At 49.7% G+C, this 70,977-nt stretch overlaps 1 protein-coding gene and 1 long non-coding RNA gene across 3 annotated transcripts in view; both read right to left on the bottom strand.

Annotated features, from left to right (window-relative positions):
- Nucleotides 1-30,286: 30,286 nt before the first annotated feature.
- On the bottom strand, nt 30,287-57,062 carry TFRC (transferrin receptor). Of its 2 annotated transcripts, none has more exons than XM_077826086.1 (19): nt 56,980-57,062; nt 50,080-50,152; nt 48,035-48,245; nt 46,856-47,072; nt 46,481-46,615; nt 45,430-45,529; nt 44,130-44,252; nt 42,023-42,118; nt 41,565-41,704; nt 40,909-41,069; nt 37,997-38,116; nt 37,795-37,880; nt 37,606-37,669; nt 37,222-37,289; nt 37,068-37,129; nt 36,468-36,549; nt 34,786-35,010; nt 33,956-34,096; nt 30,287-33,451 (listed from the first exon to the last, which is right to left on the bottom strand). In XM_077826086.1, exons 2-19 carry the CDS (start codon nt 50,110-50,112, stop codon nt 33,209-33,211), a joined length of 2,307 nt encoding a protein of 768 aa, XP_077682212.1. In that variant the 5' UTR covers nt 50,113-50,152; nt 56,980-57,062; the 3' UTR covers nt 30,287-33,208. The 2 variants fall into 2 exon arrangements, with proteins under 2 accessions (XP_077682212.1, XP_077682213.1); XM_077826087.1 differs by lacking the exon at nt 56,980-57,062 and adding an exon at nt 56,828-56,866.
- A 12,374-nt stretch (nt 57,063-69,436) lies between these two features.
- The window catches only part of LOC144270385 (uncharacterized), a 13,591-nt gene continuing 12,050 nt past the window's right edge, over nt 69,437-70,977 (bottom strand). Inside the window, exon 3 of the long non-coding RNA XR_013347151.1 lies at nt 69,437-70,241. This is a non-coding gene — a long non-coding RNA (uncharacterized LOC144270385). The remainder of the gene's footprint in view (nt 70,242-70,977) is intronic.

Here is a 70,977-nt window from a genome sequence, read left to right as displayed (position 1 = left end):
GACCAGTCAGAGCACTGGATCACCTGACCTGCTGCCAGCAACACACGCTCCAGGGGTGGGAAAACAGGCTCATGGTGAAGCAGGACAATTGTGCAAGGCTGCACAAAGGGGCAGGATTCCTGAACCCTGCACCCACTGGTCCTGAAGCATGGGGCTTGCTCACCCATACCTTAGCTTGCTGAACTCCCCTACATTAGCGATATGGTTATCCAGCTGTAGGCTCCAACTGCCCTGAACCCCACCGACAGTCATTTCCCCGCGTGATCCCTTGGCTTCTCACCCGGCCCTCGGCTTTGGGGCTTCACATTGCAATGGCTACACGACTCCACTGAAACAAGCCAAATCCCAGAAAAAGGCACTTCCTTCCTTCCGTGTACAAATGAGTCAGTCTCAGGCCAGCAGACGGGACCTTTACGATCCTATAGTCTGACAAGCTGCGTGGCACAGACCAGAGGCTCCCCCAGCCACTTCTGCAGCCAGTGCAGTCGCTTGCAGCTGGGCTAGAGCAGACCTTACAGAAAGCATTGACCTGGCCCCTCCTCTCCCCAGCCTTTGCAGAGATGCCCTTAGGCACCAGGCAGGGAGCTGGTGGTTCCAGTCTCCAGCTCCCCACATTCAGATAGGGCCTCTCTGTTTCTAAGGGTCAGGGGAAACATTTCAATTCGCACGCAGGTGCTTGAGTCCAGCCTGCACTCAGTGGAGTTTCTCTGCAATGCCTTAATGCTGGAACGCAGCAACCGACTGACTCCAAAACGCCCCGGCACGTTCCAGGCATCAAGGGGCAGAACTCCCCCGATCTGCAGAGAAGGGGGGGGGAATTGGAAAGCTAGACAGGGAAGTGGGGATGCACAGAGCCCTGGTCACCCGGTTAACACGCCCCTCAGCTTCAACCCCCTCTAACTGTCTACAGTTCAAAGCACCAGTTAGTGGCTGGTTGCCATTAACGCCTTCCCGCATAACACCCTCCTCCCCAAACTCAGCTCTGCTGATCTTGCCCACAGAGTGAAACTCTTGACATCCTGAGTGATGCAACTTCCAGAAAGGAAGGAAAGAACTAATGCTGAAGGAGGGGGGTGAATAGGGGACATGAGGTAGATAGAGCCCCGGACATGTAACAGAGGAGGGAATGAAGGCAACATAGAGCCCATGACCCGGGGGCAGACCAGGGGACCCTGGTATGTGGAACAGGAATGGAGGGGAGACTCGGGGGCACAACCCCTGGCATGAAAGAGGAATGTGGGGCCTGAGGGAGTCCCTGAAATAGAGGGGGATGGGAGGTGGCACACATGGAGCTGGGGGGAAGAAGCGATGCAAGGAGCCCTTTGTGTGCGACAAAAGCTACAAAGAGTGTTACTCTCTAGAACAAAACAAACCCCTTGCAAAGCAAAACAGAGGCTGTTTCCCTCTAACTCTCTGATCCGGCCGGTGAATGATTTTCAATAGTGCAGTCACAACAGGACCACAGCTTTTGAAAATAACCTTGCTGGAACCTTGAACGCGACCAGCCAGGGGTGTGTCAGCAGCGTGCACGCGCACGTGCACACTCGCACACACACACACACTTGCACAAGCCGTGTGCACACACCCCACATGCCACTGCACAAGCAGCGTGCACGTGTGTACATGCACCCCACACCCCATTGCACTAGAAATGCAAGCACACCCCGCATGCCATTGCACAAGTAGCACACACACCACTGGACAAGCAACGCGCACGTACAGGCAGCCGCGTGTGCTCACACCGTGCATGCCATTGCACTAGTGCGCACACCCCCCCCCCACACCATTGCACAAGCGGTGCACACCCACTAGACAGCTCCAGAGAGACTAACTCATCAAATCAATGCAGCTAGACATGCCCCCCAGCTCAGGCCTGCCAAACAGCCCGGCAATAACTCCCCGATGAACTCACAGCAATCCTGGGCAGCCCCCAGTAAGCCCGCGTGCACAGAGCTGCCTTGGGAGCAATGCTAGCAAGCAGCGAGAGCAGCCCAGCAAGAGCTTCCAAGCAACCCTACAGTAACACACACGCAGGAGCAGCATAGGAACAGTCACACTGGGTCAGACCAAAGGTCCATCTAGCCCAGTATCCTGTCTTGCAACAGTGGCCAGGGCCAGCTGCCCCAGAGGGAATGAACAGAACAGCTAATCAGCAAGTGATCCATCCCCTGTCGCTCATTCCCAGCCTCTGGCAAACAGAGGCTAGGGATACCATCCCTGCTCATCCTGGTTAATAGCCATCGATGGACCTCTCCACCATGAATTTATCTATCGTATACACTCGTTCATTAGCTTGTTCGCCTATAAACCGACCCCCCCAAGATGGATAGGTAAAGACAGTAAAAACTGTATGACCCTTTCATAAGCCGACCCTATATTTCAGGGATTGGCAAACTTTGGCTCCCGGACCATCAGGGTAAGCCGCTGGCGGGTCGAGACGTTTTGTTTACCTGGAGCGTTCACAGGCACGGATCCCCTCAGCTCCCAGGGACCGCGGTTTGCCGTCCCCAGCCAATGCCGTCCCCAGCCACTTCCCGCAGCTCCCATTGGCTGGCAACAGCAAACCGTGGCCACAGGGAGCTGAGGGGCTCGGTGCCCGCAGACGCTCCAAGTAAACAAAACGTCCCGACCTGCCAGCGGCTTACCCTGACAGGCCGGGAGCCAACATTTTCCAACCCCTGCTATATTTTAAAAGCTGGCATCACAAGAAACACTCAAAAGTTTTGCTAGAATTATTTTAATGTAATCTAACAGAAAACCTGTTATAACAACTGAACAAATATGTATTCACCTTCAAAATTACAGTCAATATTTAAAATCCGTAAATGGATATTTAAAACAAGTAACTTAGAACAATACGAGACTTTAAAAAGTCTTAAAATCCTTGAAAGTCTGAATCAGTCTCTGATTCACCAAACAGTTCATTAAACTCAGCTTCAGTCACAGCTGCACCTGTATTTTCATTGCAGATGTTGGCAGTGTCATCTTCAGACTCAGATTCCTTCTCATCATCAGCCTCTGTTGTGTCATCATTAAATTACGGCATCATCGTCTGACCCGTTGAGTACATTGCTCATACAGCATTTCCTAAATGATTTTTCTATCATTTCCGAGGGAATGGACACCCATGCGTCCTTGATCCACTGGGAGACCAGATTGCTTTCAGGTTTCATAAGATTCCCACCTTTTGTCAACTTCGCCATGCCTGAGCACATCCATTCAGACCACATTTTGCATAGCCTGTCTTTAAAGGGTTTGTTCGGGCAGACATCAAGCAGTTGTAGAACTGAAGTTAAGCCTCCAGGTATTACAGCCAAAGTAGTTTTCATATTTTTGGCCACATTTTTCACCTCATTCGTCTTGTGTACCCTGAACATGTCCCAAACGAGCATAGCAGGTTTCTTGAAAAGTGCTCCTGGTCTCTTATTCCACACTTTTTCCAGCCATTCAATAGTCCCACTTTCATCCATCCATCCCTTTTCGTGTGCTCGTACGATGACACCAGCAGGAAATTTCATGTTTTTAGGCAAGTTTTTTCTTTTAAAAATAAAAACAGGAGGAAGCTTTTGATCAGTTTGCCAAACACGATAAAACCACGGTAAAATGGATTTTTTCATGGCCAGTGGTTTTAATTAAAACTGTTTTTTCCACCAACACCAGTTACCGGTCTGTTGCTCGGGAGATCGAATGTCATCGGTGTGTCACCCATATTTCCTATTTGTTACAGTTCAAATGCATATTCCTTTCGATATTTTATAATAAACCTTTGGAAAGATTCTATTTTTTCTTCCAGATCTCTCAGCAGCTTTTGCGCTATTATGTTCGCTGACGAAGACGGAGACTATGATGGTTCGTGAAGCGAGTACACCAACCCGCTGATGCGACAAACATTGATGGCTTTACTGACTTGTATTTGTCATCTTTCGACATTTGCAGAGCACGCAGATGAATTCCAGTTCTCGTGACAATGTACCCATCTTGTCAACATTCAACATCCCAATTAGATCTTTCTCCAGCTCAGGAAATGAAGCGCACCTCGTTGGTCATTTTTTCTCGCTTCTTGGCATGTCTTTGTTTTATTTTTTCGCCATTCTCTTACTTGCTTCTCAGGGATTCAGAATTCACGAGCAGCGGAGCAATTGTTGTTTGCATCTGCATATTCAACAACTTTAAGTTTGAACGCGGCATCATAAGCAGACCTTTTTCTTTGGATTTCACCGTTCATTTTAAATACTAGTATGAAAATAGATTATTGTTATTGTAGCTATAGATTTTGTAGGACTTTATATAGGAATGTCACCTGTTTTATCAGTGTCAAATTATTATTGTTCTTTGTTTATTTCAAAGCAGCCCTGTAGATTGGCATGTCTGTGGGGATAACAGGCTATTTCAATTTTATTAGAGATTCCATCGATTCTGCACGTTATAGTTTCATATTGGCTCAAGACTTATGAGGTCCTTTGGTAGAAATGCATGAAGAGATCAAATTACACAGCAGCGGACTGACACCAATGCTACAGTACTATCGTTCATTGTATTTTTCTGATTGGCTGGTAAGGCAGAGCATTTTGTGGAACGCATGGGTGAAATGTCATGCAGATCTGCAGCACTGCTCTTTTAGTCTTCCTTTCAAGCCAACCTAGTCCACTAAACAAAGTCTTTGCAACTTTAAAAGGCTGCAGTATTGACATCAATAAATGGGTCGGCAAACTTTGGCTCCCAGCTGTAGTAAGATGAGGCCCTGAAACAAACTCTTGTTTCAGAGGCCCAGTCTGAGGCCTGAAGCCTAAACCAAAGTACTTGCAGGCATTGCAAAGCAAAGGCTGGGCTGTGAGCCAGAGGCAGGCCCCACTCACAGAAGTTGGCAAGAAGAGGGTGCTAGAAGCAGGTGCATCCACGCAAGTGCTAATAAGAGGAACTTGTGCCAAGATGGCATCAGAACACTCCTCAGAGATAACAAGGAACAGGCAGGTGCATCTTAAAGACGTGGTCAAAAGGCCAACATGTTGGATATATTTGTTTGAACCAACATGTAAGAGGGGAGAATAAAGGGGCTGCACCTCAATACGTCAGGAGGGATGAGTAATCTGTTCTGCACCTGCAGAAGAATGGGTCTGGAAGGGCACATCGTCATCCAGCCTAGGGGGCAGTGGAGTGTCCCGCCACTGACTGAGCTGTGTCCGTTGCCGGGGGCACATATTCATAGTATGTCCGGTAGAGTCTATAGGGAACTATTACCGTGCTTCGTTTGACAATAAATCTGGCCGGGTGCCTTCGTACCTTACTGGAGTCTGTGGTCTTTGGGGGTTCTCTTGGGGTCTGCTGTGTCAGCGATCTGCGCAGAGCTGGGGCAGCACACAAAGGAAACACGCACACAGCCGACTATCATCATCGAACAGGAGCAGAGTGCCACACCGGTAGCTATTGCCCACACCGGCCTGTCAGGGTAAGCCGCTGGCGGGTCGGGACATTTTGTTTACCAGGAGCGTCTGCAGGCAGGGAGCCCCTCAGCTCCCTGTGGCTGCGGTTCGCCGCTCCCAGCCAATGGGACTGCAGGACGTGGCACCTCTCCCAGCTTCTGGCCAACAGAGGCTAGGGACACTCAGAGCATGTTGTTCCATCCCTGCCCAGCCTGGCTAATAGACCTTGATAGACCTTTCCTCCATGAATTTATCTAATCCTTTTTTGAACCCAAAAAGAAAAGGAGGACTTGTGGCACCTTAGAGATGAACAAATTTATTTGAGCATAAGCTTTTGTGTACTTTTGACCTTCACAACATCCCCTGGCAATGAGTTCCACAGGCTGACTGTGCATTGTGTGAAGAAGTGCTTCCTTTAGTTTGTTTTTAACCTGCTGCCTATTAACTTCATTGAATGACCCCTAGTTCTTGTGTTATGAGGAGTAAATAACACTTCCTTATCTATTTTCTCTACACCAGTCATGATTTTATAGACTTATATCATATCTCTCCTTAGCAGTCTCTTTTCCAAACTGAAAAGTCCCAATCCTATTAATCTCTCCTCATTCGGAAGCTGTTCCACATCCCTAATCATTTTTGTTGCTCCTTTCTGAACCTTTTCCAATTCCAGTATATCTTTTTTGAGATGGGGCAACCACATCTGCACACAGTATTCAAGATGTGGGCGTACCATGGATTTATATAGAGGCAACATGATATTTTCTGTCCTATTATCTATCCCTTTCTTAATGATTCCCAGCATTCTGTTCGCTTTTTTGACTGCCGCTGCACACTGAGTGGATATTTTCAGAGACTATCCACAATGATGCCAAGATCTCTTTCTTAAGTGGTAACAGCTAATTTAGACCCCATCATTTTATATGTATAGTTGGGATTGTGCTTTTCAATGTGCATTACTTTGCATTTATCAACATTGAATTTCATCTGCCATTTTGTTGCCCAATCACCCAGTTTTGAGAGATCCCTTTGTAGCTCTTCACAGTCTGCCTGGGACTTAACTATCTTTAGTAATTTTGTATCATCTGCAAATTTTGCTACCTCACTGTTTACCCCTTTTTCCAGATCATTTATGAATATGTTGAATAGGACCGGTCCCAGAAGAGACCCCTGGGGGACACCACCATTTACCTCTCTCCATTCTGAGAGCTGACCATTTATGCCTACCCTGTGTTTCCTATCAGCCCACCACAGGAAGCTGCACAGCTGTGCAGAACCAAGCTCAGACCCCTGAATCAGCCTCTCCAAGCCTGGATTGTAAACTGGAGACTGGACTCTTCTCCCCACACCAAGAGGCACAGAGGAGCTATCCGGGGCAGAAGACAGGTGACTGGCTGAGCCCGAGGGCTATAAACAGGCTCCTTTATCTCCTCTAACCTAAGCCCAAATCCAGGCCTTCCTGCACAGGAGGGGAATGGAAAGCTTGGGGCCAAGACAGTGCCGTGGTGTCTGAGCTCTGCCCCAGCACTCACAGGAGCCAGCAGCACCCTTCTCTCAAAGGAACCCCGAGGGCGGGCGGACGAGCAGCAGCGGTTGGGCCTGCTCAGGGCTGGCTGCTATTTCAGAGACTGATCCAGAGGCAAGCTCTGGCTTCAGCGGGAGCGGGAGCAGGCCTGAGACGGAGCTCCCTGCACTAATGGCACTGGCATAGCCACTGATTAACGCGCTCAGCACCCGACAAGTACACAGCCCCAGGATCACCCTGCTACAGGCGGGAAACTGAAGCACGCGCAGGCAGCGACTTGACGGAGGGAGTCTGTGGCAGAGACAGGACGGAACTCGAGAGCTTCTGGCTGCCAGGACTGTGCTCAGGGTGCTCAGCCAACCTCCTGTGCATGGCACAGCTTGAGCACAGCTGCAGGACTGCTGCCCCTGTGGGGCCCACAGAGAAAGCAGGGCCAGATCCTGGTCCCACCCCAGTGCATAGAAATGCCCCTTCCTCACAAGGAGTCCCGCAGGAGCAGGATGGGGCGGGCCAGCAGTGGACATGGACACGGACATTCCTTCTCTCTCACCAGTTCATTGCAGGGGATCTCAGCCACCCTGCCCTTGCCAGGTTGACTGGGAGCAAGGCCCGGTGAGGTCCCAGCTGCAGGGCAAGGCAATCCTGCTATGGAAGAGGCCAAGTGCACAGTTAATTGCCAGCAAAGTCAAGAGAACCAGGCAGGAGAATGCAACACAGCCAATGAGCACCCCCTCCATCCTTCCCTCTCCCCGCTGGACTCCTCCACTCTACAGGAGCGAGCAGCGTCTGTAAGGTCCCTTCCAGCCAGATTCCAACACGCTGTACACGCTACAAATTGCTTCACTCACCACAGACATGCAGCCACTTCTGGGGTGGAATGCGCAGCTGTTTACTGGCCACCCAGCAACACTGCGCAGCAGTTCATAACAGGAAGCAAATAGCTCCTCCCAGTGAAGCTGGCGGGGGACACGGAGGGATGCAGAATGGAGCATCCTGGCTGGATCCCCATTAGCTGAGGGTGCTGCCGTCTTGCCCGAGGCACGATGCCTGCCACAGGGCACCTGAGAGCCAGTGAGCAAGTCCCCACCCCTCCCGAGGGCTTCCCCGGGAGGAGGACCCTGGTGAGAGCCAGCCTGGTGGCCAGCCAGAGCTGCACCCCACCTGGAAGCTAACACAGCCTGGCAGCAGGCGAGGATTTATGGCCCTGCTGTGGGAGCCGTTCTCCACTGTGGAGCCTCACAGCAATGGGCTGGGAGCAGCTGCACAGGAGCAGCCGGCCTCTGTTTTGGCGGGATGTTCTGGGTGTCTGGCTCTCCTGGTCCAGTCCCCGCACACCGAGGTGCGCACGCAGACCCGGGGACCCAGCTGCCTTTCCCAGGATGGGCAAAGCGCTCGCAGGGTTTCCACTCGCAGACTGAGTCACTCAGCCCGACACCCACACGCAGCACCCCTGGGCGCAGCCACAGAGCTGCCAGCTGCCGAGGAGCCAGAGAGAGGGGCAATCACAGAGACGGGCAGCGTGCCAGCCCGGAACCTTACCCACAATCCCCTGCCCGTCTTGCCATGCACCCAGAGCCCGCTCCCCAGTCCCGGCCCAAAGCACGGCACTATCGAGACCCAGGCCAGCGAGGCCTGGGCAGCTCGAGGGATCGGTACCAGGTCACAGAACCTGGTGCTGACCTGAATGCAGCCCAGGCTAGCAGCTCTGGCTGTCCACCCCCTCCGGGAAGCAACCTAGCCTCCAGCTGTTCCTAGCAGGCAGGTGTCCACACTACCAGCAGCCCCTCACTGGCAGCCTCAGCGGAGGGGCCAAGGGCGGGATGGGTCTAGGTCTGCACTGCGCCGGCCAGACACCAGACAAGCTGGGGTCGGCAGCTCCCTCGGATTTCAGTGGGAGCTGAGGAGTACCCATGCCAGAGCTGAGAGGAGGGAGGGCTGAGCCAGCTAGGAGAGGCTGCTCGCAGTGGGGCTGCTGGAGGTGCAGCCCATGGTATTTTCAGTCCCAGCGCTGGCATCGAGCTCAGCGTGATAAGAACAGTGACCTCTTGGAAGCAAGTGGGAAAATCAGAGCCCTGCAGGGGAGATTAACCCAGATCAGAGGCACCCGAGGGGGACGGGCCCCCAACACAAGTGCGGGTCTAAACACCCTTGAGCTTCAGGGACCCAACCTACAGCCAGCACCACCATGACAATCATCAGCCCCCTAGCTGTTTACTTCAGCAATGTTCCAGCCACTCTGCCAGCCAGGTGGTGCCAGCACGGTAATTATACGTAGTTTACACTTGCACTGTGCGTGCCATCTGCACACACCTAAGTGGCAGAAATGATCATCCCTGTTTCACAGGTGAGTGAATTGAACCTCTGAGCAGATCAAGGACTTGCCCAAGCTAGCGGCAGAGCTGGGGAGGGAACCCAGGAGTCCCGAGTCCCCCAACACCTAAGGGATCTGCCAAACCCAGTCAGAGGAGAAATGTTCGCAAGACTGTTTCCCCATGGGGTTGGTAAAAGGGAAGCAGCAAGCGGGGCCAGCATGGCCCGATCAGCAGCCGTATTAGTAGGAACAGGAGAAGAGAGGCAAAGAAATTCTGCTTTGGGATATGCGGATAGTGTCTCTCTGAAATTCTGCTCTACGCCCTCTGGAGTCGGGAACGCAGTCCCCCTCCCCGCCTTCTGACCCAGCTGCCTTGCTGCTTGACCCCACAGCCTGAGCTCCTCTGCTGTGGTACAGCCAGCCCCTGAGTCCCCCAGCTCTCAGGTGGGCTGGCTACTGCTGTTATTTCAGCCCTTGGGACAAGCTATTTGTGAGTCCTCTGGGGGCACTTCAGGGAGACAGCTGGAGGTCCTACAGCCACTGGGAAGAGGAGGCATGCCCCACCTGGCCCTCCCATAGAGCAGTACCCAGGGAAAGCAGAAGGGCCTCTCCCTACCACAGAGGAAGGGTTTTGTCCAACGGGTGGCTCAGAGCACTGGGGAGAAGGAGCACGTGGGGAGGGTAAATGTGTGTCTGCAGTAGCCCAGGGAAGAACTGCCCTGTCTGTCTGCACAACATGGCCCCAAGTATCTGAGAAGTCAAGGGAGTCACACAACGGTGTCAAAGGCAATTCAGTCTGGGGCTGGGGTTAACCCTTTCCCTGAGACGGTAACATAGACAAGTGCCCCAGAGCAGCTTCCTACACAACATCTTCTCCCGCAACAACCTCCCTGCCCTCTCAGCTAGCAGTTTGTCCTGGGGAAGCAGGAAGGTCCAGCTACCAGTTTCAGCAGGGTTTAAGTTTTGATTTTTGAAAGGGTCTCTAGCCTCTATGGCAGAGGATGTCACCCCAGCATGGCCCAGATCCGAGCCTGATACCGCATCATCTGCCTGAGTCTGCAGACAGATAGCTCCAGTGCAGCTCAGAGCTTTGCCAAGCAGGGGCAGCGTGAAATTAACCCAACTCCAGTCAGTTTTGCACCTACTGTTCAGAATCCCCAGGGCAGCCATGACATTGCACAAATCCTAGCCAATTCAGGCACTGGAGTCGCAGTAGCCACAGGGGAGGAGGGCCTTAGCAACAGAGGCCAGAGGAGGGTCAGAACAGCCTGGGTGGGATTGAGACGACTCTCCTTCCCCTTTTAGCTGCCAGTGTAGGGCTGGAAGGATTTCAAATTTGTCAAACAGCCACTAGCCAGGGGCTGCTAGGTAAGAGGGATCCTCAAGCGGGGTTCTGGATCAGCCCGACAGAAATCTCAGCACCCTCTCCTGTCCGAGGGATGGTGCACAAGAGTGGGAGGGGGACCGGGCTTCCCAATGGGGCCTGGTCAGTGGCCCATCACGTTTCACGCCAGCTGGCTCGGTGCCTGGTAGCCTTTCCGAGCTTTGGACAGGAGCCTCAGGCTGCATGAAGGACACTGGCTGCAGGTTTCCTGCATGGACATGGCACAGATGCAGCAGTTTGCATGCGCATACAAGGGAGGGATGCAGTGATAGAGCAGTTCGCAATCACACAGTATTTATTCTAGCCAAGGGCCTCTGCCTTCCCACAAACATGGGTGTCGTTCAGTGCCCAGATCGGGACAGCCCCGGGCCTCTTTCTTGTTGAGCCTTTCCACCGCGGCAGCTCCAGTGTGCAGGTCATCAGTTTCCGCCCACAGTAACTGGGAGAAAAATCGAGCTCTGCCCATTTCCCCTCAGACAAGGGAAACCAGCTATGAGGGAACCTACAGGAAACCTTGTCTGAAGGGAAACACACTCAAGGGGTCATTGTGCTGCATGCCACAGTCTCAAAATCTACAGTAGCAGGACTTGAAATGCTCCTTGTTGCCCAAACTAAAAGAGAATTCAGTAGTGTGGGGCCTATGACACACAGATGAGCTGTCCTGACTCCCTCCAGCACAGGCCAGTGCTGCACACAGACATGCTAGCCATTCACTAGGTGCTTATTTGCCTAGGCCAGACACTTCCCGTGAGCACATGCTCCCCTTCCACAAGCGGCCCCTGGGCATGTGATGAGAACACACAAGGGAGAGCGCTGCAGATTTGTGGGGACACAGGTCTTCAGCATTCCCTTACCTGTCAGTTTCTACCTCCAGTTCCTGCCCTCCAGACTCCACACCGTCTCTCACCGCTGCCGTACTCCTGGGCTGGATGCGGCCCTGCCACTGTACCCACAGGGCCACCTCCTTCCTCAGCTGCTGCACTGCCAAGCTGCCAGGCTGGAGAGGGTATAAACTGCCAGGCTCACTGCACGGGAAAGGCGCTGCTGCTACTAAATTCCAGGAAGGCCAAGCTGGCGGCGAGGCTGCTGTATTGGACGCTGCCGGGCTCACTGCACAGCACTGCGCAGGACACTGCCGGGCTCACTGCGCGCTGCCAGGCTCACTGCGCGCTGCCAGGCTCACTGCGCGCTGCCAGGCTCACTGCGCGCTGAAGGCGTTGCTGCTTCTGCTATACTCCAAGCTAGTAAAATGCTGCTGCTCCATGTTGCCAGATTCACTGCATGCTCCAGCAGTTGTTGGCATATGTGACCAGGAGCACTGCATGCAGCTTTACAGTGCAAAGCTCACTGTGTAGCAATGGGAGGGTGCTGCTGTTTGGTGCCCAGGCTCGGTGCGTGAACGATGAGGGTGGCGTTGCTCCTATACTCCTGGCCACCCAGGCTGGCAGTGGCGTTACGGCTGGGACTCTCCAGGATTCGCCCCTCCAGGCTCCTCCTATGGGGGGATGCTCAGCTCCAGGCTCGCTGGCAAGGGATGGCACTGCTAGGCTCCTGGGCTCACTCCTCTCACGCCCTACACCTGTGCTGCTCGCCGCCTCCCCCGTTGCGGCTGCTGCTGCACATCCAGGGTCCTCCCGGCTTCCTGAACACCTGGGCTCAGCCACTCAGGCTCCTGAGGCTGCTCTTGCACCCCGCGCCCGAGGGCCTCCTCCTGCACGCCCAGCCCGAGAACCTCCTCCTGCACGCCCGGCCTCAGGCCCCCTTCCTCCTGCAGGCCCCTGACAAACCCTCCTGTCTCCTGCTGCTCTCCCTGCTGGCCCCCCTGCACTCCTGGGCTCGCCTCCCCTTCCCCTTCAGGCTGGTGCTGAACCCACGGGCCCTCTCCCCACTCCTGGGGGGCTCCCAGGGCCACACCCCGCTCCTGGGGGGCTCCCAGGGCCACACCCCGCTCCTGGGGGGCTCCCAGGGCCACACCCCGCTCCTGCACCCCTGAGCTCACTGTCCCCTCCTCCTGAGGTTGATACTTTACTCCCAGGTTCCCCTCTTCTACCAGATGCTCCTCCTGTAACCCCAGCCTCACCCCCCCCGGCACCCGTACCCGCACACTTGGCCTCACCCTAGCTGCCACCCGTGCCCGTACTCCTGGCCTTTTCCCTCTGGCCACCCGCAGCCCAAGCCTCTCTCTCACTGCCACCCGCTTCTCCCGCACCCCCGGCCTCTCTCCCACTGCCACCCGCTTCTCCCGCGCCTCCGGCCTGCCTCCCACTGCCTCCCGCACCCCTGGCCTCTCCCCCACGGCTGCCCGCTGCTCCCGCACCCCCGGCCTAGACTCTCTGGTCACCGACTGCTCCTGCGCTATTGGCCTTGTCCCCACTGCCACCCACTGTTCCCACACTCCTGGCTTCACCTCTCTGGCTACCCACTGCTCCCGCACCCCTGGCCTGGCCCCCCCAGCCGCCCACTGCTCCCGCACCCCTGGCCTTGTCCCCCCAGCTGCCCACTGCTCCCGCACCCCTGGCCTGGCCCCCCCAGCCGCCCACTGCTCCCGCACCCCTGGCCTTGTCCCCCCTGCTGCCTGATACTCTTCCCCCAGGCCCAGAATCCCCCCTGACTCCTGCACCCCTGGGCTCACCCCTGACTCCTGCACGGCTGAGCTCAGGCCCCCGGACTCCTGAACGCCCCACCCCAGCCCCAACTCCTGACAGTGCCGCTGCTCCCCTGCGCGCACCCCCTGCCCCCTGATGGTGCAGCTGTTGTGCTCCTGACTCCCCCTGCTTCCTGCCCCCCTCAGACTTCCCCCACACCCCTGGGGCTCCCCTACCTTACTGCTGCCCCCCTGGGGCTCCCGCACCCCCTGGGGCTCCCCTACCTTACTGCTGCCCCCTGGGGCTCCCCCACCCCCTGGGGCTCCCCCACCCCACTGCTGCCCCCCTGGGGCTCCCCCACCCCCTGGGACTCCTCTGCCTTACTGCTGCCCCCCTGGTCCTCCCCTCCCCAGGGCTCCACCCACCCCACTTCTGCCCCCCTGCGGCTCCCACACCCCCTGGGGCTCCCCCACCTTACTGCTGCCCCCTGGGGCTCCCCCACCCCTGGGGCTCCTCTGCCTTACTGCTGCCCCCTGGGGCTCCCCCACCCCTGGGGCTCCTCTGCCTTACTGCTGCCCCCTGGGGTTCCCTCACCCCACTGCTGCCCCCCTGGGGCTCCCCCACCCCCTGGGGCTCCTCTGCCTTACTGCTGCCCCCTGGGGTTCCCCCACCCCACTGCTGCCCCCCTGGTCCTCCCCCACCCCCTAGGGCTCCCCCACCCCACTGCTGCCCCCCTGCGGCTCCCCCACAGCTGTCCCCCCGCGCTCCCCCTGCTCGCCCCCTGCTGGCGCAGCCCCCCCGGCCGCACCGGGACCCCCGGGCCGGCTGCTCCGCAGCCTCCAGTCCCCGCTCGCAGGCGGCTCCGGCCCCCCCGGCCTGCGCGCGCCCGCCCCACGGGCCCGCTCTTAAAGGGGCAGGCCCCGCGCTCGAGGAGCGCGCCCGGCCCGCGGGGCCGAGCCGCGGGGGGGGGGTCCCGGTCGGCGCGAGCCCTGGGCAGCGAGGGGTTAACGTGGCGAGCGGCCTGCGGCAGGGCGGGGGCGGGATGGAGGTGGGGGGTAGAGGGGTGCGTTGGGGGGGTTGGGAGGGGATGTGGGATGGATGGGGGGATGGGTGGGTAGAGGGGTGTGTATGGGGATGGATGGGGGGTGGGGGATGTGGGATGGGGTGGAGATGGGTGGGTAGAGGGGAATGGGTGGGTTTGGGGTGGGGTGGGTAGAGGGGTGTGTGTTTGGGGATGAATGTATGGGGGTGGGGGTGGAATGGATGGAGGGGTGGGGGGATGGGTGCATAGAGGGGTGTGGATGGGGACGGATGGGAGTGGGGGATGTGGGATGGGGTGGGGATGGATGGGGTGGAGATGGGTGGGTAGAGGGGTGTGTATGGGGATGGGTGGGGGGTGAGGGATGTGGGATGGGGTGGAGATGGGTGGGTAGAGGGGAATGGGTGGGGGTGGGGTGGGGTGGGTAGAGGGGTGTGTGTTTGGGGATGAATGTATGGGGGTGGGGGTGGAATGGATGGAGGGGTGGGGGGATGGGTGCATAGAGGGGTGTGGATGGGGACGGATGGGAGTGGGGGATGTGGGATGGGGTGGGGATGGATGGGGGGATGGGGTGGAGATGGGTGGGTAGAGGGGTTTGTATGGGGATGGATGTGGGGTGGGGGATGTGGGATGGGGTGGAGATGGGTGGGTAGAGGGGAATGGGTGGGTTTGGGGTTGGGTGGGTAGAGGGGTATGTGTTTGGGGATGAATGTATGGGGGTGGGGGTGGAATGGATGGAGGGGTGGGGGGATGGGTGCATAGAGGGGTGTGAATGGGGACGGATGGGGGTGGGGGATGTGGGATGGGGTGGGGATGGATGGGGGGATGGGGTGGAGATGGGTGGGTAGAGGGGTGTGTGGGGATGGATGGGGAATGGGTGGGTAGAGGGGGATGGGTGGGTTTGGGGTGGGGTGGGGATGGGGGTTGGGTGGGTAGAAGGGAAGTGTTTGGGGATGAATGTATGGGGGATGGGGTGGGGATAGGTGGGTAGAGGGGTGTGTATGGGGATGAATGAGCGGATGGATGAATAGAGGGGATATGTTTGGGGGGAAATGGGGGTGGGGGATGTGGGGGGGATGGGGAGATGGGTGGGTAGAGGGGTGTGGATGGGGACGGATGGGGAATGGGTGGGTAGAGGGGGATGGGTGGGTTTGGGGTGGGGTGGGGATGGAGGTTGGGTGGGTAGAGGGGATGTGTTTGGGGATGAATGTATGGGGGATGGGGTGGGGATGGGTGGGTAGAGGGGTATGTATGGGGATGAATGAGCGGATGGATGAATAGAGGGGATGTGTTTGGGGGGAAATGGGGGTGGGGGGATGGGTGGGTAGAGGGGTGTGGATGGGGATGGATGGGGTGGGGGATGTGCGATGGGGTGGAGATGGGTGGGTAGAGGGGCGTGTATGGGGATGGATGGGGAATGGGTGGGTAGAGGGGAATGGGTGGGTTTGGGGTTGGGTGGGTAGAGGGGATGTGTTTGGGGATGAATGTATGGGAGATGGGGTGGGGATGGGTGGGTAGAGGGGTGTGTATGGGGATGAATGAGCGGATGGATGAATAGAGGGGATGTGTTTGGGGGGAAATGGGGGTGGGGTTGTGGGGGGGATGGGTGGTAGAGGGGTGTGTATGGAGATGGATGGGTGTGTGTGGGGATGGATAGACAGGCACACTACTAGGCCAGTGTTTTTTAACCCAGGGTCCGCAAACGAAGTCTAAAGGGTCCGCAACAGGTGACTGAGAAAATAAAAGAAAAGGAGGACTGGTGCCACCTTAGAGACGAACCAATTTATTTGAGCGTGAGCTTTGGTGAGCTACAGCTCACTTCATTGGAATGCATGCAGTGGAATGCATCCGATGCAGTGAGCTGTAGCTCACCAAAGCTCACGCTCAAATAAATTGGTTCGTCTCTAAGGTGCCACCAGTCCTCCTTTTCTTTTTGAGAAAATAAAGTTTCTGATCCTGTTCAGATATTCCGGTTTTCTGAGCAATCAAAAGTACGCGCGCACCCCCACCTACAGGCCAAACCCTGAAGTGTTGGCCGTACCATAGCAGCCAACAGCTTAGCGCCCTTTCTGACGCTGCGTCAAATGCCTTGTCCTGCACCTGCAACATTTCCAGTTGAATTCTGTCTTTAGACTGACCCGAATTCAGCTATGTACACAGACGAGGGGTTTCCAAGTGGGGCCGCCCCTCCATTCAAAATTGCCAAAGGAGTCCGCCAATGAAAAAAGCCTGGAACCCACTGCACTAGGCTCTAGGGACGGGTGCATAGAGGATGGCTGCAGAGACAGAGCTGACCTCGAGAGACAGGCATGCTCGCTGAACACACGTGCTGCCTTTCTCTTGCTGTCTCTCCCTCACAGACACATACCCCTGGCGCTGAGTGCCCTCCGCCCCCCTAGTCCCTGCTTGGTGGGCCTGTTCCTCCCTGCCTTTGTTATGGTGCTGAAGATGCTGCCCAGAGGCAGGGGCAGCCAGAGGGAGGGTCCATTCATTCCTGGCTGTGCGCCCCTTAGCATGGATGCTGGGCTGGTAGCCATGGTGAGGCGCTGTTCTGGACACTAGGTGCCAGTGATGCTGGGACGGAGCATTAGAGCGTGTCAATGACACAGATAAACACAGAGCAAAACCAACCTCAGGGCTGAGATTTTGTTTTGATTTGCTGGGGTGCAGCCGGCAGGCAGGGCCCTGGCCCGAGGCAGCAGGACCTTTCCAACCCCCAACCCATCCCCAGCTATGGACCCCTGTCCTCCCTACATGGCAGGGTTGCTTGCCACACCCGCGCCCACCAAGGACCAGATCCTCAGCCAGTGTAAATCAGCCTCTCTTCACTGGTGCTTCACCCCCGCTAAAAACGAGGCCCAGTGTCTGTTCCTGTTGCTGCTAGCACTACTGGGAGAGAGAGAACAGGAGAGAAAGTTAGAGAAGAGATGGGCTCAGTCCGCTAGCCACTAGCCCAAGGGGTTGGAGGTGGGAACAGCCTGGAGAGAAGCAGGCCTGATTGCACCTGCATGGACGGCTGCCTAAAGTGCAACCTTATCCAGTGGCAGATCAACAGGGAGCTGTTGGGACCAAGCCCGAGCCTGCGCCTGAAGAGCAGAACCAAGCACTCAGGAGCTGCCCATTGCTGCCTGCATGGCACGCTCATTAACTCCTGCGAGGCAACTGGAGCCTGGGCAAGTCCCTCCCAAGCACTTCCCCTCTGCCTTTGCAGTCGACTGCCACAGTCGGTTCCAACTGGCAGCTGGAAGACATCGAGCCAGACTTGTTATGTTTCACAGCACGTCCATGTGTTAGAAAAAACATAACTACTCTTGCTGGAAGGCTGCAACATACCATGACTTTATTTCCTAGAATGCAGAATGTTAACACACAAGAACTAAAAACAGAGACAGACAAAGCAGACTGCTCCCTGAAACAGTGAGGCACAACTCACCCCACCTTTACCCTAGGCCAGCTGGCTGCAGATTGACTAATCGCCCTCTAGCCTGCATGCAGGACCAGGAAACCCCTTACAAATGGCCGCGACAGCCTACAATTCCAACCCACTTTTCAACGCCACAAGACTCCACTCTTGTTAACCCAGGGTAAATCAGGAGTAACTCTACCCATTGCAGCCTAGTCACTCTGGATTCGCACTGGTACGGCAGAGCAGAGTTGGCCCTGTTCGTTACTTCGAGGGATTAAAGGGCTGGGGATTTGGAATGGGGCACATCCCTGGATCCAGGCATTGTGCACGGCAGGGCCAAGTCTTTCCGCTGAGTCCAGCCAGCTTTGGATCAGGCCTCAAAGGCCCTGAGAGGAGCAGATCCTTCAGGCTTGGTTGCAGGAGAAATTCTGGTGAGTGTGCAGACCGTGTCGCAGGTTCCAGGGCCTGACCCAAAGACTGGCAGTTCCCCCAGGGGATGCTGCGCTGGTGAGCGGTGTCAGGCTGAGAGCCCTGCATGACAGGCCTCTTTCCAGCACCAAGTGCTGCTCAGCAGTGAGCTGGGCCTGTGGGGAGGGGCTGGAGCTGGGAGACCTTGGCTCTGTTCACCCCACGGCTGCCCTCCCCAGCCCCCTCGTCAGTTGAGCTGTCTGCCCTCTTGGGGCTCTTCACTCCTCTCTCCAAAGCCTGGGGCAGGGGTGGCTGCAGCGGGGTCCCCTCCCACTTCTAGGCTTGGCCAGGGGGGGCAGCCCCTGGGGTTCTTCCTCTTCCTCTGCCCCTTCCCAGGCCAGGGGCTGCAGGGAGGGAGGAGGAGAAGCAGAGTCCATATCCTGTCCGCATTGCTCACAGGAGAGGGTGAGGGGGCAGGACCACCCTGGGTGCTGGGCTTCTCGATCCCCCCACCGTCTTGCAAGTACGGGGTGCTATGGGGGCGGTGGAGAGAGAGCGCTCCTCCTACAGCAGCTCTGACTGGTTCTTCAGCCCCAGGCAGGCAGCCAGTCAGAGGGCTCAGATGTGTCAGCGGGCTACAGCTCCTCCTCACACAGTGGCCACACGGGCTCCAGCCTAGCCCAATCCCGTCGCTGCGAGAACACGGCCAGAGCTGGCGAGTGGCGACGCCATGCGTGGTCCTGAAAGCATGGCCGAGCGCGGCCTTTTGGTGCGTCCCTATGAGAGTGCAGCAGAGACATTGGAATGGCACCTTCCGCCCCATGCGGCAAAGAGCCCAGCCCAGCCCAGAGCATGCTGGGACAGAGCAGGACCCAGCCCAGAGCGTGCTGGGATGGCATGGATCATGGCCCAGAGCATGCTGGGACAGAGCAGGACCCAGCCCAGAGCATGCTGGGACAGCAGCGAGCCCGGCCCAGAGCATGCTGGGACGGCAGCGAGCGCGGCCCAGAGCATGCTGGGATGGAGCAGGACCCAGCCCAGAGCTTGCTGGGACGGAGCAGGACCCAGCCTAGAGCTTGCTGGGATGGCACAGATCATGGCCCAGAGCATGTTGGGACAGAGCAGGATCCAGCCCAGAACATGCTAGGACGGCAGCGAGCGCGGCCCAGAGCATGCTGGCACGGAGCAGGACCCAGCCCAGAGCATCTTGGGACGACAGCGAGCCCAGCCCAGAGCATGCTGGGACGGCAGCGAGCGTGGCCCAGAGCATGCTGGGACGGAGCAGGACCCAGCCCAGAGCATGCTGGGACGGCAGCGAGCCCAGCCCAGAGCATGCTGGGACGGGGCAGGACCCAGCCCAGAGCTCACTGGGGTGGAGCAGGACCCAGCCTAGAGCTTGCTGGCAGGGGAAGCAGGGCATTCAGTCTGAGCTGTGTGAGAGCTCAATCCACTCTTAGGTGAGGCACCTGCCTCTGGAGTCTCAGGGCCCCAATTTAAGGAGCTGCCTGGGCCCCCTGATCCAACGCTGGTCACCGGAGGGTGAAGTCGATGGTTGTCCGCACCACACAGCCTGCCAGCTTTCACCCTGGGGCCACAGTGGGCGAGGTCCTCAGCCATGGGGCTAATGCAGCCAGTGGGATTGTGAGCCTGGTTTTAATGCTGCTTGTGAAATTTCTGGAGGGTGGAAACAGAAGGAGCTTTCTTTTGCCCCCTGCTCAGGGTGTTGGGCATGGCCCTGCAGCGCCCCCAAAGTCTGTGTGTGGAGGAGAGCAGGATCGGGCCCGTTGTTACCATCCCTCCCCCCGCCGAAACGCTAGGATCCTGATGGGGAGCTAGCGTTCCCCCAGCTGCAGCCTGCTCGGTTACAGTGCTACCCCAGTGCTGACGATCGCAGACCCGGCCCAGCCTGCCAAAGGTTCCCGCAGGCTCCCTGGCCCTCCCGGGGCTCCGTCAGCTGGGCCGACATCTCCACCTTGTTGCCCCAGCACTGCCCCAACTTCTGGCCACGGCTCCCTGGCAGGCTGGGCGAGAAGTGAGGCCAGCAGGCTGCGAACGGGGGTCCGGGTCAGCGGCCTCATGGGGAGTTCAGAACATGCAGTTGGAGGGGAGGGAGGGCTCTTCAAGACTTGCTCAGCACTACACAGCATCTCCTGAGTGGCAGAGGCTGCCTGGCTCCCCAGATCCCTGAGGGCTTCCTCACCCAGACCCCACACCGTGCACCCCGCAGCTCAGCAGGTCTCCTCGGGCAGGCTGCGGGCCCAGGCCTTATGCTCCTGGCTCATGCTGTGTGTTGGCTCTCGTCAGACTGCACTACGGCTCCCCCGGCTGCACCCTGGGGATGGTGCCATGTGGGAGATTTGGCCTTGGGACCCAGCCAAGATCCTGCAGGCTCGGTCATTGTCTGGTGGGAGTCCCGGAGCAGACCTGGCTAGGACATGTCGGAAATGTTCCCCTGCTCCCCGCGTGCGGTAACTCGGCCGCCTCTCGAACCCAGCTTGGCATGTCTTGGCTTCAGCCTACCCAGGCATGATCAGTAATGCCGCCTTTATAAGCTCGGCCCTTTACAACTCTCACCGCGCTGACGGGCGCCTGCGAACGGGGCTGCACGACCAGCCAGCCGGGGCTGTTTGCCAGGCTAGCTACCTACCACCCGCTGCCCCAAAATGCCTGCCTCTAGCGGAGCAACCCCAGCCATTGGGAGGACCAGCACCACACCCAGAGTGAGCCAAACCCACTGGGCCGCAGGCAGAGCAACCCCCTCACCCTGCAGGGATGAACAGAACCGCGCCATGCCATACAGCTGCAGACAGCACCTCTCTGCCTTTGCACGCCCAGGAGGGCTGCAGGGTGGGGGGACAGATTAGACAGATCATTTGGGTGATGTGTGATTAATCAGTATAATGCCCTATTTGTATTTATTTGTAGCGGCTCAGAGCCCTAGTCATCTCAAAGGAGGCTGAAAGGCTTGGCTAAGGGGCCAGAGAAGGCTCACGCCCCCCAGCCGGCCCCCAGCGACAGGGGGGGCTAGTTACAGGTGAAGAAGCCAGGGGGTCTCGACGTGGCTGCAGCTGGAGTCCTCACGTCAAGGGTCCGGCCTCACTTCGCTCTGTCAGGAATTGAGCCCCCCACCGGCTGTTTTAACAAAGCGTCTGCATGAAGCAATTCAAGGCCCAGGGGCCGCCAACCTGGCCGCTATCGGGCCAAGGCCCTGCCCAGGGAGCTGCAGGCCCCTACGCGAGCTGGTAGCAGCCTGGCAGCTGCCCTCTGGCAGCTCTGTCCCCTGCTGCTTCTTCCCCGCCCTGTGGCTCGGCAGGGGACACCTCAGAGCCCGCTTCCTCCATCAGGGAATGGGGCCACTATGGCCAGGACACCACTCCTACCCTCCAGGCTGCTGGAGGGCGTGGAAGCCGCTCCCTGGGAGAGGGGTGATGGGAGAAGTGAGAGGGGCCCCAGTTCTAGCCCAGCTCTGAGGTGGAAGCGCTCCGCGGGGAGATGGGTGTGTGTGTGGCAGCATCTGGAAAGGGCCTGGACGGTGTGAGGGGCTAAGCAGGGAGCCACGTAAGAGCCTGGCTGTCCTTATGCCCAGCACAGCAGGAACAAGCTGGTTGCCTTGTGTGCGAGGACAGAACTGGGCCAAGGGAGCCCGCATCTGTGTGTTTTGGGATGGCGTATGGCCCCGAGCCACAGCTTCACAGGTGCCTCTCCCAGCTCTGGCTGTCCCTTGGGGCTGGGTGGGGGTGTGAGGGACAGAGACTGGTCACACCTGTTCTACAGGCAGGGCATATCCTGCAGCTTGGCTGGCGGTTTTTCCCCAAGTGCCCAGCCGGCACTCTGCTGTACAAAGGTAAGGCCCCTCCAGGCAGGGCGCCTTGCCCTCAGCAGGCACTCCACCGCACCAAGGTACAGAACATCCCGGCCTGGCCTGCAGCTCTCTATGCCAGAGGCAGAGTGAAGCCCTCGGCACATGAGCTCCTTGGGGCTAGCACCCCACTTCCATCGCTGCAGCTCCAGCTCCAAACACTGGGCCAACACTGAGTTACCCATGTCCAGACAGGGAGGGGCAAGGAATTGGCCCCAGGGGTGCCAGGAAATGTTTGCAGAAACATCTAGATCAACTTGTAGATCAACAAAATGATGATTCTGGAGAACATCATCAGCTTGGCACATTCTGGCCCCATATGGTGACATCAGGCTGCGAGTGGCTTGGCCCTTTTCCTTTCTCTCTCTGTACCATGGGATCCGTGTGCCCCTTTCATGGGTGGCGAAGAACTCCTAGTATTATCTAGCAACCATGGTACCTCCACAGCTGGAAGACTGTGTGCAGTTCTGGTCACCCCATCTCAAAAAAGACATATTAAAACTGCAAAAGGTACAGAGACGGGCAACAAAAATGATTAGGGGTGTGGAACAGCTTCTGTATGAAAAGAGGTTAAAACTTGGAAAAGAGACGACTAAGGGGGGATATGATAGAGGTCTCATCTCAGCTGAGGAACGTGGCTACCACCTCCTCTCTTCCCTCTTGGTCTGTCTTATCTTCAGGGTGAGTCTCACACACCCCAGCTCCATGTAGAGTGCCTACCACCATGGAGCATCAATGGAGCACAACCGCCCTAGAACTGAGTAAAAAGCCGATGCATATGCAGGCCGCTGTCTAGTTTTCATGCTGATACTTCCATGCAAACTTTCAGCGGGCTTTGTAGCTGCCCTCCCTCTTTCCTCGACGGAAGACAACAGGACTTGGCTTCAACAGACATGCTATAAGCACGTTCCAACCTTTCACCCAGAGGCATTTCAGCTGTGTACGTGACATGCACTAGCTCCAGCAAGAAGCTACTTAAATAGAATGCGTGTTAGTCACCTTGCCCCTGGCCAGGTGAGCCTCTCATGGCCAGCCAATCATTTCGAAGACTTAACAAAACTTCAAAGTAATTGAAAATGGGTATCGATGGCTTAGCTGAAAGCCCCTGGGGGCCTGTTCTCCAGTATTTGACTTTTGCCTCTATTTTATTTTTTAACACAAACTGGGGATGTTGGCTGCCTTCAATGAACAAGACCTTGGGAGCAAGCAACCAGACTCCATTCATTCAGATTGCTAATATTACCTCATCTGCTCTGGATTCTCTCCACCTACCTAAGGCCTTAAAACGGTTAGCTAGTAAGCATGTTTCACACACTCAAAGCACAGCATGAAACTGTTAAGTAATTGGCTTTTAGAAAACCCGAACTTACCTCGTGAGCCGGGGTAGTGGTGGTGGTGGTGAAGCGACAGTACGGACATTGCAACCAGGAGGTTAGCCCTTGCTCCTACCTGCTCCAGGGACAAACCGTGCAGGTGAGAACAGCGCTCGCATGGCTATGTGAAGCGGACCTGGGAGCTTGATGGCGCAGCACCTTCTGCCAAGAGCTGGCGCTGCGTTTACTAACGCTCAGAGAAGACGACTGTTCCTCCGGCTTGAGAGAGCTCTTCCCAAAAAGCTGCAGCGTTCAGTGCCAGCCTACGCCAGAACCAGCCACTCTAACTTTCATGGTGTGGACCACCTGAGGCTGGCTCCCCTTCCGTTCCCATACCTAGTCCCCATGGTGACTACACCTCTGCTTAGACAGAAGGGTAATCAGGGAAGTATTTTGCAACCAAGCAGCTGCCATCACATGACAAGCCCAGAGACCATCAGCGGAGCGTGGACCACACCTCTGGGAACTTCTGCTGGAGATCAATCTGACTGTTAAACAGCTGAGGTTTGGCTAGCAACACCACAGTCACGGGTCTGCCACTGGCAACTGATTAAACCCACTTAGAGCATGCCCTTGTTTACATGGCACGAGTAGCACGTGAAGTTGGTATGGAGCAGGCAGATGTTGTACCAAGACCAGAAACAGGTTTGCCACATGGAGGAATTCCTGCCAGGCAGCTATCAGTACTTAGCGCACCCCTGGGGAACTGACACAGTAGTGCAGCACATGGGCTTCACCTACACCATTACACCACGGCATCTAGGTTACCCCTCCAGCCTTGTCCAGACTTGAAGTTTTACGAACATAGCTATGTTGACTAGGCTTGTGATCTTCTACCAACATAGCTTCGGATTTATGTCCCCATGGGTGCTCCACGGTAGGAGACTGCCAAGCAGTGACTCAACATGGAGATGGGCACTGAAGAGGCTGATCGAAGGCAGTTGGGAGGACAGCACCACCAGAGCTTGCATCCACCTTGCACATGGGACGGATAGCATTTGGCAAATGTGCGAACTGAGCACCAGGTTGCAGCCCGGCAAATTTCCGCTATGGGAATGTCCGTAAGGAAGGCTATAGAACTGGACAGAGCCCCGGTGGAGTGGACTGTCACTGTGGGAGGGGGATGTGGCCCGGTGGCTTCATAGCAGGCTGGGCTGCAACCAGATACCTACTTTGATAGAGTCTGCATGGAAATCAACTGGCCCTTCATTCTTTCAGCAAAGAATACAAACTGGCTGGGGGAAGCCTCACTGCTTCTCGCCCTGTCCAGATAGAAGATGAGCACCCTCCTAATGCCCAAGATGAGGAGACTAGCCACTTCTCTTGAGGAGTGAGGGCTGGGAAAAAAGACTACTGGCAAATAGGTATCCTGACTGATACAGAAATCTGATGAGATCTGTCATAAATATAAAGGGAAGAGTAACCACCTTTCTGTATACAGTGCTAAAAAATCCCTCCTGGCCAGAGGAAAAACACTTTCACCTGTAAAGGGTTAAGAAGCTAAGGTAACCTAGCTGGCACCTGGCCCAAAATGACCAATGAGGGGGCAAGATACTTTCAAATCTGGAGGGGGGCGGGAAACAAAGGGGTCTGTCTGTCTGTGTGATGCTTTTGCCAGGGACAGATCAGAAATGCAAGCCTTCCAACTCCTGTTAAGTTAGTAAGTAATCTAGCTAGAAAAATGCATTTGATTTTCTTTTGTTTAATGGCTGGTAAAATAAGCTGTGCTGGAGGGAATGTATATTCCTGTTTTTGAGTCTTTTTGTAACTTAAGGTTTTGCCTAGAGGGATTCTCTATGTTTTGAATCTGATCACCCTGCAAGGTATTTACCATCTTGATTTTATAGAGGTGATTCTTTTACCTTTTCTTTAATTAAAATTCTTTTTAAGAACCTGATTGATCCAAGGGTTTGGGTCTGTGTTCACCTGTACCAATTGGTGAGGATTATTCTCAAGCCTCCCCAGGAAAGGGGTGTAGGGCTTGGGGGGATATTTTGGGGGGGAAGACATCTCCAAGTGCTCTCTTTCCCTGTTCTTTGTTTAAATGCTTGGTGGTGGCAGCATACTGTTCAAGGACAAGGCAAAGTTTGTACTTTGGGGAAGTTTTTAACCTAAGCTGGTAAGAATAAGCTTAGGGGGTCTTGCATGCAGGTCCCCACATCTGTACCTTAGAGTTCAGAGTGGGGAAGGAACCTTGACAAGATCTTTAGTAGAAATTGAGGATGGGGACACAGCATGACCACATCATAGTAGAATGTAACGCTGGTGGATCGGCCATGAGCTCTGAGTTCTCCCACCCTTCTGGCCAAGGTGCTAGCTACCAGGAATTAAGTCTTAAGGGAGAGATGAGGGAACAAACAGGTGTCCATAGGGTCAAAAGGGGAGTTCCTTCAGGCATTGAGGACCACTTTGAAGTCCCATGGAGGTGTGGGTTTCAAATATAAGAAAACAAATGAGGTAAGCCCTTAAGGAATCTGGACGTGGTAGGGTAAGCCAAGGCTGGAAGGCCTTCGATAGGCGAATGGAAGGCCGTAACTGCCAGGTATATTTTAACAGAGCTCATGGACAGTCCCTGTGTCTTCGATTCCAACTGCGTAACTGGGGCTCCTCGAGAAAGGAGATAGTGGCAGGAGCAGATAGTGGCAGGAGCACCAGGAAAGGAAGCGCTGGCTGCCAACTCTGCAGGTAAACTTTGCAAGCGGAAGGATTCCTGCTGTTCATGAGTACAGACTGGACCTCAGCCGAAGACTCCAATTCTAGACCCATCGAGGAGCCAGGCCTTGAAGCTCAGAGATATGAGCCTGTGGTGGCTCATGGGGCCTGAGCTGTGCGTCAGGAGATCCGATCCGAGGGGGAGGCTTGGAGGCATCGCCGCAGGAAGACGAAGTGGATCTGAACACCACCCTTGTCTCAGATAAGAAGGTGCTTGTTGTACAGGGGTCTGTCCCCACAGGCGCTGCCTCGCGGTTGGGCAAGGCTGTAATTGGCGCTCTTCTGTCTTGGCACCCCCTGGTGATAGTTGCTCTGGCCCTGCAGCAGTTTGCCCCCTTCTGTGGCTCAGTCCTCCAGCTAGGCCACAAGCTGTGTCCATCCCTCCCAGGGCATGGAAAGGGGCCAACGAAAGGCTAGTTCTGCTGCCCTGCAAGGGGCTTCAGGCTTCACCCGGCCAAAGTCCTGGACCTTCTAGGGTAGAGGATCAGAGGGCTAAGGAACAGGCAGCATTCATCTCTCAAGAACAAATCACGCTGCACCCAGATTTCCTTCACTAAGTCAGTAACCCCGGCAAAGGAGGGGGGGATGCAGTAGACTTGACAGACCTTGATTTTCGTCTGCTAGCCCTTGATATGAGGATGTCTGCTGGGGGAAAGAAAGTCACTGATGAGACTTAAGATGTCTGAGGAGTCCAATCTGTGCTCTACAGGTTTTTTCCACACACGAGAGGCGGTTGCTTGGAGAGAGCACAGCTCCTGGCTGGGATGCCGTACCCTTTCCTTCCTCCTCTCCCCTTTCTCAGCCTCTTCAGCAAGGTGAGTCTCTTCAAAACAGGCTGCGGCTTGATGTATGATGCAACGCCATTGCACCCTATTGCCAGCCAGCGCTTCTCAATTCGTGGGGTCACTGCCTCCCTTCCTAAGATACACTACTGATTTTAGTAAGGCTGTTGACAGCCCCACCTGACATGCTTGTAAGTGAACTATGGAAATGTGGCCTAGATGAAATTACTGTGAGGTGGGCAAACAATGGGTTGAAAGCCCACACTCAAAATAGTTACCAATGATCTGCTCAGCCAGGAAGGATGTAGCTAGTGGGGTCCCACAGGAGTCAGCCCTGAGTCTGGTACTGTTCAATATTTTCATTAGAGGCTAGGATAAGAAGAGTGGAGAGCACACCTATAGAACTTGCAGATCACACCAAGCTGGGAGGGGTTGCAAGCAGTTCGAAGGACAGGATTAGAATTCCGAATGACCTTGACAAAGAGGAGAATTTGGTACCCTGGAATGACATGGAAGCTAGATGTTTCATGGGGCCTAGGAGGAACCTAGTAACCTTGCCCCTGTCAGGCTCCCCTGGCCAAAACAGGGACAAGCCAGAGCTTCTTGGTGAGGGCGGTGGCACCTGCCTTTGGACAAGTCCCCTGTACTCAGGTTGAGCTGAAGGCTGCTACTGTCTTGGCCAACAGCTCTAGCACCAGAGCTGGCTAGTGAGGGAATGTGACCAGATAGGACCAGGAGAGCAAAGGCTGCCTGTCTGCCATGGCAGGTACCTGCCATAGCAGTCACAGCTGTAGCCCCCAGAGGAGCTGCTGCAGAGTCCAGGCTGTACTGGTTGCTGACACCTACCAGGACCAGGCCTGTGAGAGACCAGTTAGGCCTTTCCCTCCCCTGCCATCAGAGGCCTGGACTAACCAGGACTTCTCCCTGCACTGGAGAGGGTGTTTATGGCCAAGGGGAAGCCTGGGCCCTCCTCTTCTTTGTGCCCTGGGGCCACACCAGTCTATCATGGCAGGGAGGTACCCACCTTCATCCCTGCTCATCAGCCCTGCCCTGGACAGCCAGCAAGTGCCAGATGGGGAGAGCTGGTCCCCAGCCCAAGCCCAGGCACCATAGCAGCTGCTCCAGATCTGGCTCTCACCCCCCACACTATGCATGCAGTGTACAGGGAATGTGCAGGGGCAGAAGCATGGATCAGGCCCCCCCTGCAAATATTTCCACTGCATGGGCACTGCCTCATCCTATCCCAACAGCAAGCTAGAAGCCTGCCTGATTCTCCCTGGGGAGGAGAAGGATGAGATTTCAGACACTCAAATCATTGGACTGCGGTAGGGGAGTAAGCCAGAAACAAAACTTACCACAGCTCTGGGCCAGGGTGAGTCTTTGTTACAAGCTACCAGCCACTTCCTTGAGCACATGTCCCTTCCACTGAGCCTGCTGCTCCTTGTGCTTATGCTGGACTGTCAGCATCTGTTAACTAGCCTCCTTTCTCACACAGTCCATTAACCATGTTAGTTGGGGGAGAGAGAGAGAAGAGACCCTCAACTATCTCCAGTATCCTGGATCTGGCTGGTTTTACTTGATAGGTCAAATCCCTGCCTGCAAGGTGGTTGTTTGCCAGGTCCCAGACACTCCCTGCATGATTCCACTACTCACATCAGTACAGGGACATTGTCAGTGGCACAAAGTTTTACCTAAATGTTTAGTTCTATGCAGGTGACAGGAGAACAGCTGTTGTCTGGAAGGAATGCATTTTTCCTATATATAATCCCCACCTCTTGAAATGTATTCCTGTGCCAGATACAGGACCAGGAAATCCCATTTCCAGCTTTTATCTCCATCCGTACTCTTCCTTCCTTGCATGGGGTTTGGGGGGGAGGGGGAAGGAGTTTGGCAACAGCTGTTCAGCTATGTACATCAGTATGTTAGACTCCAGAATCATGACTACTTGCTCCCCTAGCAGGAGGGGGAGGAAGCAGCAGCCCATTGTCCATGTCCAGCAGTGAGGGTGGAGGGCAGGCAAGGCTGGCTGCCAGCCTGAGCCCTGGTCTACACTAGGACTTTAGGTTGAATTTAGCAGCATTAAATCTATGTAAACCTGCACCTGTCCACATGATGAAGCCCCTTTTTTTTGACTTAAAGGGCTCTTAAAATTGATCCTTACTCCACCCCTGGCAAGTGGATTAGTGCTTAAATTGGCCTTGCCAGGTTGAATTTGGGGTACTGTGGACACAATTTGACAGTATTGGCCTCTGGGAGCTATCCCAGAGTGCTCCATTGTGACTGCTCTGGACAGCACTCTCAACTCAGATGCACTGGCCAGGTAGACAGGAAAAGAACTGCAAACTTTTGAATCTCATTTCTGGAAACTGTGGGATAGCTACCCACAGTGCAACACTCCAGAAGTTGATGCTTGCCTTGGTACTGTGGAAGCACTCTGCTGAGTTAATGCACTTAAAGCATTTTCTGTGGGGAGACACTTGAATATATAAAAATGATTTCTAAAAGACAAACTTCTATAAATTTGACCTAATTTTGTAGGGTAGACATACCCTGAGAGGTCTTAGGTGGGGCAATTACCTGCCCAGGCTATAGCATTTTGGTGGAACTGCAGCCCTAGTTTGCTAGATCCAGTGCATGGATGCCTGATTTTGTTCCTGAGCACAAAGAAGACAGTGATTCAGAATCTAAGGCTGTCCTTGATGTGTGTTTCAGCCACCTTACCATCCAGGGTATGCCAGGCTACTTCCTGGGCTTGTAGCATTTAAAACACTAAGAAAGCCACACACACTGAGTAACTCATGCAGTGACCTCTGCTCCAATCTGCAGATACTGGAGCAGTAGCTTTGAAGGGAGGTAAACTGGGCAGATCACTCAGGGCCCCATAAACCCAACTCAACAGCTGTTGATCTAGTTTCTCCCCCTTGGCCAAAGTTGCTACAATACAGTTATATGAAGTTTTCTATTTTGCTGCAGGTAGGCACCACAATTCCTCAGCAACTTCTCCGACCAGGCAGTTTTGCAGTTACATTGCATGTTTCCTGCATTGTTCCATGGAGTCAGGCAGCCCATGGATGGAAGAGCCAGCTGTGTAGAAGCCAGGAGGTTGTGAGTAGCTAGAGCTAAGTAGCTGGGCACAGCTGCAAGGAAGTCAGTTCTTGGCAGAACCTCCCAGACTGTCAGCCACTAAGCCCCACATGTGAAAATCAAAAATTACCACTGAGAACAATTTGTTACTCAGATCATCCAATAGCCATAGGTGTTTGGATAGTGAGGGGAGGTATTTCATGACTGTAGCTGGGTAATTTGGAGCTTTTATAGCACTAGGCACATGGCATTGTTTATAAGTCACTGTGCTAAGCAAAGGACAGTGAACTGCTATAAATAGCATAGTGCTTTAGGTGGATTATTAGGAGTCTAAACTGGCCTGAGTAGAGGTGGTCAGTATTTTACAGTCACTGATGAGATTGAGATTCAGAGACAGTATGGAAGCTTTCAAGTTTTGTTTTATTTAAGGAGAAGCAGGTAATGCAGGAACAAAGCAAATTAATCTCATCCCAAAGTCAAATTTTAGTACAAGAGCAAGAAAGTATGAATGGAACCTGTAGTAATCAGTTACGACTCATCTAGCTACAGGACAGAGTTTTATTCATGTGCTTAGTAGCAGGCAAAGTTTACAGAATCTAAGAATTCAAGGTGCACGCAAGTGCTATGGCAACTACTTCCAACCACAACATGACTTTTACCAGTGAAACAGGATTGAGACTGAGTGCCACAAGGTCACCTTGTAAGTAGTATCAAGGTTGCTGTGGATGCCCTCAGAGCAGAAAATTTTAGGGTATGCACTTGAATTTAACTGTCTTTTATGATGGCCAGGACCAACTTACAACAAAGCTCATTAATGGAGTCTCAGGGCTTGTTTAAGCCTCAAATTGCAATAGCTACTCTTCCCCATCCCTGAGCTGCCACTGAACAGGTCCTGTCTAAGTTCTCTGCAGATTCAGCTCCAGCACAGGGACCAGGAGTCTAGACCAGTTGTATTTAAGTGGGCCACATGGAGGGCTCAGACCAGCACCCTATTGTAATGGGGCAGGGAGATCTGCTTTTTTGCTGCAGCCAGAAACAGCAGCATTTAATAGAACCTAAATAGGCTTGAGGAACTTAGCAGTGAAGTACTAACATATTGGAAGGAACAAGGAAGTCTACTTGGTCTTTGATTAGTGAGCAGATGGGGACCCCCTAAAGCCTTGCTGTCTGCTGAATTGACTAGTCTCTAGTGATGCTAGGTAGATTGAAGTACAAAATCAAAGTGCCTAGATATGCCAGTGAGACTGAATGTAGCTTAAACAGTGGAGTTATCAAAAATCCAGCACTGTATGTTCACTGTATCAATTCCTCAAGCCTTCATAGTCAATTCCCTTCACCTTTCTCAGATAGGTCAAACAGCCTTACTATTCTAATATTTGCTAAATAGTCAGACCCAGCAGTCACAACTAGATAGATTATAGCACAACTTGAAACAATTTAACATACAAAGTGGATTTAAAAACATTCAGGTACAGAATACACACTAGCATTTACAACTGCAACACAGGAAAGTGGAACTAGGATTGCAGGAATTTGAGGATACATGTTAGATACTAACCATCAAGCTCTGTAGATGTCATTGCATGATAAGCATAAGAAAATTATGGGAAACACTGTTCCCGATAATTACATACACCCTTAGTGCAACATATGGAGAACACTGCCTCCGATATAACACTGTGGTAGGCAAAAACTACCTTGTTCTTTATACATTATGGAAGACACTGCTCCCGATAATGTGAGTTAGGTTTTCATGATACATAAGGTACTGGAAATTTTGCAGCAAAGCTGCCATGTGATTAAATTGCTGCCTGATCTTAGAGGTACAAGTCTGCATTTGTGTACAACACCCTAGGCTTAACAAGGGTTGAGCCAGGGCTATGGTTAAACCCTATTAATGCATCCTTAAAGGTCTTATCTGCCAAGCTCAGAGGTGCTTTTCTTGCACTATCAAAGCCTAAAGCAGGTTATGGAGCTGCACTCACTGTACAACTACAGAGGTCATCAACTGAAGCAGAATAAGAGAAAAGCCTGACCTCTGGGCTAGGCAGCAAGTCCAAGGGAGGCTTAATTGCAGTTATTTTTAATTTGTTTGTATCAAAAATTTAGGGTTTTTCAGGAGTCACTTTAGAAATGAGCGCTTTTAGTACCAGATTAAATGCTTATGCAAGATCTCCATATCTGAAAACCATGGAAAGCTGAACTGGTAATTTTCTAATAGATTTAAGCTTCATGGACCATTGCTTCATTTTTAATATTTGAATGCAAAATTCCAGTATCATGTTCGATTGTAATAGCAGATGCTGCTTTTATTCAAAAACGACAGTATAACTGTCATAATTATGGAAGGCACTGCTTCCGATAATTATCTTCTATAAAAAACCACACCATTTATAGTGAACTCTGTCACTGATAAATAAATAAAAATAAATAACTCAGTACCAAATGAGAGCCTTCCTGTGAGTTTTGCCAACTTACTTGGCCAAACAAAAATTTGGCAAGCAAGGACTTGATTTCATGAAAGTCCTCACAGCAACAGGGTCTGAAGTGTCAGCTGTAGCCATCCAGAACTATTGGTTACCATGTGGTCCCTTTTATCTGAGGGACTGAGTGAGGACACTGAAGGGGGCATAAATTATTATTTGGATTTCACCTCCCCTTTGTGATGTAAGTTTCTGTAAGGGGTTAGTCTTTAAGTCACCTCTTCCTGGAAAGCCAAGATGGTTATTCACATGGTAACTCATGTATTAGGATGGCTAAACACTTCAGAACTTCCTGACTATTTCAGCAGCTAAGGGCTACTACTGTGTGAAAAAAAAATCAGTTTTACTTGAGGTCAAGGTGTCTTCATAACCCCAGAAGGGAGGCTGGAAACACTTATGAATTTCCCCATAAACTGTTACAAAGGCCCATCTTCTGCCTTCACTAACTTTAAGACTGACCTCAAAAGGGAAAGCCAACATTGTCTACCTGAGAGTTTTTAAAGGTACCTCCCCACTCAAAGAGGTACCAATTTAGTTTTAGATCAGAATTTATATTTGATTAGACTGTCTTGCTTTAATCAGTCTGACCTGTTTATTCTCAAGCAGGACAGAAAGGCAGCACCACAAGCAGTGTTTAGTGAGCATAGATTGAGATCCCTGCTTGAACAGCTGCTGGTGAAGTTTCCCTAACAAAAATCAAAATTTGGAGTTTTACTTGATCAAGATGTAGGTTTCCAAATACCCTGTCAATAGATTTAGTGTAAGTGTTCACTAGGTCATTAAGAAAGAGTGGGGTTCCCTGTTTCTGTACCCCAGCATTAAGGTTGATGCATTATGCATTTAAAACTCATTGTCTATGTTCCAAATGTCACCAGATAAGGCATTAGCAGCACCCTGAATAGTCCAGGTTGCCAGAGCCAGTTGGTTCTTGAACAGGTCTGGGTTAAAGGCACTTGGGTTGGTCTTCCGGAGGCTCAAGTGATCCAGCAAAGCTGACAGAGTGTGGGAACCCGAGCCAAAGAAGATATGACGTAGAGGAGTATCCTTTGGAGACACGTATGGAGAAAGGAAGTGGTACTCCACCTTAAGAGGAAATGTAAAATTTAGAACTGGATATTGGACTGAATTCCTGCAGGTGTCAGTTCTCACACTGACATAAGTGGTGAAGGGGCCAAAAGCCAGGGATTATCCAGGAGCTGGAAAAATTCAGAAGTGGGTTCAACAGCCTCTTAGTGTTTGTTAGCTAGCAGCATCTAGACATGTTTCTAGGGGAAGGGAATTAAGGATTTACCAGGGCAGTTGCATGGGGCCAGATAGGCATTTCCTAATCCAACAGTATAAGCATGAAGTGATGGCCACTTCATAAGTGCAGGCCCTCACCCAGGAGGGCAGCTCTGCCTCTTAAGGAGATGTACTCTGTACCTGCAGCCACAACAGCTAGACCAGTCACTGGGTATAAATCCAGTGGACTTGCATTGAGTCCAGATATACAACTGAACCCTTCATGAAGGGCTCACTCCACTGGATACTGGACTCCTTTGTGGAGTGAGTGAAATCAACTCTTGTAACCAAGCTCAGAATACTTACTTTCATGATGCGGTCATTCACCAAGCGGCAGAGGATCTTGTTGTTAAGGTCAGTGTTTCTGAAGTCTCTTGTCAGCGCAGCTGTAGCTCGACTGAAGTCACCACGGGCAGAATACAGCCACTGAAGGGTCAGATTCATTCCCTGGTAGGGAGAAGAATTAGAGTTAGTAATTTTACTACCGATTTATTGGAGACAGAGTTGGGAATCTGAGTTGGTACAAATCTTAACCAGAGACCACTTTGAAAGACTGAGGGCATGGCCACACTAGAGTTCAGTGGTGTAGCTGCACTGATGCAGCTGTGCAAGCTCTCTAATGTAGCTACACTAAGTGGACAGGAGTGCACTCTCCCATCAGCTTTACTGTTCCAAAGCAGTGAGAAGCTCTCCTGCAGACCTAGTGCTGTCCACACCAGCACTTATGGTGGTGTAACTTGTCACATGGGGTGTGACTAAATCTCACCTTTAGACATAAGTTCTACTGAAAAACTGAACTGTAGGCATAGCCTGAGTTATTGGTAGCTTTTTTAGGCTGAACATTGCTCAAGAAGTTTTTAACTTAGCAGCTATACCCTTCAGAGGCCCTTTTAGAAGAGCCCTTCCAGATGAGGATGTATTCAGTCTGGGCATGTGACTGCACCACTGCTAATGGTAGTTGGCTCATTTTGCCAGTCACTGCAGTGGGGCTTTTGTTGGCAGCCCCAGGAATTGAATTGGCAATGCTACCCTCTCAACTCAAGCTTATCAGGTGGGGATAAGACACTGGCAGATTTCAGTGTTTAGGGTTAGTGGGGGAAACAAGAAACAACTTACCTTAAAGTTAGTTAACTTACTTTTATCTCTTGTTTATATGGGCTAATCTTCACTATGAAGTTGAGCAATTCCTGGTTGTATTGCTCATAGTCCAGGTAAAGTTGGTGATCATGTGTCATCTTAATAGCCATCTGGCCAGCCACTTCTGTAGCTGTCTGAAGCAACTTGTCCAGCTGAGTTACAGACGAGGCAAGTTTGCTCCAACTGTCCTGCTTGGTGCCCATGTAAGGATATCCTTCCTCATCCTGCAAGGCAGAAAGCATTTGCACTCTGAATTCTTACTTCTAACCCTGTTTTTAGGGCATGTTTCTCTAGCTGTGAGTTTTACTCTCCTTGGCTGTACTATAAGCAGTACTAGACTGACCTGTTATCTGCAGTCACTTCTCTTCCCTCCCATGCTGAACTTATTTGGCACCTCTGCCAAACACTCATTCTGCCCTACAGAAGGCCAAGCTGAGGGATAGGGAGGTGTTACTTGTATGCATGCCAGCCCCACCACTTTGGGTTGAAGTGGGCAGCAAGCAGCTTTGCCAAGGTTTCCAGTCTACTGGTGACCTGCTACTACTCCACAGCACTGCAGCTTTACCAACAAACTCAGATGTCAGCCACCAAGGGATGTAAGGGCTCTCTGCAAAGTAAGGAATACCCAAGTTCCACTGGCAATACCACCTGCAGATGTAACTTCTTGTTTAAGTAACCACCCAAAGAATATCATGAGAGTTCCAGCAAACTGCATGATCAAATATTTGCAGAAGCATTAATACAGGTATCAAAAGTTGATAAAGTTTGGCTATGTAGAGCTAAAATTTGAACTTTGATAACTGACTTCTCTGCTCAGCTAAACTTTGAGTTATTCCTATAGTATGTAGAACAAGCAGGTAGTTATTGTGTTCCAGTGCTATTAATTCTATAGATAGTAATGAAACATGGGACATCTGGGTAGACAGGAATTCTAGTTCCATTCAAAAGAGGCTTTTGTGTAGGTTTGTTTAGAAAATCATTAATATACAGGCCTCATATCTACATACAGGAAAGTAGATCAAGCAGTGTCTGGAACACAGGGAAGCCATGGAGAATTGTTTAGTTTATCATAATTTAGTCTACTTAATGTGTGACCAAATGGCTGAAGGTAGAGTAGAATTTAAGTCTTGAGTAGTTGAGGAAGTGTTTGGATGAGAGCCAGAAACAGATATCTAGTCTAGAAGTAACTGCTCTACCTCTTGGCCACCCATGTACTTTTAACAGTCTGATCTTGCCTTCCATTAAGGAACTAGGAAGCTGCTCATACAAGAGATTGCATTCACTGGCTAGAAGCCAAGTACAGAAATAAGATAGTATAACCCTACAGCTGTGCTGCCCTGAGGTTAAAGTTGACCCCACTGTTGAGTTCAGCTTCCACATTAGTCCAGGAGGTGGTAAGAAGCCTGAAGCCCTGGGAGCAGTGGAATCTGCCAGGAGTTGCTCCTTGTGCTCTTTGGCAGATTCTAATCCACTGATGTCAGTTATGAAAACTACTAGATGGAAGATGTCATTAGCACATGTGCTTGATCTAGTTTCATCTTATCAGAGCAGCTTTAGTTCTCCCAACTAGCTAGATCAGGAGAGTCAAACCTATCACAAGTTTACTGTTAAGCTTCCTTGCTAAGTTGTATTTACATTCTTACTTCATTTGGCAGAGGTTTACAAGTACAAAGTGACTTACATCATAGAAACTGAATGAAACGGCTGGGATTCCTGCATATGCTAGAAAAGGGAAAGCTGCATTATCCATACGAAAGGGAACACTGCAATGAGAAATATTGGTATTGTTACTCAGAACTGTAGGTTACCCAATCCAATGTTTACAATAACTGAAGCTTTGAGCTAAAAACAGATGGCCACACCTGGCCAGGTGGCACAGGGGATTCCTGTTAAAGAAGTGGAGCACTAGCAAGCCAGTTTCTGCAGTCCCATAAACACCAGCATCTCCTAGAAGGTTGTTCTTGGAACAGCTGGAAAGCTAGACTGGATGTGATCTAGTTTGAACATGACATTCCAAACCAAGTAGTGTACTAAACTATTGCACCACTGACATGGGAATGAAGTCATAATGATTAGGAGGCTGTCCCAACGGCTTGCTGTGGTTCAAGGATTTGAACAGAGTATCAAATTTAGAGCTAAAGCTAGAGCGACTGCCTAGTCAGTATTCCTATATGGGGGTTTATTAGGAGATTCATTTGGGGGGTTCAGAGAGGTTAGATTAGCTTTGTTGCTCCAGATGAGCTTTTTGAAGTTACTGTTCAAAGATGAGCAGGAGACTTACACTTTTTTGGTCCAGTCAGAACCAATGTGGTCATACAAACTTCTATTTTCTGGATACTTCACCTGCAATAAGGTGCAGAGTAAAGTTACTGTCCAAGTACTTCCCTGTATACCTGGATCATGGTTCAGATTAGCCCAGAGAGACTAGGACTCACCTCCATCATAGTCTGCTCCACTATTTTGTACAGCATTGGGCTGGCAGAAACCCTGAAGTTTCTTGAACCTGTGATGGTAGAAGTTAGAGATTCGGAACATGTTAGCCAATGCAAGTATGAGATTATAGGAATAAAGTTGTATCGTGGTTTCTCTTTAGCAGCAGTAATGACTTTCAGTGCTTTAAGACACAATATAGTACATGAGCAGCATTAACCCAAAGCACCCAATGTACCTGCTATTCCAATTACTGGGCACTAGTAGCTTCTTCGGAAAAAACACACAAACACTTAGCCTTGTCATTTTAGAGCTTCACATTGGAATGGTTTTTGACTGGTTCTAATTTTAGAGTTTTGTAGATTTGCTGACCAGAGAGCAATAGTTACCTAAAATTGCAGCATCTAGGTTGATGTATGCAAAGGCTTTGGTGTGCAGTGTGGCAGAATAACCCTAAAATGGGAGAAAACACAATGCCTGTTAATAGGCAGTAACTTTTGAACTGTAGTAAAAGCAGTTACAGACAGAGGTATGCTCTGATTAATCTTGGTTTGATCAGATGCCTTTTACTTAGTTACCTCCAACCACTCAGTGGCACCAACAGCTCCAAATTCTCCTGCACTCCAGCTGGCAAAGACAATGCTTCTTCTGGGCTTATAGCCACCTTTAAATAAGAAAAAGAATTGAGATCTGGGCTCCATTACCTTATGTAAGGTTTTTTGTCGTCCCCCCCACACCCAAGCAGAAAGTGTACTTGGGCTTAATTGTTTCATGGTTTACCTGTTTTTACCATAGAAGAAATTGCACGGGCAAGCTCCAGCAGCATGATTGTTCCCACACCAGCCTTTGCTGCTCCAGGACCCCAGGAATCTCGTTGGGCTCCAATCACAACATACTGATCTGCAAAGAGGGCAGGAGTGATGAGATGTAGCTGTACTATTTCAGAAATCAGTTAGAACCAAAATGTTTTGGCAAAACACTTTCCTACATGTGATATATGGAAGAGTAAACATTTTGGCAAGCTGCATGCAACCTTTAGGGAAAAAAGACTGAATTTTAAGAAGGCTCTTCACTAGCTCAGCATTAGGGCCATTCATAAACAGAGTCTGGTCATGTCTGAAATGACATTCAGCTCAGAGCCAAGTGTACAATAGAGGAAGATTGTTGGAGGTTCCTTGTAGCAGGATTTAAGGCAGCTAAATTCTTTTCTGTTATGCATGCTAGTTCTGATTAGCTTAAAAAAATTACACAGGCTAAGGAAAAAAGGTCTTTACATCTGGTATAGTGCTTAGATTATCCACAAATGCAAAGTCATAAAATGTATATAGTACATAATCAGCAATAACCCAAATTTAGGTGAATAAATTTAAATACAGTTCAGTAGTAGCATCCAAGTATTTAGGTACATCACTCAAGAAAAAAGTTAGAGAGTTGGTTGTGGAAAGCAAATCTAGTAGTGAGTGAAAATTGTCCCTCAAAGAGAAATGAGTACTTGTGGTTGTCCATTTAGAAAATTTCCCTCATGGATTATATCAATTACTTTCCCCAATGTGCTTATCAGCACTCCAGCTCAACCTTCCTGCTATTGAGGATGTTTGGTGATGGGACATTATGTAGATGTTCCTTGATCACCTGATGGTGTCTGACACCATGAGTTAGTGCATTCAGCTGAATGCACTGACTGATTCTGCATTCTCACTTGCTTGTTACTGGGGTGCCATATGCCCAGGGCTTTGGGGATCAGTGCATGTGCCTGAACCTGGTAACCCTTTGCTCTGGCCAAAACCTTGAAACCTGTTTATTTCTCCACCTTTTGAGCTCAGATGGAGCAGAAGGCCAGGGTCCTGTTCAAGGCCACCATCATCTTCTGGTCCTCACTGAGGACTGGCTGCAGTTGGTTCCAGGGATGGTGTTCATGTCCACCTTCCCTACAGGTGGTGGGATGGTTCTGACTAGGTGATCCTGAATGGTGTTATGCTGTAGCTGCTAGGACCTGGAATGGGGCTTGTAGCTACACAGGATGTGGGGTAGTCTCATTGCATAGCTGTGCTTCCTGCATGGCTTGTCCCATTCCCATGGGAGATGGCTGTTCAGTGGAATCCAGTTGGGCTGGGCTCTGTGGATGAGCCTAGTTAGCAAAAATTAGGTGAAGCTGCCCCCAGGGAGGAAGTGGCTGCTGGCATCCCACTTGCCTGTCACTTTGAATGTCTTGCCCTGGTTCAGCTTCCATTTTAGGTTTTCTATGTATTGGCAGCAGATAGCATCCTTCAGGTCCTCTCCAACATCGTTCTAGCTTTGGAATGATGCTTGTGCTCTGCATGTTTCACCTGTGGCACCAGGACTCCCAGCACCATGTCTAACAGCAGCCAAATATGCTTCTCCACTTGTGGGCATGTGTCCACAGCAAAGCAAAGTTTCCCCCATCTCTTCCAAATTTGCCTTCCAGTGAGCTGCTCAGGTAGGTGGCAACATCTGGTTGGTGGGAGTCCTGGTGATTTGCTTCTTGATGACAGCAGGAAGTGTTATACAGGATGTTCCCCACCATGGCGTCCAGGCACATGAGAAGGCATGATTGATCACTGCAATGAGAGATGTTGGAGCTGCCCTGCCTGACAGAGTACACCAGTTCATTGCTGGTTCTCTGGGGAAGAAACATCCACTTCACTACCTGCCTGATGGCGTTTGCCTTGTTCAGAGGTACTTTTGCTATTACAGATCCCCTCAGGACAAAATGATATGGCAGGGGAGATCAGGAAGGTGTTTATCTTCTGCCATGGTGCCAGTAGGGAGGAACTGATCCTGGCCACATTTTGTAGGATCTCTGATATCCTCAGGAGTCTGCTAAATGCAGAAACCTGTGGGTGTGCCAGATGTTGGTAGGCTTGCTTGTCCAAGGAAGATCATGGGTTCACTTGGGACCTGAAGTGGTGTTGCCCAGACGAAGTCCCTTCTCCCATTCATATGCAGGGATGTGCATTTCCTAGCATTGAAGTGGAGTCCCATCCAGTTGGCAGTCTGGCTGGTAATGTTGAGCATTTCTTGCAGACTCTCAGGGTTGCGTGATCAGTCTCACAAGTGCTTTGGAGCAAGTAGTCATGTGTAGTTACAGCGCTTGGAAGAGTGAGGCTCAGATCCTGATAGGGTCTTTTGGCATTACAAACTAGTCTACCAGACCTGTAGACTTATGAACAGGGCCTAAACCATAAACTGGAACATGCACTGGTTTGCATAAATTGGTTTAAAATCCTTTTAGTTGGATTGGTTCAAATGTGTGTAGACAATGGGCAAGTTTAACCAAACTATTACTAGGTGCAAGACCACTTAGCTAGAGAACTTGGGAAAGTATCATTAAGAGGCAGGCCAATTCAGGAAGTAGTGTGCTTACTCCCCATGAGTGGTATACAAATCAGTTCTCCCACATTTATCCTTTGATTTTCAATGATACTGTGTTATGGGGAAAGGTTTTCATTTTGCCTGTTATCCAGTGGCCAAGTAAGAGAAAGTAGCTATTTGCTTAAAGATTTCCATGTAATAAGAACTTGTTACACACTTTACTTCAACAGTAAGCCAAAGAAGTTGAAGTTCAGGACTCCCCCAGCCCATTCTCCCATGTAAGTTATGCCAGTTACAGGCTAAACTGGCTTCTAAATGATGCCAGCCTATTCAATGAGATTTTAGTAACAAAGCTTTACCTGGTTCATCAAAACCCTGGATAACGCCAAAGATGTTATGAATTTTTCTCTGTACCATTTGATTGTTTACTTCAAGTGTCACTTTGGTGTTCTGTGACCTCATTTTGTAAACTGAGAGGCTACCTCTCCACTCTTCAGAGGGTACTTCTCCATTCATTTTCCTGGGGGGGGGGGGGGGGGGGAGGAAAAAAAAATCAGATACGTTTACTTCATTGTCACTTTTAAGCACCTCAGAGCCTTACTATGGTGGAAGTTAGTGACACTGGCAAGACTAGTTCCCGATTTTAGCTAACTGCATGCTGGATTAAGAGTGCACTGCATTGGTGTAATACTGGGGAAATTCCAAACCTCAGACTGAGAAGCATACCACAATTTTCACAATGAGACATTTGTTTAAAGCCTGCATTTAAGCAATGCTATAGGCCAAGGTTTATATAAAAGATATCAGGAACAGTGGATACAAGACTCCATTTGCTGAAACAGTCAAGAATTTGAGAGTCCTATATTGATGAAACTGTACAAGCTGTAGCTCAATATACACATTGTTAGATGACAGGAGGAGAGCTCTGCTTAGGACTCCTAGCAATTTCATTGATTACTCATAGGGATCCAATTGAGTTACTGACCCTTGGTAGAACACCTGTAGGCAATATTACCTGAACAAGTTTCCTGCAGTAGCACTAGAGATTGTTTGGACAGGAATGCCTGGAAGTCCAGAAGATTTAGCTGGTGGGAACTGAGTGTGGTTGAATGAAGGGAAGCCAGGGGTGAAAGGGTCACCTGTTCCTAGATGAGCCTGTCAATGAAGGATTGTGTGTTATATGCAAGATACACATAATAGTTTAAGGTCTGTAAGAGTGAGGTGCTAGAGGTCTACCTACCAGTATTGTTGAATACAGCCACTCTTGTATTTGCAAAACTACAGCTGTCCTTTGTCAATCAACATGGCCTGGCATCAAGGAACCATTATGGTTAAGTTTACATAAGTGGAGAATCATTTCTCGAGGCATTATGCAAGAGACAGCATGTTTGTGTTCTCTAGGCAAGCATGCTATGCAGTCTCCCTTTGCATCTTCTAGAGGGAAGCCAACCAGTGTTCACCAGTAGTACTTACATGTCCAAAGAGAACCTCATCATTAGGGAGTTTGTAATCAGCAGGATCAGGGTATATCAAGACACCTACTGCATTCAAGCCTTCAGCATTAGCAACCTGGAAGTGAAGGTGAAATTGATTAAGCTGAAGAGTCTGTGCTATGTTAATATTACATGATAGACTCTAAAGGACAGAATCAAGGTTGCTTAGTGCAACTGTAAAATGTAACCTCTTGTCCATACATGTTCACATACTAGCATAAGTCAAGACTGTTACACAGGACTTTGCTGCCTCAGTGTCCAGCACAGACCTCCTCTGGAGATGAAGCAGGGTTATGTACTGAAGGAGACTTGTCTAATATAGGACTCCTGTTTTCATTTTTTGAAAAAGTTCAAATGTGTGTAAGGGATTACAGGAAAGGAAGGGATAGTGGACTAGATGGACCTTTATTCTGACCCAGCATGGCTGTTCTTATGCAAGTTATTGTTAAGTGGCTTGGAAAATTGGATTCTATCCATACTTCTGCCATAGCTCCTGTGTGATGCTGGGCATATCATTTAACCCAGTCTTGTGTGGTCACTGTTGATTTTTTGGGTGCTTGCATTGAGAGCCTGGTGGGGAATTTGCAGAAGCACTATACAGATGAGTGCTGTAGAAAAGCCCATGCTGAACTTCCACCTTCAGAGTAAGGTTTGAAGAGTATAGGATAACTAAGTTAAGGAGTGACTGCTCATTAACTGAGTACTATCCACCCTGGAGCAGTGTCCTATGGAAAAAACAGGCTCATTATGGTAGTCTAATTACATGCCTACATGGGGCAAAATTAAGGTTACAAGAACAACCTTGGTGTGCTTGAGTGGGCAGACTACCCATTTCTCCCCTAGCCTATGGACCTGCCCTTCCTTGTCCTGTATCTTCCCCATCTCTGGCTCCTGATCCATTACTTCCTTCCCCACTCCCTTATCTAGCTTGGGCCAGTGACCACTCAGTCCCAGGTTCCTTCTCTGGGCACTCAGCTCAGCCCATCCCAGTGCTTTTCCTGTCCACTTCAGGAGCAGCTTCTTCTACGCTGCCTGGAGCTTAACAGACAGGCTCCTCTACTCCATTCTGGTGCCTGGAGCAGCTCAAATCTGCTATTACAATGAGCTCTACTCATCCCAAGACTGGAGCATGCCCAACATGGACAGAATCTTTGGCCAATTTAGCTGTGAAGGTCTAGTGAGATTCTAGAGAGCATGGGCAAGAGTTTCAATACCTTAATGGACCAAGTCTGGTCAGCTTCTGCAGGAGATGGCAAAAGGCACACTGACCAAGGCCACCTTCCTGTCAAATTTTAAGTTCCTGTTCCCAAATATGGAGCCACTAGAGTATCTCAAAGAAAAGGTCAGTTTCTTTCCCAGGGGGTAAAGTGTTTCATTGGTCTCTCACGAGTGGCTGAAGTTGGTCACTTGAGACAAGGTGGCATGGAAAGTTTCTGCTGAACTTCAACTGTTTGGGCTAAGCTGTAAGCCACTAAAACAGGGTCTTCTGGCATTATGAGACCCTGGAAATCCTCTTCCCATTAGATGCTGGGAATAGACAAGGGATGGATCATTTGATATTGCCCTGTTCTGCTCATGCCCTCTGAAGGAGCTAGTATTGGCCACCAGCAGAAGACAGATTACTGGGCTAGATGGACCATTGATCTGACCCAGTACGGCTGTTCTTATGGAAGCGTCACTCAGTCTTTATAGGCAATGCTACCAGACCCACTGAGAAGAACTCCAGAGTGTTTAGTCACTAGGCAAGTGATGAAGTTTACATTGCCTACTGGGGGGGGCCCCCCCCACAGAGTACTCACTATTCTCTTGCACTGTAACCAAGTTAACTGAAGCAGGCTACTCCTTCCTGCAACTGTGGGACAGAAGTAGTGGCAACATGAACAATTTTTGCCAGGCCCATTCACATGTCAAGGAGGTACACTCCTCCTCTCCCCCAACCCCTGCAGCATTCAAATACATCTGGACTAACCTAAAGGCTGATCTGACTAACCTGAAGAGGACAGTTCTAAATACTAAAAAGTGTCCTAAGTTAGCTAGATGATCTATGAACACACTATTCAGAATAGGAGCCAAGAGCTGTTACTTACCTTCTCAGCAAAAGAAATTTTCCCAGCTCTAACAAGGACCACAGATCCATTTACAGGGGTATCCATCTTATTTAGTTCCTGAAAGTCCTCTGCCCGGCCATAGTTAGCATAGACTAGTTTACCCTGGAACAAATAAGATGTAGTTGCAGCAGTCATTGATAACTCACCTAAATCTCTCTAAAGCCATGGGGCCTGGACCACTTGTCTTATTTACAGGAAGATGAGAAATCTGAACTCATGCAGCAACTTGAATGTCCTAGCTTCAACCAAGTCTCATGCATTCAGCAGCAAATTATCTGGGTTCAAGTTATAGCAACTCCCAGCTGTTAGACCACCAGCTTTCTGGGCAGAGGTTCCCCCTGTCAGAGGGTGATCAATTGTTCTCCATCTTCATGGAAGGTAGGACAATAGTAATAGGCAGCGAGAGATTTAGACAGACTAGGCTACTTCTTCCTCCTCCCCAATATCTAACCTAGAGTTAGGTTAAGTGCTGGAATAGGCTTCCAAGGGAGGTTGGGGTATCCCATCATGGGAGTCAAGAGGTTGGACAAGCCTGTCAGGGATGGTCTAGGTATTTGGTCCTGGCCCTAGCACAGGAGGAGACTTGACCAGATGACCTCGAGGGCCCTTCCAGTCTTACTTTATGATTGTTCTTGAACAGCTCCTGGATGGGCCCCTAGCCAGGAACCCTTGAGGAGGGAAGCAGCCACCAGCTACTGCAGGCCTTGGTGATGGGGGGTTGAAATGGGTTTATGGAGATCCCTCTACTCACAAGGGGAGTTGCAGGGCACTTACCGTAAGTGGTATAAAAGAGTTTAGACAGACATGCTCATCTTGGTGATAAGCCAAGTGTTATTTACACCTATTAGTAAATATAAAATCCAGGACCAGAGTTTAGTTTACTAGGTGTGGGTGTGATGGTAAGTTCAAGTTCTAACTTTGAGAACTCTTGCTTCATGGGCTGGAGCTTGGAAATACTTGGGCCATGTCCTCAATGGTAAGCCTCAGGAGGGACTATTCTGCAGAGCTGTTCTGCCTAATAACCGGTGGTTTTACTCCAAACCACCATATCCTGGTCTGCTTGGCTGTAAGTGAAGCAGTAGTCTTGTGTCTCAGGGGTGGAAGCCAGACACTTTAGAATAATTAAGAATGAAGTATTAAGGAGCCACTAACAGTTCAAGTCTCAGTCCTAGAGAGTTACTTGTCCACAAGTGAGATTAACTGACAAGTCAGTTATCCTCAGCACATTCAGACTTGTTCTTTTAAAAAGTAGTTTGCTATTCAAAGCTAGATAACTTACTGTTGCTGTTGCCCTTGCACTGTATGCCACATACCCATCAGTAATTTCCTCTTTTGTTGCTGTTTCAGTTGAAGACTCAATAGTCACTTTATTTGGTGAGCTATAGACAGCAAGAAACAGCATTAAGCAGAGCTAAAGTACCAATTCTAAAAATGGCAGATTAGCAAATTGTTAGCACTAGCCATTTACTATTTGATTATTCTGCTTAAAAATAGTTTTACCATAGAAATATGGTTTGGAAGTATAAATCTGACATTTATGTTTAAGTGAAATGGTGAGACCTTAAGTAGCTCAAACATGCTACTCCCCAATGTATACAATAAGCATTAGTTGTATATATGGCCCATAAAGCTAGTTTAAGCCAAGCTGCACAAAGCCTACATTTAGATCATAGTAATGACCTTCTAGGTGGTGATGTTTGGAGTCATTAACCCTGAAAAGGGATGACAGGTGCTTGTATGCAAGTGTTGAGTGGAGAAAGAATTAGGATACACTTAGGGGACCACTAAGTGCCTAAGTTCACATATGTGAGCAGTGTAGAAATTAGGGATTACCGCTTTCCCACTCTCCAAGTATGCCTTCCCATAACACTAAGGATTTGAGCTGATAGGGTCTTGCAGGCCAAGACAAGTTTATGACTATAGCTACAGGATCTATATGATGTCCCAACAGAAACAGGGCTGTATTAACTGACAACTCAAGAGGCTAAAGACTCATGCACTACTTTGGTAAAAGCAAGTCATTATTCTATGACAAGCTTAGTTCTACAGTTTAGCATTGTGACAGATTTTTACTAACTCTGTCTACTTCTGTAAGGCAGGCTTTTAAAAAAAAGTTTTCTGGACTCTGAGGCACCCCAGTAGCCACTACCACAGGCGGTAGTGAAGCCAAGAGAGACTTTGGCTTGGATTTCCCCTCAAACAAGGTTAGCTGGCCTGAGAGTTAGAGACCTCAAACACTTGCTCTAGCTGAAGAATTTTTATGGTTGAACTAATAAGATCCATGCCTGAAAGAATAAAAGCAGCTTACTGTCTTTGGCATATTAACATACCTGCCCTGGACCTGCAGTGTAACGTAGTGCTCATCATTCCAAACTTTATCCAGTTTGAAATCAGTTAACTGACCATGAAGATTGATAGCAAGACTTTCATCTGTTTCAGAGCCAGCTTCACCAGATGTCAGCTTCCTGGAATGGAAGGAAATGTAAAGGCACAACAGTTTGAAAACCAGCTACCTAGTACAATGCCAGGTTGTGAACAAGCCACTTAACTTTTTAGCCTAGATCACACTCATGATTGTAACTGAGGTGGCAAGAGTCTTCAGTTATTTAACACTTGTTCTACAGGAACAGGTAGGTGGTTTCAGATTAGCAAGAGACTCAGGATGTGAAACAAACAGCTCTGACTAGGACTTTGAAGGATGTTACCTGGCATTGTTAAAGTTTACAGCTCTCAGCTTGTTTGACAGCATCATTTTGAGATCCTTCCAGTAAAGGACACGTTCACTTTTAGGCTCTTCCATGTACTCATCATTATCTTCTGGGGAAGGTGTAATGGCAGGGTTTCCACATGCATTACTTCCATCTGAACAAGTGCTCGTTGCCTGCATTCTCCCACGGTAACTCAAGTAGCCAATCAGAAACCCTAGGGAAAAGAGATGTTTATACACTACGAAGCCATTAAAAAACCCGAGCCAATGCAGTGTTAACTCAAGCCCCTGACTGTATTCCAAGTAGTTGAGTTTTATTGGGAGACTAACCTGTTCCTATGCAAGCTTTGGAAGTTTATAAACTGTACCAGCTTTCCTAAGTTTCACCTTAACTGATTCTATATTTTAAGATACAATGTGGATAGAGTATCCTGTACCATACTGATAAAATTTATACAATGGGTCTCCAATTCCATTCAGGTTTTATTTAGCTGCATTTGCTTTGAGTTTGTATTACTGTAACAAAACTAGTTATTGGGTACTAAAGCAGGAAGTCCACATCTTCCTTAAGACCTACTTGATCTTCTTCCAACATTAATGCACCTATTGTAGCTTTGTTCCTCTGTTAGCTGAGGAAACACTTACTAGTTTCCTCATAATACTGCTTGCCCTTCTTTGCTTTGATAAACATTAAACTCCAGATTTGTAGTAAAATAAACAGGTATTCACACTGTCAGCCCCAGGAATGAGGTACAATAGAACCTCCAGTCAGTTCTTAACTCTGGTCAACCACACCTCATTTGGAACTGGAAGTACGTAATCAGGCATCAGAAAGCAAATATAGTACAGAACTGTGTTAACTGTAAGTTTAAAAAATATTTGACAAGGTAAGGAAGCCATCTGTGCTTGTTTAATTTAAGATACAGTTAAAAGCAGCATTTTTCTTCTGCACAGCAAAGTTTCAAAGCTGTATTAAGTCAATGTTCAGTTATAAATTTCTGAAAGAACCATACTGTTTTGTTCAGTTATGAACAACCTCCATGCCTGAGGAGTTTAACAGATTCTACTGTACTGTAGTCTAGTCTAGATGGTCTATCGTAAGATGCACACTGAAGAATCACTATAACAGCATAGTGTGTCTTGGTACCTCTACTTTGTAGAATTCCTTTCATCTTACCAATTAAGAAGAGGAGGCCTCCTGCAGCAACCTTGCACCAGAGGTTTCTCCTACTATTCCTGGGTTTTGCTACACGGCTATGAACATGGTCAGTCATTCCATTTTCTCCAACTTCCTCCTCTTCAGCCAGTTTCATTTCCACATGACTACTGTCTCCATCCATTTGACGAGCCAGACTGAAACGGGTGTATGACAGCGGCCCACCTCCAAACTAAATTGGAAAGAAGACAGATGAGTGAGAAATATGTGACTTGATACTACACAAAAAGCCTACTATATTGCTTGTTACAATCTGGGATTTGTGTTCATTCCAGAATACATGTAGAAGATCTTATTTATGTAGGACCCACTAAAAGCCAATTGTTTTAACTAGTTAGTGATTAGATCTGTCTAGAGTCACCAGATTGGATGTTTGCTGTAAACCCACAAAATTGGGATCTTCACATTTAACTCTGCAGTCAACCTAAATCTACTAGTTAAAGGTAGTGTTCAAGAACATCAGCCATCTTTTAAAGTTTTTATGAAAAAGGGAGTTCAGGACTTTGATAAAGTGCTGATAAGTAAAACCTCTAAGGCAGCTCTGTTTTAGGTGTTGACACCCACACCTGCTCTAGAGGAAGCACAGGACTAAGAACTCATGTTTTGACTTAGACTTTAGATCATGATAGTCCCTTCTGACGGTAGTCCGATCTCCTGGATGTTGCAGGCCAATGAACCTCACCCACCCCTGTAATAGACTCCTAACTTCTGGCTGAGTTGCTGAAGTCCTCAAATCATGGTTTAAAGACTTAAAGTTAGAGACTCCAACATTCACACTAGTTTAAACCTGCAAGTGAACCATGCCTCAGGCTGCAGAAGAAGGCCAACCCCCCACAGGGTCTCTGCCAATCTGACCTGGGGAAATTCCTTCCTAGCCCCATAGGGTGATCAGTTAAACCCTGAGCTAGTGGGCAAGGCCCACCAGGCAGACACCTGGGAAAGGATTCTCTACAGTAACTCAGAGCCCATTTCATCTAGTGTCCAGTCTCTAGCTGTTGGGGATTTTTGCTACTGGCAGTCACGGATTGCCTACAATGGCATGTGGCCTGTCTCTTCATAGCATCCCCTCCATAAGCTTATCAAGTTGTCTTGAAGCCAGTTAGGTTTTTTGCCCCCACTGCTCCCCTGGGAAGGCTGTTCCAGAACTTCACTCCTCTGAAGATGAGACAGTTGCCCAATTTCAAACCTAAATCAGATGGCTAGTTTATATACATTTGTTCTTGTGTCCACACTGGTGCTTAAGTAACTCCTCTCCCACCTTCACCCCCCCTTATCAGAGCTCTGTTTCACACCACACTGCCCCCTACCAGTCTCTACAAACAGCAGGAAAAAATAAGACCCACAAAATTCAATTTACTGCTCCCTCTAGGTGAATGCAAAGGCAATTATCTAGAGTCCTTTTGCTTAAAAAAGGATTAGACTTCAGGAGAGTGCTCCTGCCAACAAAGCTGCATTCCCACTGCCACTTGCAGTGGCAAAGCTTATCTTTCAGGGGTGGGGCTTTAACCCATGAAAGAAAAGTTGGGTCAACAACTTGGCAGTATAGACAAGCCCTTAGTCTGTATGAATTCTACACAGAAGTCAGTTTCCCTCTGTCTTACATCTTGGCCATTTTTAGCTTTCCTGGTGAAACTATGTTTAAAAAAATCATTTTGGCAATTTCTAGCTGATGGTGGTTCCTCCATTCCCACCACCAATATATTATAGTTAGAGTGACCAGTGACTTCATATGCTCAACTCGACACCATGGGGTGGGGGGAAGAAGGAAGAACAATTACCTTCCGATTTCAGATTTAGGTCACTTTGACTAGGGGCTTTTGGGTGCTCAACCTGAAACTTCACTCTTGAAAAAAAAACATGGCCTAAGATCAGCTAAGATAGGAAGAAACTCAGTATCTAAAGATTGACATGTAATATTTTATTCCTGCAAGTGTTTACTTGCTCCTATCTTAACTTTCACCAGAAGCAGTGTTCAGACTACAACATTACTAGACAGGAAATCTTACCAAGTTGGAGATTGCTGATCGAGCATGATCCATAGTTTCTTGAACTAGCTCCCTCCAACTCCTTGACTGAAACCTAAAATTTCAAAAGGCATGTACACATTAAAATTCCTATCATGCACATCAGGCTCACCAGCATTACTTAAATCTGCCAGATGCAATACTGTGTTATACCACTTTAGAGCTATGGCAAAAAGTTTGTAAGTGATTATGTAGAAGTAGCTTCTTTCTATATGAAGTATTTCTGGGCCTTCATCTTAACTACCACCAATGTAGTTATTCAGTTTTGCTAAATACCATGAGTTGCAAGATAATCCAGGTGAAGCTAAATGTGCAATATTTGTTCTGGTTTGTGTGCTGGAGTGGTGCTAAGGTCAGTATTAACAGTGATGCCGTGCCCTAACCAAACTACATCCCCTCCCCATTTGAAGACTTGGTGTGGGGGAAGAAGGGAGGAAACAGTGATTACCTCAGCTATCTCTAATGGGAAACTCCCAAGTTCAGTCTCTTAAAGTCCCCAGACCTCAAGTTCAAGAAAGAAGCTAAAGTTTCAGTCATCTATTTTATTAACTAAATCTTATAGCTAAGAAGCTATGTGTTTTAAGTGTAACCTTTGTAATTGCTAAACAAAAACTAGAATATATTCACAAGCTCCCATCCAACAAGTAATCCTTATAGCCAAGGCCAGGATGAGTGGTTAGTCTTAAATCACCTTTTGTTTTGGAACTGTTAGAAAAGCAAATCCAATATTTAAACACTTTAGTGAAGGGATTACCATGGCAGGGGAAATACCAATGTTTTTGTATTGGATTCCTAGTGATTGACAATAGTCATAGCCACCATCTGATCTAGATATCAAGTCCATCCCCACTACGTTTTATTGGTGGAAGCATGCTAAGGAAGCATCCCTACACTTCTTTTGAAGTCCAGTGCCTGGCAGTGAGCATGTGGGCTCCCAGAAGCCAGACTCAGAATGGCACCAAAAAAAAGTTTTTCCAACACCTAGAATAGTTCTCAGCCACTCCAGATTGTACCCCTTTCAGGAGTCTGATTCATCTTGCATACCCCAAGTTTCACCTCACTTGAAAACCATTTGCTTACAAAAAAAGTCAGACAAAAATACATGTCTCAATACACTATTACTGGGGGACAAACCCCCCCCAAACTTGTTTTGTCTAATATTTTAGAGTTTGTTGACTTAGCTAGCATTTTATGTAGCCTGTTGTAAGCTAGGCAAATATCTAGGTGAATGATGTACCCACCAACCCCCCAGAAGACCTCTGCTAGGGTATGTGTACCCCAAGTGGAGAATCATTGATCTAGAACCAACTAACTAAACTTAAGGTTAAATAAACCTATTCCAAAGATCACACATGCACATCTTATGTGCTGGAAGTGTTTCACAACCCTGGCATTTTTTGCTAATTGAATGTAATAAGCAAATTGTGTTGTCCTGCATTGTACTGAACATCTCATGATGCCCTCTGGAAGGGAGTGCAAGGTAAGACTTATCACTAAGGTTAAGTTGTGTCCTAGTTATTTTTGGTAAATTCAGACACATCATGGGCAACAAAAAAGCTTGCAGAAGCCTGTTACTTGTCTGAATATGAAAATAAAGGGGGACCCTCTGCCACCCTAAGGCATGGAGCTAATAGTTCAAGCAGAAAATGTCAGAGGCCTCTGAAAGTCATGGAACCTGTGACTGACAGAGATTTTATCCTTAATCATTTACCTGATAGAGCTGTAGCCTAAATAAATTTTAGGCATGGAAGTTATTTGACTCTTCCTCTATCAGCCTTTCAATGGGAATTGCAGGTGCAGATGTTCCTAAGCATTTTCTATTATAAGACCCCATTTTCAGTTGCTTGTAACTTTACCAAACTAAACATTTGGCCTGAAATCTCCAGGCCAGACAGCATCAGGCACAGGCTGTTTTAACAGTGGAGAAGAACAGGAAGGGAGGTGGGTGTGTCCCCCATAACCATTAGAACGTCTCTACAGAAACTGGAATTAAATCCAAGAGTCATTCTTCTGCTGTCAGAAGATAACATGAAGCACACTGGCAAAGCATCATCCCTCCAGTGACTTGTCCCTAGAGGATAGTAGCCTGCCACCATAGCAGTCACTCAGCTAGCATAAGAGGACTGCGCTGACCCTGCTGATGTTCCAACTGGGGTGGAGTGTCAGTGGTTCCACATGATGCAATTTTTGGTTTTTATTGTTAGAGATTAGGGGTTAAATGCCAAACTGAAAGAACATTAAGGATGAGGAGTCAGCACTTGAGTTAGGAAGTGTGAGAATTAAGGTTGCCTCTGTAACCTTAGACTCCCCCTTGTGCACACATCATGTAATTAAAGACTATCAATTCTAATTTTCTAGATGACCCCTGTATCACTCAGTGTATGATAGATAGTGCCCTGGGAATCAAGGCTGTGTAGTGAATGAGGTGGTTGTCTATAGTACCCTACTTCATTTGTTGGAAGTAGGAGAGCAGAAGTATGGTCTTATGGGTAAGCTAGTTAGAATCCAGTTCTCCAGGATGGCATTTATCTCTGCATATGCCAGTGTTCCTATGTGATGCTGGGCAAGTCATTTAAAACCAGACTTCACAGGTGACCATTAATTCAGCATATCTGCTAAAGCACCTGAAGTCACATGCTGTTTATAGCCCTAAATATAGTGCAAGTTCAGGACCTAGGTGTCTCAAATTGGGCATCTAAAGTTAGTCAAACCTTCTGATTTTGCCATAAACTCTGCACTTCAGCTCCCCAACTGAATTGGGAACACCAGCACCTAAACTCAAAGGGATATTCTGAGTTTGTTTTGTGAATCACTCAGATACTATAGTGAGCACCATACCTACAACCATGAGGAGGTTAATCTAGTATCTGCTGCCAGGTTTGGCTGGCAGATTAAATGTCACTTTAGAAGTATTCTCACTTAACTTATGGCCTAAACTACTCATTCACAGAATGAGGCAGGTGTGCTGTAAAAAACAGCATGTGATTATTATAGTGCATTTATTCAAGGAGCCAAATTAAGGCTGCATGGGCAAATTTTGGCCTTTCCTGAGTGCTTGACTGAGCAAGCACACTGTTTTTAGTAAGAGTTTTGCTATCACTTAGTACAAGTTTTAATACCCTCATTATTGGGGGCTGACAGATAAACATACTGCCTTCCCAAGCTGACAAGGAGTTTTATTTGATAAGTTGACTCAAATTCATTCATTTAATTTGAATGAGAATAATTTAGCTTAGTTAATAAGTTATAGAAAATAGGAAGTATTACTTGATGTTTCTTCCCCAGATGTCTCATCTTAGAGCTTAAAGAACCCTAGGATGCATAAGTGACAACTCACTAAGTGACCATGTGGTGGCCTATAGAACCTGTTCCCTTTAGCCAGATATATTTGTGTCCTGTTCAAGAATCACAAGTTAACTCCAGCAATGCCAGTGCACAACAATAATCCACAAAAGACTGTTCATGCTTCAGGCCAGGTCTACACTACAGATATAAGTTGATGTAACTTCATGGGAAGTTTTCACACCCCTGAACATCATAGTTGCACCAACTTAACTCCTGGTTTAGACAGTGCTATGTCAACAGGAGAGCTGCTACCATGGACACATCTACTGCCTGTTGTGGAGCTGAACTACAGCAGCTCTCCCATCAGAATGGGTTGTAAATTCATGTAGACTGTGCATCAATGTAACATGAGCTGTGCATTAAGGGTACACTCAAGCAGCACTAATACCCTTCTGTGGAACTGAAGCATCTTAACTCCATTTTGATATGAGGCATGCTGGCCAAAAATCTGATTAACCTATACCAATCCCACATCCAGAACATCTAAATCTTGCGAATTCTTTCTGCAGATTGCCTATCCATTCACAGCTAGATCTCTTATCGAGACATGGTACGATGAAAGTCTGGATTACTACAACATCCACTTCTCTGGCTTTGACACCTGCAGTCTTACCCCATTCAAGACACCAGCTGCAAGGATTTCCTCAATCATTTTGAGCATCTCACCCCCTTCTGCAACCCTCTACTGGCTCCTCCTTCTCCATCACAAACATAACTGCTTTGTTTTGTTCTCAAATCCTTCACATCCTATTCTTACTGTACTCAGTCTCTGGAGAAATGGTCTGAAGTAAATAGGATGAAATCCAATAAGGACAAGGGCAAAGTACTCCACTTAGGAAGGAACAATCAGTTGCACATATACAAAATGTGAAAGGACTGCCTAGGAAGGAGTACTGCAGAAAGGGATCTGGGGGTCATAGTGGATCACAACCTAAATATGAGTCAGTAACCCTGTTGCAAAACAAAACCACTACACATTTGGGATGTTATTAGCAGGAGTATTGCTAGCAAGACCAAAGTAATTCTTCCGCTCCACTCCAGTGGAGGCCTAATCAGTGTGGAGGAGTTGTGTACAGTTCTGGATACCACATTTCAGGAAAGATATGGACAATTGGAGAAAGTCCAGAGAAGAGCAACAAAAGTGATTAAAGGTCTAGAAAACATGACCTTTGAGGAAAGATTGAAAAAAAACTGGGTTTGTTTTGTCTGGAGAAAAGAGAGGGGACATAACAGTTTTCAAACACATAAAAGGTTGTTACAAGGAGTAGGGAGAAAATTCTTCTTAACCTCTGAGGATAGGACAAGAAGGGCTTAAAATTCAGCAAGGGCAGTTTAGGTTGGACATTAGGAAAAAACTTCCTAACTGTCAGGGTGGTTAAGCACTGGAATAGATTTCCTAGTGAGGTTGTGGAATCTCCATCATTGGGGATTTTTAAGAGCAGGTTGGACAAACACCTGTCAGGGATGGTCTAGATAATACTTAGTCCTGTCTTGAGTGCAGGGGACTGGTCTAGATGACCTCTTGAGGTGTCTTCCAGTTCTATGATTCACTTTTAAGATATTCATTCCTGCCTCTGATTGGCCAGTGATGCCAGCCTTCTTCACTTGCTTATATTTTCAAACACCTTCATGCTTTCTCCCATGCTGCCCCCTCCCTCTTGGGAGAAGCTCCCCACAAGAAAGCTACCTCACTATCCTTTAAATCCCTCCTTAGCTATGATGCTACAAGCATCTGGTCCTGGTTACTGAGACCACCATCTGTCATTCACCATCTCCTTGTACTCTTTTTGTTCTATATTACCTGCTGTAATGCTTTATACTGATGGTCTCTACCCCAAGAGCATACAAACTTTGTTGCATTTAGCACAATAGGCACTGGTCTATAAATGGAGCTCCTAAAAGCCACTGAAATATGAACAGATAATCCAGGGGGTGTACATCCAGGTTTTTGCTAGACACCCAAGAAACCACAGTTGGCTTCAAGTCCAGAACTGGACATTACCCTTAGCCACTTCCCTCCGTCAAGTGGCAAAACCTATGGCAAACATAGGTCCCTATGTACTGGCCTATAAGTGCTACATGAAATATGAAGCCAAGTTAAGATAACTGAGCCAAGTCAGTAGTGAAGTTTTCCTACAAACATGATATCCCACCCTATAGGCAGTGCTCTGCTGCTGCAGCCGCCTAGATAACTGTTGAAGGTACCCCACCTTTCAAGTGAATGACTCCACAACTTCTAGGGAAAAAGCACAGCAAATATCTTGTGCCGTGACACAATGCCGCCACCACATTAGTGCAGCAACAGTGGAAGTACTTTGGTCAGTCAAATGCCAGGGTGACCTAGACCTGCTCTGACAAGGTTAGACAGCTATAACCTGCCTGGACTAGTACTACCTCCAGCTGTCCTTACTGCAATATACAGAAGCAGTAGTATAGCCTACAGGTTTCAGAGTAGCAGCCCTGTTAGTCTGTATTTGCAAAAAGAAAAAGGAGGACTAGTGGCACCTGAGAGACTAACCAATTTGAGCATGAGCTGTAGCTCAGGAAAGCTTATGCTCCAATAAATTGGTTAGTCTCCAAGGTGCCACTAGTACAGCCTAGAGGCCACAGGCTAAGGAGGCTCCTCACCAGCCCTGACTTCCCTTGACAGTCCAAAAACAGAGCTGCAGAAGTACAAAAGAAGGGGTGAAATAATACCACCACCCTAGCCCTCACCACCACCCTGCCACGAGATGGCAAAACTCCTCTCTCTTGTCGACCTCAGGACACGAGAGAGATTGCGGCTGTGACAGGAGCCATTTTGCCATGCTCCACGAGACCACGCCAGGCCCGTCTTCCAGCCGGCGCAGCGCCAGGCCGCGTGGACACTAGACACGGGCCTCAGGCAGAGCCTGGCTCGGGCCGCCTCCGGCCCACGGAGCCGCGGGCGGCAGCCTCGCAGGCGCCGGGGCCAGGCCGCGGGACGTGCCCCGTTTCAAGGAGGGGCCAGAGCCAGACACCTGGTGACGGGCTGCGGCAGGCCCAGGGTGACCCCCGCCCTGCGGGGAGCTCGCGGCCTAGGCCGCCTCGTGAAGTGGGGAGGGGGGCAGGCCCAGGCAGAGGGGAGGGCGGGGGGAACTGCCCGGGCAGGAGCGCGGCAGGGACGCCGGGCGCCGCGCCCGCAAACGGCGGCCCCGGCTGCGCTCAAGGTCACCGCGGCCCCAGCAGCCCCGCGGGCCATGTGCGCGGCGCGGCAGGCAGGCGCTCCCGCCCCAGGCCGCGGAGCCCACGCGCCGCGTCAGGAACTGCCTCCCCCGCCCCCCCACCAACGGCCGGGCAGCCCCGCGCGCGCCCACTGCCGAGCCCCGCTCTCCCACGCGCCCAGCCCCGGCCGCCCCGCGCTCACCCGCCACAGCTCAGCGGCAGCCGGGCTCGCGCCGCACGTAGGCAGGGGGAAGGGGAGGGGCCGCTTGTGACTAGACGCGCCCTGCGGGGCCGGCCTCGGCTCTCCCGCCCGCGTCAACTGCCCGGCCCCGCGCGCCCCGGCCGGCCACTCACCAGCTACTGCTGCAGCCGCCGTCTCCAGCCACCCGCAAGGAAGGGAGGGAAGCGGTGCCCCGTTTTAACCGGCCGCCGGCCAATCAGCCGCGCGGAGCGGGGTGGAGGAACGCGGCGTGTGTGGGGGGGGGGGGGTGAGTGACGTGGACACGCCTCTTCCCCACCCCCCTGCAACCCGCCGTCCCCGCCTGTCGCGCCCGCAGCGGGGGGGCTTTGCCCCTCTCCAAGATGGGGGGCGGGGGGCGCTGGCGGGGGAGACACGGAGTGAGACACTGGGTGTGCCACGGCCCGTGGCCTCCTGTGTGTGCCACCCCCAGGGCCCGGGGCCTCCCCTCTGCCACCCCCAGGGCCCGTGGCCTCCTGTGTGTGCCACCCCCACGGCCCGTGGCCTCCTGTGTGTGCCACCCCCAGGGCCCGTGGCCTCCCCTCTGCCACCCCCAGGACCCGTGGCCTCCTGTGTGTGCCACCCCCAGGGCCCGTGGCCTCCCCTCTGCCACCCCCAGGGCCCGGGGCCTCCTGTGTGTGCCACCCCCAGGGCCCGGCATCTCCCCTCTGCCATCGCCATGTCCCAGTGACTCCCGTGTGCCATGGCCATGGCCTGGCGACCCCTTTGTGCCATCGCCATGTCCCAGTGACTCCCGTGTGCCATGGCCATGGCCTGGCGACCCCTTTGTGCCATCGCCATGTCCCAGTGACTCCCGTGTGCCATGGCCATGGCCCGGTGCCTCCTGTGCGCCAGGCACTTCATCTCCTGTGTGCCAGTGCCACAGCATGGCACCTTGCTGTGCTTGAGCCATAGCCCAGAACCTCCCATGTGTGTGCCAACGTCACAGGCCAGTACCCCCTGTGTGCCAACGCCCTGGCCCCGTGTCTCCCATGTGCCGGTGGTATGGCCAGGCGCTTCGCCTCCCGGGTGCTAATGTCACGGCCCTGCACCTCACTGCGTGTGCCAACGCCAGGCCCGGCAGTTTGCCTCTCATGTGCCAATACAATGGGCTGGCGCCTCGCTGCATCTGCCAATGCCACGGCACGGCACCCCACTGCATCTGCCAGTACCATGGCCCAGCGCCTTGCCCCCCGTGTACCAGCGCCGTGGCGCAGTGTGTCGCTGTGTGTGTGCCCACACCAACGTGCCCTCAGCTTACTGGTCTCTCCCTTCCCCACCAGCAAAGGGTCCATGTGCCACCCCACGCTAATTAATATGACGGTTTTACAGAGTCATTTAAAAACACTCGACCCCTGCCCCCCCCAGGTACGTTTTTCTGTTATTTTATCATTTTTCTTTCCATACTCAGCCCACGGGGGTGTGAACGGCAGAGCTACCTCACGTGTGGCAAGTGGAAAATGAAACTAAATGGCACATTAAACCAACACGGCAGCACAAAAACTGGCTGGGCCAGTCAAAAACCCAGCCAGGTGGCAACCCTGCTTCATGCTCGCCTGTGCCAATATCAATATGACGCATCGAATGCCTCCGACACACCTGTGCCAACATCACCGCCCGATGAACCAAATCTCCCGACGTGCCGTTGCCAGCCTCACTGCCCAGCGCACTGAATCCCTTGACACACCCATGCCATCATGATGCACTGGCTCCCACATCAATCCCGGCATCAATCAACCTATATGAAATCCCGCACTGCCAGCCTCAGTGTACTGCAATTATGTGTCAGCCCCTGCAAAATCATGTGATTTGCTTTAAATTTATGAGATTTAAAAAAAAAAAAAAATTATGAGATTAAAAAAAAGAAATGAGGCTCCTGTTTGGGTTTGCTTTGAGCTCTCGGAGTGAAGAGCCCTGTATTGGAGCTAGATCTTATTATTTTTTGCCTGCTGGTTTTTGAGCCTTTAAGACACCCTCAGGTCACATTTTCAGCATTTTACCGCGACTGTGAGGGTTTGAAACGTACTTTTTTTTTTAATGAAAGCTGCAATTTCCACGTAACCCTTTGCTTCCAGGAGTGGGGCTTTAAGGGAAATACATTGTCGGATTCATGATAAAATGGTGAGAGTTGGCAACAATTTGGGTTGTGCTTGCCTCTCCCCGGGTCACTGGGGCCCGCTTGGCACATTTTCCTGATCTGGGTGCAGGTTTTAGACTTGCTGGGCACAGCACTTTCCCTGAACTCTGTTTCCCAGCTCGGCATTGCTGATTAAATGATTTTGCAATCATGAAAAAAGGGAAATAATGGGAGGTCTGCGTGGGATGGAGGTGAATATCAGTAAGGAATGAAACATGCCCCTCAAAGCTCAGCAAAGTGCAGCAGGTTTTTTACAAGGATAATAACCAAGTAAAGGGATGCTGCCAGCATCACATTTTGCTCATTGCAGCAAAAATCACATCTGAGTATTTTTGTTAAATTCTGAACGCCTGCTCTTTTTTGTTGTTACCATGTTTGCTTTGTTTTGGGTGGGTTGTTTTTCGTCCCCCACTCCTGTCAGAGACACACACAAGCACCAGTGGCCAGACAAGGCATTTCATTGGGTATGCACAAGAGCAGCCAGCCCTCTGCACTGCACAGATGCCACTGGGAAGCAGTCCAAAGGGCAAGTGTCTCTCCTACCTCTTCTCTCTGCCCTGGACTCAAGCCCCTGTTCATGGCTGGGACTGCTCCTCTCTCCCCAACTCCATGGAGGACTCTAGGGATGGAATGGAAGATTCTGCTGCTTTCCAGCCTGTTGCTGTTCCCCCTAGCCCCATGGAAGGGTTCAGGTGAAGGGGGCGTTGCAAGCAAATGACCCCATGCCTTGCCCCCTCCAGGCTATGGCTGTTTGATCTCCCATCCTGTGGAAGGATGCAAGAAGGCCAGAAACGGTTTCTGAGCAGACATCCCTTCCACTCAAAAGGGAAATTTAGGGAGGAAGAATTTAGATGCCTGACTTGGGAATTTTGAGCAGGGCACCAGAATTAGCATCTCTGTTCTTTCTAAAGGAGCCATTTTGTGACCAGGTGTGATCTGCGCATCGGTTTCTACATCTCGTCTAAATGATGCCATCTCCAGCAGCACCGACCTCCTTAGCACCATGCTGCAGCATGGATTTGTTACTACTGCCTCAAAGAGTGACCAGATTTGAACTTGCTTCATAGCCACGGTGGTTTGGCTGCTGGATATTGAAAATCTCCATCTCACAGTAAGATTCATTATTAGATTATAGTGATACAACCTGGATTAGTTAAAACAACATCAAGAGAATACAGTTTAGACAGAAGACATTAAAATCTACAATGCAGACAACTGCCAAGGTAGAGGTCAGTGTTCTTTGAACCATGACTGCAAAATCTACCCATGTCATCCTCCTTTTTCCACAGTCTGGACCCGTTGCTTTCCTAGTTTTCAGCTTTCCCCCTTTTTCTGACATTTATGGAAACCTGTGGGCCTGCATATACCATCTGGTCAGTGTGCTTTATCTCTCGAACTTCTGAGTCACCAAAGTGTGGTCCAAAAAGAACAGAAATAGAACAGAGCAATGTGAAACACAAGCATAACTGCTAATTTAATTGGAAAAATATGAGCAAACGATCAATGAAAACACTGTATAGAAAAGTGTGAAACCCGGTTTTGGGCACAGCGGTTACATGATTCAAAAGAAATACTCTTTAGTAGGGAGAAATAATGGGTTCCTTGGCCTTTTTACATGTGGACATAAATACCATATTGGCCAAACTGTCAAGGCTGTGAGAGAAATGTGTGATGCCTTGGATTGCCTGTTTGTGGGAAGAGATGGTGCTTACACAGATGGAATTTAAAGGATTAGGTTCTTGGGAGCAGAAGAATGGGCTGGTGTTAAGTGCATAAGGAAGCAGTGGACCTAGTGGTCTTCACAAATGATAGTTTTCCAACTTTTCTTCTTATTTTTTTATCCCATCTATGGGGCTAGAGAGCAGTTTATATAGCAGGGGTCGGCAACCTTTCAGAAATGGTGTGCTGAGTCTTCATTTATTCATTCTAATCAAAGGTTTTGTGTGCCAGTAATAAGAATCTATGTGATCCATGCTGAGCTGCACCCCCTCTTGGCCCTGTCTGCACCCCTCACTGCCCAAGGCTGGGGCTAGAGGGCCACAACTGTGGTGGCTGCAGAGCCCTGGGCCGGCGGCCGGGAACCCAGGCCAGCAGGAGAGCCCCCCAGACCGGTGGCCAAGGACCCAGGGCCGGCAGCGGGCTGAGCGGGACCAGTGGCCGGAACCTCGGCTGGCAGGGAGCCAGCGGCTGGTACCCCAGGCCAGCAGCAGAGTCCCCCGGACTGGTGGCCAGGACCCAGGGCTGGTGGCCGGGCTGAGGGGGCCGGTGGACAGAACCCCAGCTGGCAGTGGGCTGGTGGCCAGTACCCCAGGCCAGTAGCAGAGCCTCTGGGACTGGTGGCCGGGACCTGGGGCCAGCAGCGGGCTGAGCGGGGCTGGTGGATGGAACCCCCAGGACCGGTGGCCATGACTCAGGGCTGGCAGCGGGCTGAGCGGGGCTGGTGGACGGAACCCCGGCTAGCAGGGGGCCGGCAGCCGGTACCCCAGGACAGCAGCAGAGCCCCTGGGACTGGTGGCCATGACCTGGGTCTGGCAGCGGGCTGAGCAGGGCCGGTGGATGGAACCTTGGCTAGCAGGGGGCTGGCGGCCAGTACCCCAGCCAGCAGCGGAGCCCCTGGGATCGGTGGACATGACTTGGGGTGAGCAGTGGCTGAGCGGGGCCGGCGGCCAGAACCCCGGCTGTCAGGGAGCCGGCGGCCGGTACCCCTGGCCATCCGCAGAGCCCCCGGGATCAGTGGCCATGACCCGGGGCTGGCAGCCGGTACCCCAGGCCAGCAGTGGAGCCCCTGGGACCAGTGGCCGGGACCCAGGGCTGGCATGCGGGTTGAGCGGGGCTGGCAGACAGAACCCCGGCTGGCAGAGGGCTGGCAGATAGTACCCTAGGCCAGCCACGGAGCCCCCCGGACTGGTGGCTGGGAGTTGGGGCCACCAGCAGGCTGAGCGGGGCTAGCAGATGGAACCCCGGCTGGCAGGGAGCTGGCGGCCGGTACCCCAGGCCAGCAGTGGAGCCCCCGGGACTGGTGGCCATGACCCGGGGCTGGCAGCGGGCTGAGCGGGGCCGGCAGATGAAACCCCAGCTGGAAGGGGGCCGGAAGATAGTACCCCAGGCCAGCAGCGGAGCCCTCGGGACCGGTGGCCAAGACCCGGGCAGTGCGAGTGCCACTGAAAATCAGCTCGCATGCCGTCTTTGGCACGCGTGCCATAGGTTGCCTACCCCTGGTATATAGCATGCACTATGTGCACAATTGTGTGGTCTTGAGCACAGGGAAAAAAGCTCAGACAAAGGCAGAAGACTGGTCTCTAAATTATGTGGGCTGAATTGGATATCTGGGAACTTCTTGCGTTCTGATGCTAAGGGACCCTTAAGACTTTAAGGTGTCCTTTTAGGGCAGGTTTAATGTCCCCAAGTGTCACCGGAGCAGTGTACTATAGGGGCTATAGCATGGGTGAGTACACAGGTGCTGGAGATGGGCGGAGGAGGGGAAGAGTCATTGCTCCCCCTTGGCCCATGAGCAGAGCTGGATGGCAAAGAGGTGGTATGAGTCCTGTAGGGTCTGGGCCAAAGCTGAGCTAGTGGCGTTGTGACATGGCGAACAGGGTGAGGATCTGCTCTCTGCTTCCATGGGCCACTCTGACGGTTCATAAAAGTTTATATCATTGCTTTCCCACCGAGTCAGTCTTTGCTCTACATATCATGGTGCATTGTAAACAATCTGCGGTGTATTTGTGGCTATGGGGAAGATACACATGAAAGCTCCAAAGGGTTAATTAATTCTGCAAAATTGCTAGGTATTAGCATCCTGCTCTCAGGATCACTGACCAACCAAAGGTCGGATGATGTAAGTCATTTTCCTTGTGTTTCACTGGGAAAATGTGATTTCAAGCTGCTTGCAGAGGTGTGGAGTCGGGGGGAATTCTGAAATGGATAGAATTTTGCTCCTTGTGTACTTGAAGTTAGCACTTAGTAAAAGGCGACTCTAATTTTTTTTACAAACAGGGTGGTGGTGGGGAGGTGTTGGTCACAGACTTGCAGCAGTGACTGTGAAAACTATCACTAAACTGACTAAGCCAAATGATCTAAGATCAGGCATTTGTGAGCATAGGTTTAACCTTTGGGTACATCATTCTGCACTGATGACAAAATGTCCGTTTCGTTTTCAAACCCAAGAAACTCCCCCCGTTCTCGTCATTTTGAGAAACAGAGGGTAAGAAGAGGGTAAGAAACACCTTTAGTTGTGTGGTGTGAAACAAATACAGAACCCTTTCACTTCTGATATTAGCAAGTGATTTTCAAAAGTATTTTATGGGTAATACATATGAAGGGCTAGATTTTCAGAACAGAATGAGCAAAAATATGTTGGCAATTGATGAGCCTTATTTACATTCAAAATTACCACGATGACACTTGTAGTTATTATTTTAGGTGCATTACAATGGTGCTGAGAGACTCCAATTGAGATCAGGATCCCAATGTGCTAGGTGCTTTACATATACATCAGAAGAGATAGCCCCTCTCTAAAGAGCTTACAGTCTAAACAGGCAAAGGGGTGGGGAAAAGAAAGTATTATCTCAGTTTTACAGATGAGGAGCTGAGGTAAAGAGACATTACGTTATTTACCTGTGAGCACAAAGGAAGTCTGTGGCAGAGGCAAGAACTGAATCCCGAGTTCTTCAGTCCCAGTACAACGCCTTAACCTCAAGAACCATCCTTGGTCTCTGCAAACTGGGTATTTGTGAACGCATATATCTAGTTATGGATCTAATTGCTCTTTGTGCATGCACATACCGGATTTGCATGCACAATTACAGTGTGTGTATGCAAATTAGGTGTGCAATTGTGCATGTATTTTTGTGCAAGCAGTTCTAAAAATCTGAGCCATAGTTCCTTCTGTTTTCTACGAGTGGTGCTTCTGGGCTTGTCAGGAATACAGTACCCACAAACTGGAGAAAAAAGTACTTGAAACCACAAGCAAGGCAGTGGGGCTTGTCTCTGAAAGGCAGCCAGCCATGTAGTTGAATGGCTTTTCTGTTTCATTTCTAAGAAACCCAGAGGAGAACTGGATGTTACTGCAGTATTTGACAAACTGTAGGAAACTGCTTTGAAACGGCAGCTTCAGGTCATATATTTTATGCTGATTATCTTCTGTATGACTCAGACAAGCAAAAGGTCAATGAATCAGAAGTGAAAAAGAGAGACATTGGTGTCTAAAGGGTGAACAAATTAAGATTGTTTTTGTGTAGGACTTCAGAAATCCCCCAAGCCCTCACCTTCCTCACCATGTGTGTTTTTAATAGTAAATGCTTACTTCATGCTGAGGATAGATGGGCTGTTAAAGAAATAATACTGGCGTATGCAGATGTCCAATGATAAAAGACACATTTGAACTAGCAAAGGGAGATGAAATGGAAGTGAAGAAAATACATTGGGTTCAGTTTGCCCATTCAGTCACATCCCATTGCTTTACTATCAAAATGCAGTGTGAAAATCTAGTTTGAAGTTGCTTCAGTTTGCATACAGGTAGGATTACTATGTGTGGAGAGCTACAATTTAATATCTGATCAGCTAAGCTGCATTCAAATGCTTGATGAAGCTCTTTGGGTGCAGAATTTACACTGGTGAGAAGGAGCAGAACAACACCTGTGCACTGTACTTCTTAAGCCCTTTTTGTTCACTGAGGACCTGGTGCAGCTCCTTTGACTTGAGTGGGAGTTGGGTGAGGGCCTAAGGGCTTCAGTGGGGGGACGCGTGGGCAGAAAAGGAGGAATGTGAGTGAATTTTTGTTGTTAGTTATCTTTCTCAGTAGGCAGTTCTGCTTCAAAATGCAGCTCAAAGGCAAGATTTAAATCGTAAAATGTAGTAGTTAAAGATACTCACAGAGGCAAATGCAAGACATAGCAGAAATGCATCGAAGAACAGGGAGGCCTGACATCAATGATGCATGCAGTGTAAATGACACTATAATTCTCGACTGCTTTTAAAAACGTACAGATTGTACAGTGTAGTTTTGCATTGTTTTGTTGGCTTGTGTAGCTCAGTGTGCATGTAAGTGTTATCTGCCAGTTTTAAGCTGTGAGGGAATTCTTACACCCAGAAATACTCCTAATTATAGTCTTTCTACTACTGTGTGCTAATGCAGTTTGCAGGGGTGTGTTGGCATTGCTGTGGGGATATCTTTGCCATCAGTTATCATTCTGTTCTCAAAATTGTTGTTAATTACTCAGCTAGTCATGTGCAGCTTCATAGCAATCCACAGATACTTATCCTGTAACTGCAAAAACAACGAGGATACAGACTAACATGGCTACCACTCTGAAACTTATCCTGTAACTGTGATTCTCAACCTCTTCCATACCAACACCCCCTTTTTTGAGACCCTCTTGGAACTCCTCATCTAGCCAGGACCTCTTTCCCATTTAGCAATGTGGGAATCATAGAATCCTAGAATATCAGGGTTGGAAGGGACCTCAGGAGGTCATCTAGTCCAACCCCCTGCTCAAAGCAGGACCAATCCCCAACTGAATTATCCCAGCCAGGGCTTTGTCAAGCCTGACCTTAAAAACCTCGAAGGAAGGAGTTTCTACCACCTCCCTAGGTAACCCATTCCAGTGCTTCACCATCCTCCCAGTGAAAAAGTTTTTCCTAATATCCAACCTAAACCTCCCCCACTGCAACTTGAGACCATTATTCCTTGTTCTGTCATCTGCTACCAGTGAGAACAGTCTAGATCCATCCTCTTTGGAACCCGCTTTCAGGTAGTTGAAAGCAGCTATCAAATCCCCCCTCATTCTTCTCTTCCGCAGACTAAACAATCCCAGTTCCCTCAGCCTCTCTTCATAAGTCATGTGTTCCAGTTCCCTAATCATTTTTGTTGCCTTCCGCTGGACTCTCCAATTTTTCCACATCCCTTCTGTAGTGGGGGGACCAAAACTGGATACAGTACAACAGGTGTGATCTCACCAATGCCAAATAGAGGGGAACGATCACGTCCCGTGATCTGCTGGCAATGTCCCTACTTATACATCCCAAAATGCCATTGGCCTTCTTGGCAACAAGGGAACACTGTTGACTCATACCCAGCTTCTCGTCCACTGTAACCCCTAGGTCCTTTTCTGCAGAACTGCTGCCTAGCCATTTGGACCCTAGTCTGTAGCAGTGCATGGGATTCTTCCGTCCTAAGTGCAGGACTCTGCACTTGTCCTTATTGAACCTCATCAGATTTCTTTTGACCCAATCCTCTAATTTGTCTAGGTCTCTCTGTATCCTATCCCTACCCTCCAGCGTATCTACCTCTCCCCCCAGCTTAGTGTCATCTGCAAACTTGCTGAGGGTGCAATCCATCCCATCATCCAGATCATTAATAAAGATGTTGACCAAAACTGGCCCCAGGACCGACCCCGGGGCACTCTGCTTGATACTCCTGCCAGCTAGACATGGAGCCATTGATCACTACCCGTTGAGCCCAATGATCTAGCCAGCTTTCTATCCACCTTATAGTCCATTCATCCGTCCCATACGTCTTTAACTTGCTGGGAAGAATACTGTGGGAAGACCGTGTCAAAAGCTTTGCTAAAGTCAAGGAATAACATGTCCACTGCTTTTCCCTCATCCACAGAGCCAGTTATTTCGTCATAGAAGGCAATTAGATTAGTCAGGCATGACTTGCCCTTGGTGAATCCATGCTGACTCTTCCTGATCACTTTCCTCTCCTCTAGGTGCATGGCAGGAAGGGCAGGGTGGTGGTGCCCCCCAAGCTGAGACCCCATCTCCTATAAGGAAGCAGTAATATACTAATAGTGAATTCCATAATCAGATATTCGTTATGGGGAATTATGCTGTAACCCTGATATCCAACCTGTGGCTGTCGATCCAGGTCTTCAGGGCTCCATCTGAGACTCTTGGGGCATTCAGAAGTTTGACAGAGGTGTGCACTGGTCATGCAAGTGCTCTCCATACTGTTGTAGTTCCTACATGGCCCCCTAAAGGAACGGAAGGAGATTGAGACCAAGAGATAAGGGCTCAGAACACATGCTGATGAGCATGCCTTCGTAGCACCTAGCTAGGTAAGAAAACGCCTGCCCCCATCAGCCCTGCACCCCACTAAATCCTCATGATCCAGCTGGAACTCAATGGACCGTCTGCCTGTGCACTGGCTCTGTCTGCGTGGCAGTGCAATGCCACTGGGATTCATGTGAATACTTCCCCTGATAGGTTATTATTAGGGGAGTGCTCATGTGCTTCAGTTTAAGCAAGTGTGGGTTAAGGATTGGGGCCTGTGACTGTAAGCTCTTTGAGGCAGGGACTGTATCTTCCTGTGTGTTTGTACAGCACCTAACACTAACTAAGGGGGCCCTGCTTCTGATTGGCACCTTTGGGGGCTACTTTAACAACAACAGTAATACATAATGAGGCCCAAGGCTATCGTTACCTTTATGCCGGCTCACAATTACCGGTTTGGCACTGTAGGGTTGTACTGGTTTAATATGCTTGGGATGCATAACATTGGAAGAGTCACTCATGATGGGTGTTGTGCTTCCGGCATTAATGTCTGTGTGTGTCTAGAACACTGCCGTCTCCAAGCAGTGTTGTAGATTTTAAATTGTCCCTTTGAATAACAAACAGCATAGAAACAAGAAAATCCCCTGTTCTTTCCCATCGCCGATCATTTCCTTTTATTCTCTAAAAGAGGAGGGTGATAAAGCTGCACTGGTTAAAGACTTTTAATAACCTGAATACACTGTGGCTACAAGTGACCTTGGCCTTAGGTGTGTTTACTTGTTGGGCGTGTCCATTGTACAGCCTTAAATGGGCTGTACAGAGAACAGGGAAGAGAATGGTTGCAGAGTCCCAGATGGGATTAACCAGGAAGCCAGGAAAGGCAGATTACTTCTGATCATCATTTACATTGGCTGCATTTTCAAGAAGCTGGATGACAAACTATCCCATTGAGATTTGCTAAACTGATTCCACTCCCTCCTTTGTTCACTGCCTCTTGCCACTGCCAACCTCTGAGCTAGGCTTAACTGGGTGAAGCGACACAGTCACTTTTCCATTTCTTCCCCCTCACTTCCCAGTAGTAAGAGGCTCCATGGACCCCCAAGTTCTTGGCACCTACAACCCGGGTTGAATTAGAACCAGAGAAGTGACTATGTCTTGTCAGGCTTTGTGGTTACTCGCTGCCTTATAACCGAGGACTGTGGTGCTCACAGGGCTGAGATAGGCTGTGTTGACTTTGCTCACCACTCCAAGGTTTGGATCAGGCAGGGAGTGGGGCCCTCTTAGAATCATAGAGGGAGAGGACAGAGCCGTGCCTGTAGAATTTTCCACGGAAGACACCCCTACAGGTTCTTGTGTGGCAATCAGCATCCACGGTAAACCCTTCTTGCTTGGGTACATTTATTAATGACTGGCTAATGTCTCCTCTTCCCTGTATTTTTCTGAGTAGGTGGGAGGTCGAGGGTGGAAGCTGGGGGGGTCTATGACTAGGTTGTCCAGCTCAATTTCCATTCTTTTCACTAGTGTCTAATTTTATTTACCAAGGGGCTGTTTTGACTTTGGGCACTTTATAAATGATTTAAATAAATGAGACAAAAGCTTGTTCAGGTCTGCAAGTCAAAACACGATTATGCTGCGTGCCAGGCTCTGAAAAGCAAGCTGCATTCTCTCTGGCTTGCACATCCTCTACAAGAAGGATCCTGGAATCAGAATATAGCTGAACTTGATTTTCCTGGTGCCTGAGGCAGACTAGAATCCAGGTCCCACTTCTCAACTATACTAGCCCTGCGTGGCTGGCCATAATAATGACATTTAAAAGCACACTAAGCAGATGAGATTTGGAAAGCACAGAAGGAGCAGATACAGTATCTACAGTGACAAAAGCTGCTCTTTTTGCAGTCCCTTTTCAGAACCCAAATGAGGTCTTTTATAGTGCACTCAGTTGCACTTAGATACAGGATAATAGCTTTGTTGTAACACTTTGTCCATCAGTTTAGTATCTCCCATTCCAGTGCACTTGACAAACATCAGTAGTAAATCACGCAACTCCTCATCATGTGTGGGGTAGGGAAGTAGTACTAGCCCCATTTTACAAATGGAGAAACTGAGGCACAGAGTGGTCTAAGTGACTTGCACCAAGTCTGTGGCACAGCCAAAATTCGCAGGCCTGTGCTTTAACCATTTGACCTGCCTTGCTGTAGTCAGTACTTGAATTAGACTGGGATAGATGGGTGTATGCCAGTATTTCCAGTGCAGTGATTGCAAAGAACAGGAAAAGATGGAAAAGGGAAAAAAAATAGGAGAGCTGGAGCATCTCATCCCTAATGCAGTGACACTGCATTTCATTGCACTTATCAAAGCTGAAGCTTTCCACTTCTGTCCTCTCCCTTCCCTTCACACACACACTCACTTTCTCACTTCACTGATAGTGGCTTTCCTGTTTCTTTCTGCATGCTCTCCCTCCAGGTAATCATTCTGCTGTCGACATTGGTAAAGGAGGTTTTTTCCTGCCAATGCGATGCAGTTTTGGAAGAGGGAATACTAAAACACCTAGTATTTTATATGAGTATAGCACTTTTTGTTTCAAAATGATTTACTTACATAGCAAGCTGATCTACATGGGTTGCTTGATCTACCACTGAAGTCTAGCTTCACAAACGCACACAGTCAGATTACCCCACAGTAGAGTCAGGGAGTAATGAACATCATTTCCAGTTGAAATTTCAAGGATAATTTAGAGAGGTGGACTGTAATTACCTGAGTTGGAGTTTAATCAGGGCACTGGGGCAAACACCCTCTATAACATTCCTTGCAACCTTTCACAGTCAGAGTGTTGCTGTACATCTCACTTGAAGAGAGACACAATACCCAGAGCGCCACAATGGAGTTTTGGTTCAGAATTGATTCACAGGGAGCTGCATCACATACAGGATCAGTAACTGGGGCTTCCTTGGAAATCAGCCATCTAAGTACTGATCAAGCCCAACTGCTGGGTTTGGAAGAGTTGAGGGGATTACGCTGTATTATACATCAGTACAAAAGTGAGCATACAAAGCCATGTACCCATTTTTTCCCGTCCGTTGACAAGTATGTAAATACAGGTCTCAGTGTTAAATATCAAACCTTTTGTCCTTCACAGAGTCAGTTCTATTTAGAGCATGATATTTGTTAGCATGCTAGTTCCACAGTTTGCAGCCGAGATGCCTTTCTTTTCTTGCTTGAGTAATTTTCTGAGCCAGCAGCACTTTACTGCTCGAAACAATGAGGAAAAAAGGAAAGGAAAAGACATTGACTAAATTGTAATGTTTCTAATTTATTGATTTAGGAATTACAGAGCTGCAACCGATTGGCAGTTGAACCCTTTAATTCCTCAGAGCCACTGAAGCAATGTATTTTGAACATGGTCACAAGAGTTTCAATCAGCATCTTTGCACATTTGGTTGAAATTTCCCGACATTCAAATATAACTTTGTAATCAGCATTTTGTTTGGAATTCTTAACTCTTGGCACTGAGTGGAAATATTCCCAGCGCCCCACTTATAAAAACATACTTCAGTTCACTAGAAAGGATTTTTTTTTTTCTGCTTCAGTGGAAACGTTACCTGTTATATGAAATTCATAGGTGAGCTAGACGGTTTTGTATAAGCATTGCAGTGTTCCACCTACTGTTGCCAGTTTCTGTATGTCCAGAGAGTTTGCAGCTGGCGTCCTTTGTTTTATTTCTTGCAGTAGGAATCAAACACAAGTTCTGCAACATTTTGGAAGCCTGGTTGTAAGAACCAGTCTATCAGAGTTAAAATAATTTGCTTAATTTCCTGGTTTGGTTTTACAATCTCGTGTGAAAAAAGTGTGTTTACTCTATCCAGTATTAGTCACCTAAATCAGGACTTAATACTAAATGGTCTCGCACAGCACCAGAATGTTTGCTAATATCTCAACATTTTATTTTTTACATTTCTAAGTTTTTTCCCCCCTCATTAAGAAA

This window comes from Eretmochelys imbricata, chromosome 9 (assembly GCF_965152235.1).
Source record: "Eretmochelys imbricata isolate rEreImb1 chromosome 9, rEreImb1.hap1, whole genome shotgun sequence".
NCBI lineage: Eukaryota > Metazoa > Chordata > Testudines > Cheloniidae > Eretmochelys > Eretmochelys imbricata.
The sequence above is the reverse complement of the archived record's forward strand: the minus strand, read 5'-3'. Positions and strand labels throughout refer to the sequence as shown.

Excerpts from the sequence above, each read along its gene's own strand:
- TFRC (XM_077826086.1), bottom strand. The coding sequence starts at position 50,112 with ATGGATCATGCTCGATCAGCAATCTCCAACTTG. Across the intron at positions 41,070-41,564 it reads ACTGCAGGAAACTTGTTCAG|GAAAATGAATGGAGAAGTAC; the intron begins GTAATATTGCCT and ends CCCCCCCCCCAG. Across the intron at positions 37,881-37,996 it reads TTCTTCTATGGTAAAAACAG|GTGGCTATAAGCCCAGAAGA; the intron begins GTAAACCATGAA and ends TCTTATTTAAAG.